Source organism: Rutidosis leptorrhynchoides, chromosome 1, assembly GCF_046630445.1.
Source record: "Rutidosis leptorrhynchoides isolate AG116_Rl617_1_P2 chromosome 1, CSIRO_AGI_Rlap_v1, whole genome shotgun sequence".
Classification (NCBI taxonomy): Eukaryota; Viridiplantae; Streptophyta; class Magnoliopsida; order Asterales; family Asteraceae; genus Rutidosis; species Rutidosis leptorrhynchoides.
Genome location: NC_092333.1, coordinates 625,170,936 through 625,243,024, shown reverse-complemented (window position 1 = coordinate 625,243,024; position 72,089 = coordinate 625,170,936). Strand labels below are relative to the sequence as shown.

Here is a 72,089-nt window from a genome sequence, read left to right as displayed (position 1 = left end):
ATAAAAATTCTTTTGTACAAAATATTACTTGTGAAATCTTTAACGGGTAGGTAATTCTCGGGAAATATATAAGTTCACAATTAATATGTTATACTGTACATTCTCCAACTTTGATTCAAAAATTATTAACTATGCTCACAGCGATATACAATCGTTTCCATACAAATTCAATTACATATTCTGATATTGACGGATCAGAATCCAAGTCAAGATTTAACGGAGGACATCATTCTTAGATCTCTACATCTTTCAAAGCTATACTTTGAATTCAAAAATGTGAAAGATCCTTTAGAATTGTTATTACTGAAAATAACCTTGCAATTTCTTTTCAAAGTATCCAGTATTATCAACCGTTCAACCAGTCAACGACGATCTTTCAGACTTGTAACTTTGGCATATACGTTTTTGTTATCGGGGAATCTTTCATGTTCCACCACATTAGCAGTAAATTTACCAACAACTTCATTGATCTTTGACCTTCCGAAAAATCCTTATACTCATTGAAACCGTATCATGTACTCATCCACATCTTGTAAAGGCAATTGCCATACCAACTATCGGGAATTAGCAATCAGTATTTTGAAATCTTGTAGCACGTCTACGCCAACAGTTATATGTGTACATATAACGTCTACCTCCTGGACTTACATACTTCGAATGTGAAGTTTCAAAAAACACCCCAAACTACGAAACTAGTTCTCCGAATTTTGGAAAAATGTTGATGAAGCAGCAAAAACTATAAACGAACTTAACAGTAAAAAGTTTGATGATAAAGAATAGTATGGTGGTAAAGCTGAGAAAAAGAGAAGGTTTGGAATTGAAAAACGGATTGAGCAGACTATGAAGGAGGCTGTGGACAAATTACAAAGACTAAATCTACCTTCAAAGAATCCAAATGATTCAGAGTCTGCTGAAATCATTAGCGAATACCTTGCTCCTTACTCTAAAACCTTTGCGGACAATATTCTTCATCATCATCTTATCTTAAATATTCTAAGATATCATCGTATCTCCCATTATAAATATCCTCCATATTTCTGAAGATATTTTTCGAAACCATTCTTATCTGAAATCATTACCTCTTCGCGCTATCTGTGTTACATTATAAAAGAAACTATTTTAGTTTCTAAAATCTAAAAAATTCGAAAAAAATGGATGTTTTGAAGTAATGTTGGGAACTGAAGCATGAGTTAGTATAATATAATGACACTTGATCAATGTGATTATATTACAGTAAGTCATGTTGAGTTTCTAATGGAACGTTACAAAGGTTCACAGATCACACCCTCATCATAAACCATGTTACATAACTCTTTCATTTTATATAATCTCTAAATATATCAAGAAAATATATTTCTTGATGATTCGGTCTTTTTTGGATATTCTGGTAATTTGACAAGTCAGATTTTGCCATTACTGCTTCTTTTTTAGAACATTAATTATGTTTATTCCGAAATTCATACCTACGAATTCTGGACCATTATTCGCTTGACTTAAAGTCGGGAAGAGAAAATGAAAGCATGAAGCTCCGAAATATAATGGAAAATATAAAGCCCGAAAACAACCCCGAAGTTATAAACCGTGTATATCAATGCGTATAGCAATATAAAGACACGGTAGAATGAAAAACAATATAACCCCAAGGTAATAGTAGAAGAAAATAACCTCCTCTGGTGGCAGATGAAAAAGAAGAATGAATGATATGATAGCTAAGAAAATATCAAGAATCAGAACTGGATGAAGTATTTTCACAAATCTTTTGTAAGTATGAAATAAGAAAGAAGATTATAGGAGTGGTGAAAATAAATGAAACGGAAGAGGTTAATTTATAGCAAAATATTAGAAATAGCAATCGAGGCAGATTACGCATTTAATCAAAGGAAATCCTAATTTCCTTAAATTCTGAAGAATCAAATCTTATTTAAATTATGAAGATTTTCTATTCCTTAAATTCCGGAAATCAATCGTTACTACATCAAGAGATAAGACGAATCTCTATTCTCCATTTCACTCTATTACGATAACTTCTCACATACGCTTCGAGTAATCGGATTGTTTTATCTGTATTATTCAATGGTGATAAAATTCTATTTACCAACTCATATTCGTCATGAAAACATTTTTATTGTCAGCCATGACGACCTCACTCAAATTTCGGGACGAAATTTCTTTAACGGGTAGGTACTGTGACAACCCGGAAATTTTTGACCAAATTTAAACTTTATCTTTAAATGATTTAACGTTTCCGACACGATAAGCAAAGTCTATGAAGTTGAATCTCAAAATTTTTTAACTACTTTTATATATTTAAATACCCTTCGGTTGTTTTCGACGATTCGCGAACAATTATATGTAAATAGATACATATATACTATAACTTGAAAAGGTAACAATGTATTAATTGTTTGATACCGTACATTAAACTTATTGGTTTAAATATCTATTTGAATATATATGATAAGTTGAAATATTTATTATTAAAATTTATTTATAAATAACTTCCAATGTGTATTTAAAAACTGATTTATGTATATTAAAAAGATATATGCATATATATAATTTCAAGTTATTTAGTAAACGATAGTAACATTCGTTTATTGATTCGATTGATATTTAGATAAGTTAACTAAAGCGTTTAAGATAAACCAGTAAAACACTAATTTGCTACAGTATTTTTCAAATTGCTACAGTACCCAAAATGCTACAGTGTTTTCGAAAATCACTATTTGCTACAGTGAAATTGACTTTACTACAGTAAATTGCTACAGTAAAACACTATTTCAAAATGAAAATGTATGTATTGTATATATATATATATATATATATATATATTAACAAATAGCGAGACGATGATTTATTGAAGTAAATGACCAAAACACTCGAATGTATAAGTTATACCTCGAGTGGTATAGTTTATGGATGATTTAAGACTATATTTTGACAAAGGTACGATTCACGAAACGTAAAGTACAAGTTTTCTCAGTATACAATAGGACGTTCGAAAAACTGGAACCGGGATATAAGTCGAGTGACGACGTACGACTTATCGGAACGAAAATTACAAGTCAACTATGCATGTGAATTTAATATAATATATAATTAATTATATAAATTAAATATATTATATATATATATATATTAAATAAATATGTTGACAAGCTAGATTACAAAAACAATGTGAGCTGGAAACCCACCCCATGCGATCGCATGGAAAATGGGCTAGGAAGCCATGCGATTGCATGGCAGTCCTGGACAGGCCACACCTATAAAAGCTCGAGATATCTGCCTCTGTTTTGATTTAAATTACTCCGTAAGTAATTATTTATTTATTTAATTATTATTATTATTATTATTATTATTATTATTATTATTATTATTATTATTATTATTATTATTATTATTATTATTATTATTGTTATTATTATTATTATTATTATTAAGATTAATATTATTATTAATCTTAATATTATTAGTTGTAATATTATTAATTAGTATTATACATAAAATACTACGACGAGGTCATGAGCGTATCACTTTCAAAATGGTTTTATGAGCGGGATAAAACTAAGAAAATTATGGGTTATAGCTATGGAGGTTATGGGTAATATTCATGGGTATTATTTGCAAGTCAAACCTAGTGTTATCATCTCCGTTACGTCTACTTACTTTTCTACAATATTGAATCTCAAAATTGATATGTTGAGATCTACGGTTATTTGGTAATCCGAGTTTCGATCACATTTTGGTGAATGACTTTATATGCTGCTAAGGTGAGTTTCATTTGCTCCCTTTTTAAATACTTTTGCAATCTATATTTTTGGGCTGAGAATACATGCACTTTATTTGAAACGCAATGGATACAAGTACATACTAAATTCTACACTGAGTTTGAACCGAAAATCCCTTAGCTTTGGTAACTAGTAACTGCCAGTTATAAGAACTGGTGGGCGCGAGTAGTAGTATATGGATCCATAGGGCTTGATATCCCCGTCCGAGCTAGAGCACTAGCCTTTTAACGGACGTATGCTATTTGAGAAGCATACACGTTGGTTTGCGTGTATTATTAAGATGATTAAACAAAGGGTACAAATTATATATACGTTAAGTTTAGTTACCAGGGTGCTCAATTTCGTAGAATATTTTGATAAACGTTTCTGGATGAAACAACTGAAAACTTGTGATCCACCTTTATATACAGATTATGCGCAACATTAAAACTATGAACTCACCAACCTTTGTGTTGACACTTGTTAGCATGATTATTCTTAGGTTCCCTAGAAGTCTTCCGCTGTTTACTTATATGTTAGACAAGCTATGTGCATGGAGTCATACATGGCATATTTTTCAAGGAAACGTTGCATTCACCAAATCATCACCATGTATCTTATTTTGACTGCATTGTCAACGGAAGTATTATTGTAAATTATTATATTATGGTGATTGTCTATATGTAGAAATCATCAGATGTCGAAAACCTTTGATTTAAATATTCATTTATGGTGTGCCTTTTCAAAAGAATGCAATGTTTACAAAACGTATCATATCGAGGTCAAATACCTCGTAATGAAATCGATGAATAACGTGTTCGTCCAAGTAGATTTAGAGCGATCGTCACATCTAATGTCACCGAGTCTTCTCCTCGTCCATATCACCTGAGAACAATTACTGAATAAGTTAGTAATCGTATTCCAATACTAACTATATCACAATCACAGTATATATAAACCAACACTTAAGCACTTAATGATAAATCTATCAACCGTATGAGTAACACTCTTACTCGCATGTTTAAGAACACTCAATCGTGCGGTTGACAACTTACTCTTACGTTTGGTCTATGACTGAACGCCCATCAGTGAATCCAATGATCCGTACGGTTCACCATACGAGTGACAAGTGACTCTTACGAGTCACATCTCAACGGTACGTATTACCTTAACCAAAATAATAGGTCTCCATAACCACTCACTCGCACGGTTCATAACGCGATTGACCCCCCAACCGTACGAGTGAAGGCTCACTCGTGTGAGTGATGAAGAACATTAACAGCAGCTGTTTAATCGGGTTTCAACTCCAAATGTACAACATAAACATCAATTCATACAGTAATTTATCACATATCATCATATAATAACTATATAATAAGCCTACATCATAAACTCAATCAATAATGACACTAAACGAGTGCACAATAAGACATACACTTAAAAATCCCTACTTCTGACCAAAATAAAGTTTGATCTAGCTTCTTAAATGTAGTGACCCGAACTTTTCCATGTTTATATATATTAATTGAGATTGATATTTACATGATTAAATGTTTCCAACATGTTAAGCAATCAAACTTGTTAAGACTTGATTAATTGAAATATGTTTCATATAGACAATTGACCACCCAAGTTGACCGGCGATTCACGAACGTTAAAACTTGTAAAAACGAAATGACGATATATATATGAATATACATATGGTTAACATGAGATTATGATAAGTAAGTATCTCCATAAGTATATTAACAATGAGTTATATACATATAAACAAGACTACTAACTTAAGGATTTCGAAACGAGACATATATGTAACGATTATCGTTGTAACGACATTTAAATGTATATATATCATATTAAGATATATTAATATATCATAATATCATGATAATATAATAATTTAACATCTCATTATATATAATAAACAATGGGTTAACAACATTAATTGAGATCGTTAACTTAAAGGTTTCAAAACAACACTTACATGTAACGACTAACGATGACTTAACGACTCAGTTAAAATGTATATACATGTAGTGTATTTAGATGTATTAAAATACTTTTGGAAGACTTCAATACATATATCAAAACACTCATACGTAACGAAAATGGTTACAGTTACTTTCCCATTTTTTTCTTTCATCAAGAATTCTAGTCGTATTCTTACCCGTAATATACACAGCTTCAAAACGTACTTACTATGGGTATATACCAATAGGAACTAGCATGGGATTCCACTCTTGATTATGTCATGTATGACTAATCAATTTTAACTTCTACCATGAGCTAGTCAACTAACTAGAACTCCTTTTAACCCCACTCACCACTCACCAATTACCACTCATCATTCACTCCATTTCACTTCCAATTCTCTTTCTAATTCTCCCTCAACACACACACACTATTATGAACGTATTTTTCCAGTAGTTAATCATCATCTTCATCAAAAATCACTTCAAGAATCAAGCTATAATCATCATAGGAAGAACACTTCAAGAACACTTCAAAAATCCCTTCAAGTTTACTAATTTACTTCCAAGCTTTCTAATCCATTCCAAGTAATCATCTAAGATCAAGAAACCTTTGTTATATACAGTAGGTTATTTTTCTTATTCAAGGTAATATTCATATTCAAACTTTGATTCAATTTCTATAACTATAAACTATCTTAATTCGAGTAAAAATCTTACTTGAACTTGTTTTTGTGTCATGATCCAACTTCAAGAACTTTCAAGCCATCCAAGATCCTTTGAAGCTAGATCATTTCTTGTCACTTCCAGTAGGTTTACCTACTAAACTTGAGGTAGTAATGATGTTCATAACATCATTCGATTCATATATATAAAACTATCTTATTCGAAGGTTTAAACTCGTAATCACTAGAACATAGTTTAGTTAATTCTAAACTTGTTCGCAAACAAAAGTTAATCCTTCTAACTTGACTTTTAAAATTAACTAAACACATGTTCTGTATCTATATGATATGCTAACTTAATGATTTAAAACCTGGAAACACGAAAAACACCGTAAAACCGGATTTACGCCGTCGTAGTAACACCGCGGGCTGTTTTGGGTTAGTTAATTAAAAACTATGATAAACTTTGATTTAAAAGTTGTTATTCTGAGAAAATGATTTTTATTATGAACATGAAACTATATCCAAAAATTGTGGTTAAACTCAAAGTGGAAGTATGTTTTCAAAAATGGTCATCTAGACGTCGTTCTTTCGACTGAAATGACTACCTTTACAAAAACGACTTGTAACTTACTTTTTTGACTATAAACATATACTTTTTGTGTTTATATTCATAAAATAGAGTTCAATATGAAACCATAGCAATTTGATTCACTCAAAACGGATTTAAAATGAAGAAGTTATGGGTAAAACAAGATTGGATAATTTTTCTCATTTTAGCTACGTGAAAATTGGTAACAAATCTATTCCAACCATAACTTAATCAACTTGTATTGTATATTATGTAATCTTGAGATACCATAGACACGTATACAATGTTTCGACCTATCATGTCGACACATCTATATATATTTCGGAACAACCATAGACACTCTATATGTGAATGTTGGAGTTAGCTATACAGGGTTGAGGTTGATTCCAAAATATATATAGTTTGAGTTGTGATCAATACTGAGATACGTATACACTGGGTCGTGAATTGATTCAAGATAATATTTATCGATTTATTTCTGTACATCTAATTGTGGACAACTAGTTGTAGGTTACTAACGAGGACAGCTGACTTAATAAACTTAAAACATCAAAATATATTAAAAGTGTTGTAAATATATTTTGAACATACTTTGATATATATGTATATATTGTTATAGGTTCGTGAATCAACCAGTGGCCAAGTCTTACTTCCCGACGAAGTAAAAATCTGTGAAAGTGAGTTATAGTTCCACTTTTAAAATCTAATATTTTGGGATGAGAATACATGCAGGTTTTATAAATGATTTACAAAATAGACACAAGTACGTGAAACTACATTCTATGGTTGAATTATCAAAATCGAATATGCCCCTTTTTATTAAGTCTGGTAATCTAAGAATTAGGGAACAGACACCCTAATTGACGCGAATCCTAAAGATAGATCTATTGGGCCTAACAAACCCCATCCAAAGTACCGGATGCTTTAGTACTTCGAAATTTATATCATATCCGAAGGGTGTCCCGGAATGATGGGGATATTCTTATATATGCATCTTGTTAATGTCGGTTACCAGGTGTTCACCATATGAATGATTTTTATCTCTATGTATGGGATGTGTATTGAAATATGAAATCTTGTGGTCTATTGTTACGATTTGATATATATAGGTTAAACCTATAACTCACCAACATTTTTGTATGTTTATTCTCAGGTGATTATTAAGAGCTTCCGCTGTCGCATACTTAAATAAGGACGAGATTTGGAGTCCATGCTTGTATGATATTGTGTAAAAACTGCATTCAAGAAACTTATTTTGTTGTAACATATTTGTATTGTAAACCATTATGTAATGGTCGTGTGTAAACAGGATATTTTAGATTATCATTATTTGATAATCTACGTAAAGTTTTTTTAACCTTTATTGATGAAATAAAGGTTATGGTTTGTTTTAAAATGAATGCAGTCTTTGAAAAACGTCTCATATAGAGGTCAAAACCTCGCAACGAAATCAATTAATATGGAACGTTTTTAATCAATAAGAACGGGACATTTCAGTTGGTATCCGAGCGTTGGTCTTAGAGAACCAGAATTTTGCATTAGTGTGTCTTATCGAGTTTGTTAGGATGCATTAGTGAGTCTGAACTTCGACCGTGTTTACTTGAAAAATGATTGCTTAACAAATTTTGTTGGAAACTATATATTTTTAACATGTGAATATTATGTGATATATTAATCTCTTAACGCGTTTGATATTATGTGATAGATGTCTACCTCTTGAACAAGTCCCATTGACTCACCTAATAATAATGAAGAGTCAAATGTAAATTGGAATGATTCGTGGACTGATTCACAAGTTCCCGAAGAGGAACCGGAAGAAGAGTCGGAACCAGAAGAAGAATCGGAACTGGAAGAAGAATCGGAACCGGATGAAGAAATAGAACCGGTGGGGGAAATAATAAAACGGTTAAGTAAAAGAAAATCCTCAACCAACCGACCAAGGTTAATTATGGTCAATGGTGTTTCCGCTAAGGAAGCAAAATATTGGGAGGATTACCAATTCTCCGATGAATCGGATTCTGACGAGAATTCCGGTGATGTTATAGAAATTACCCCAACTGAATTTAAAAAGGCAAAAGAAAATAATAAGGGAAAGGGCATAAAAATAGAGAAATCTAATTCCAACCCCGATGAACTTTATATGTATCGTCAACCCCCGAAGTCCTTAAGTTGTAACAATGACCCGGGAACCTCTAAACCACCAGGTTTTTCTAAACCAATGTGGAAAACGATAGCTTGTATTAGGGGAACATCATATATCCCTAGAAACTTGGCAAAATGAACCAAAACCGAAGAAGAAGAAACAAGCGAGTCGGAATAAGATAGTTGTATTCGTGTGGTGTAATATATGTAATATAGTGTGCTTATGCTTTATGATATATGTAAAAATTGCTTGTATTAATAAGTATTTTTTTTATGAATCTAACTCTTGTCTATTTTACAGTATAAAAACACAAAATGGATAGACAACCCAATATTTTAAGAGACCTACCCGGAGACATGATTGATGAAATCTTGTCTAGAGTCGGTCAGAATTCTTTGGCACAACTATTTAAGGCGAGATCAGTTTGTAAGACATTCGAAGAACGTTCCAAGAATGCCTTGGTTTATAAGAGGCTTTCGTTCGAAAGATGGGGGATATCACATTGGGAAATCCGTAAGTTACGATGTGTTTACTTTGACGCATATATTACGGGGAACCCAAATGCTATTTTACGCAATGGGTTAAGAAATTATTTTGACTCAATATATCCGAATATTGGACTTCGTGATTTAGAAAAAGCGGCTAACATGCAACATAAAGAAGCATGTTATGCTTACGGATTAGTAATGTTCGCTTCTCACCAAAGTGAGAACAAGAACATCGGGCTACAACTATTAAACAAAACGTTCCCACAAGTGACGGAGTCGGTAATTGGGGTAAGAAATGAGGTTTTTAGATTGTTACGGGACTGTTGGACATTACGTAACCCTCGTCCCTTTGACGACGTTACAACACGCTGTCTTATCAACGGCCATAACGGTTATGTTCCACAAGACCAAGGATGGGAAGTAATCCTAGTAAAACCAGAATGCATGACTTGTTTCTGGACGTATGAATTACGTGTCTTTATTGCCTTTGCTGAACGACTTGTGTACTAGCTAGAATTATCTTCACAACCATCTTGTATCAAATTTATTGTGTGCTATATTTCATGCTATATATAAAATAAGCGGTATTGTAAGTTTGTAAAATATTGTGTAAAAGTTTGAACGCGAAATATTATTATAATCAGTTTTTCATAAAGAATTGTAGTAGTTGAATTGTATATTAGCTACTAAGTATGAACTTAACAGGTAGGTACTACCCGAATTTAAACTTATAAAACGCTAATATGAAGAAAAAGCTTTTATAAATGAGTTCATATTATGCTACGAAATACTATTAACTACTCTTAATATTCTGTATGATTAACTTGTTCCATTTGACTATTTTGAAGGAAATGGCACCGACTACTCGACACACCGTGAATATGAATGAAGAGGAATTCCGTACTTTTCTAGCTTCAAACATAGCCGCAGTACAGGCTGCGCTACATACCAACAATAACCTTGGATCTAGCAGTACAGGAAATCGTGTAGGATGCACCTACAAAGAATTCACTGCCTGCAAACCTTTGGAATTTGATGGAACCGAAGGACCGATCGGATTGAAACGGTGGACCGAGAAGGTCGAATCGGTGTTTGCCATAAGTAAGTGTACTGAAGAGGACAAAGTGAAGTACGCTACACATACCTTCACAGGTTCTGCGTTAACCTGGTGGAATACCTATCTAGAGCAAGTAGGACAAGACGATACGTACGCACTACCGTGGTCAGCATTCAAGCACTTGATGAACGAGAAGTACCGTCCCAGAACCGAGGTCAATAAGCTCAAGACAGAACTTAGAGGGTTACGAACCCAAGGATTTGATATTACCACGTACGAAAGACGATTCACAGAATTGTGCCTATTGTGTCCGGGAGCATTCGAAGATGAGGAAGAGAAGATCGACGCATTTGTGAATGGATTATCGGAAAGAATCCAAGAAGATATAAGTTCACACGAGCCCGCCTCCAAACAACAGGCATGTAGAATGGCTCACAAACTAGTGAACCAGATTGAAGAAAGAATTAAAGAACAGACTGCTGAAGAGGCCAATGTGAAGCAAGTCAAAAGAAAGTGGGAGAAAAACGGTGATAAGAATCACCAATACAACAACAACAGCAATTACAACAATAATCGCAACAATTATCCCAACAATCGCAACATCAATCGCAACTACAACAAACGGCCCAACAACAACAACAACAACAACAACAACAACAACAACAACAACAACAACAACAACAACAACAACAACAACAACAACAACAACAACAACAGCAACTACAACAATCATCCCAACAACAATAATAACTGCAACAACAACAACAACAATCAGAAGCAGCTATGCCAAAGGTGTGAAAAGTATCACTCGGGGTTCTGCACCAAATTTTGCAACAAGTGTAAAAGAAATGGTCATAGCGCGGCGAAGTGTGAGGTCTACGGACCAGGGGTTAATAGAACGAAAGGAATAAATGGTGTCGGAACGAGTAATGGCGGAGCAAGTAGTGTCGGAGCAAGTTATGCCAATGTATTTTGTTATAAATGTGGAAAACCAGGCCACATTATTAGAAATTGCCCGAACCAGGAGAACATGAATGGACAAGGCCGCAGAAGAGTTTTCAATATTAATACGGCAGAGGCACAGGAAGACCCGGAGCTTGTTATGGGTACGTTTCTTATTGAAAATAAATCTGCTTACGTTTTATTTGATTCGGGTGCAGATAGAAGCTATATGAGTAGAGATTTTTATGCTAAATTAAGTTGTCTATTGACGCCTTTGGACAGTAAATTTTTACTCGAATTAGCAAATGGTAAATTAATTTCAGCAGATAATATATGTCGGAATCGAGAAATTAAACTGGTTAGCGAAACATTTAAGATTGACTTGATACCAGTAGAGTTAGGGAGTTTTGATGTGATAATCGGTATGGACTGGTTGAAAGAAGTGAAAGCAGAGATCGTTTGTTACAAAAATGCAATTCGCATTATACGAGAAAAAGGAAAACCCTTAATGGTGTACGGAGAAAAGGGCAACACGAAGCTACATCTTATTAGTAATTTGAAGGCACAAAAACTAATTAGAAAAGGTTGCTATGCTGTTCTAGCACACGTCGAGAAAGTACAAACCGAAGAAAAGAGCATCAATGATGTTCCCGTCGCAAAAGAATTTCCCGATGTATTTCCGAAAGAATTTCCGGGATTACCCCCACATCGATCCGTTGAATTTCAAATAGATCTTGTACCAGGAGCTGCACCAATAGCTCGTGCTCCTTACAGACTCGCACCCAGCGAGATGAAAGAACTGCAAAGCCAATTACAAGAACTTTTAGAGCATGGATTCATTCGACCAAGCACATCACCGTGGGGAGCTCCTGTTTTGTTTGTCAAGAAGAAAGATGGTACATTCAGGTTGTGTATCGACTACCGAGAGTTGAACAAACTTACCATCAAGAACTGCTACCCACTACCGAGAATCGACGACTTATTTGATCAACTACAAGGCTCGTCTATTTATTCAAAGATTGACTTACGTTCCGGGTATCATCAAATGCGGGTGAAAGAAGATGATATTCCAAAGACTGCTTTCAGAACACGTTACGGTCATTACGAGTTTATGGTCATGCTGTTTGGTTTAACTAATGCACCAGCTGTGTTCATGGACCTTATGAACCGAGTGTGTGGACCATACCTTGACAAATTTGTCATTGTTTTCATTGATGACATACTTATTTACTCAAAGAATGACCAAGAACACGGTGAACATTTGAGAAAAGTGTTAGAAGTATTGAGGAAGGAAGAATTGTACGCTAATTTTTCAAAGTGTGCATTTTGGTTGGAAGAAGTTCAATTCCTCGGTCACATAGTGAACAAAGAAGGTATTAAGGTGGATCCGGTAAAGATAGAAACTGTTGAAAAGTGGGAAACCCCGAAAACTCCGAAACACATATGCCAGTTTTTAGGACTAGCTGGTTACTACAGAAGGTTCATCCAAGACTTTTCCAGAATAGCAAAACCCTTGACTGCATTAACGCATAAAGGGAAGAAATTTGAATGGAATGATGAACAAGAGAAAGCGTTTCAGTTATTGAAGAAAAAGCTAACTACGGCACCTATATTGTCATTGCCTGAAGGGAATGATGATTTTGTGATTTATTGTGACGCATCAAAGCAAGGTCTCGGTTGTGTATTAATGCAACGAACGAAGGTGATTGCTTATGCGTCTAGACAATTGAAGATTCACGAACAAAATTATACGACGCATGATTTGGAATTAGGCGCGGTTGTTTTTGCATTAAAGACTTGGAGGCACTACTTGTATGGGGTCAAAAGTATTATATATACCGACCACAAAAGTCTTCAACACATATTTAATCAGAAACAACTGAATATGAGGCAGCGTAGGTGGATTGAATTATTGAATGATTACGACTTTGAGATTCGTTACCACCCGGGGAAGGCAAATGTGGTAGCCGATGCCTTGAGCAGGAAGGACAGAGAACCCATTCGAGTAAAATCTATAAATATAATGATTCATAATAACATTACTACTCAAATAAAGGAGGCACAACAAGGAGTTTTAAAAGAGGGAAATTTAAAGGATGAAATACCCAAAGGATCGGAGAAGCATCTTAATATTCGGGAAGACGGAACCCGGTATAGGGCTGAAAGGATTTGGGTACCAAAATTTGGAGATATGAGAGAAATGGTACTTAGAGAAGCTCATAAAATCAGATACTCAATACATCCTGGAACGGGGAAGATGTACAAGGATCTCAAGAAACATTTTTGGTGGCCGGGTATGAAAGCCGATGTTGCTAAATACGTAGGAGAATGTTTGACGTGTTCTAAGGTCAAAGCTGAGCATCAGAAACCATCAGGTCTACTTCAACAACCCGAAATCCTGGAATGAAAATGGGAAAACATTACCATGGATTTCATCACTAAATTGCCAAGGACTGCAAGTGGTTTTGATACTATTTGGGTAATAGTTGATCGTCTCACCAAATCCGCACACTTCCTACCAATAAGAGAAGATGACAAGATGGAGAAGTTAGCACGACTGTATTTGAAGGAAGTCGTCTCCAGACATGGAATACCAATCTCTATTATCTCTGATAGGGATGGCAGATTTATTTCAAGATTCTGGCAGACATTACAGCAAGCATTATAAACTCGTCTAGACATGAGTACTGCCTATCATCCACAAACTGATGGGCAGAGCGAAAGGACGATACAAACGCTTGAAGACATGCTACGAGCATGTGTTATTGATTTCGGAAACAGTTGGGATCGACATCTACCATTAGCAGAATTTTCCTACAACAACAGCTACCATTCAAGCAATGAGATGGCGCCGTTTGAAGCACTTTATGGTAGAAAGTGCAGGTCTCCAATTTGTTGGAGTGAAGTGGGGGATAGACAGATTACGTGTCCGGAGATTATACAAGAAACTACCGAGAAGATCATCCAAATTCAACAACGGTTGAAAACCGCCCAAAGTCGACAAAAGAGTTACGATGACATTAAAAGAAAAGATATAGAATTTGAAATTGGAGAGATGGTCATGCTTAAAGTTGCACCTTGGAAAGGCGTTGTTCGATTTGGTAAACGGGGGAAATTAAATCCAAGGTATATTGGACCATTCAAGATTATTGATCGTGTCGGACCAGTAGCTTACCGACTTGAGTTACCTCAACAACTCGCGGCTGTACATAACACTTTCCACGTCTCGAATTTGAAGAAATGTTTTGCTAAAGAAGATCTCACTATTCCGTTAGATGAAATCCAAATCAACGAAAAACTTCAATTCATCGAAGAACCCGTCAAAATAATGGATCGTGAGGTTAAAAGACTTAAGCAAAACAAGATACCAATTGTTAAGGTTCGATGGAATGCTCGTAGAGGACCCAAGTTCACCTGGGAGTATGAAGATCAGATGAAGAAGAAATACCCGCATCTATTTCCAGAAGATTCGTCAACACCTTCAACAGCTTAAAATTTCGGGACGAAATTTATTTAACGGGTAGGTACTGTAGTGACCCGAACTTTTCCATGTTTATATATATTAATTGAGATTGATATTTACATGATTAAATGTTTCCAACATGTTAAGCAATCAAACTTGTTAAGACTTGATTAATTGAAATATGTTTCATATAGACAATTGACCACCCAAGTTGACCGGCGATTAACGAACGTTAAAACTTGTAAAAACGACATGACGATATATATATATATATATGGATATACATATGGTTAACATGAGATTATGATAAGTAAGTATCTCCATAAGTATATTAACAATGAGTTATATACATATAAACAAGACTACTAACTTAAGGATTTCGAAACGAGACATATATGTAACGATTATCGTTGTAACGACATTTAAATGTATATATATATCATATTAAGATATATTAATATATCATAATATCATGATAATATAATAATTTAACATCTCATTAGATATAATAAACAATGGGTTAACAACATTAATTGAGATCGTTAACTTAAAGGTTTCAAAACAACACTTACATGTAACGACTAACGATGACTTAACGACTCAGTTAAAATGTATATACATGTAGTGTATTTAGATGTATTAAAATACTTTTGGAAGACTTCAATCAAAACACTCATACTTAACGAAAATGGTTACAGTTACTTTCCCATTCTTTTCTTTCATCAAGAATTCTAGTCGTATTCTTACCCGTATTATACACAGCTTCAAAACGTACTTACTATGGGTATATACCAATAGGAACTAGCATGGGATTCCACTCTTGATTATGTCATGTATGACTAATCAATTTTAACTTCTACCATGAGCTAGTCAACTAACTAGAACTCCTTTTAACCCCACTCACCACTCACCAATTACCACTCATCATTCACTCCATTTCACTTCCAATTCTCTTTCTAATTCTCTATCAACACACACACACTATTATGAATGTATTTTTCCAGTAGTTAATCATCATCTTCATCAAAAATCACTTCAAGAATCAAGCTATAATCATCATAGGAAGAACACTTCAAGAACACTTCAAAAATCCCTTCAAGTTTACTAATTTACTTCCAAGCTTTCTAATCCATTCCAAGTAATCATCTAAGATCAAGAAACCTTTGTTATATACAGTAGGTTATCTTTCTTATTCAAGGTAATATTCATATTCAAACTTTGATTCAATTTCTATAACTATAAACTATCTTAATTCGAGTAAAAATCTTACTTGAACTTGTTTTTGTGTCATGATCCTACTTCAAGAACTTTCAAGCCATCCAAGATCCTTTGAAGCTAGATCATTTCTTGTCACTTCCAGTAGGTTTACCTACTAAACTTGAGGTAGTAATGATGTTCATAACATCATTCGATTCATATATATAAAACTATCTTATTCGAAGGTTTAAACTCGTAATCACTAGAACATAGTTTAGTTAATTCTAAACTTGTTCGCAAACAAAAGTTAATCCTTCTAACTTGACTTTTAAAATTAACTAAACACATGTTCTATATCTATATGATATGCTAACTTAATGATTTAAAACCTGGAAACACGAAAAACACCGTAAAACCGGATTTACGCCGTCGTAGTAACACCGCGGGCTGTTTTGGGTTAGTTAATTAAAAACTATGATAAACTTTGATTTAAAAGTTGTTATTATGAGAAAATGATTTTTATTATGAACATGAAACTATATCCAAAAATTGTGGTTAAACTCAAAGTGGAAGTATGTTTTCTAAAATGGTCATCTAGACGTCGTTCTTTCGACTGAAATGACTACCTTTACAAAAACGACTTGTAACTTATTTTTTCGACTATAAACCTATACTTTTTATGTTTAGATTCATAAAATATAGTTCAATATGAAACCATAGCAATTTGATTCACTCAAAACGGATTTAAAATGAAGAAGTTATGGGTAAAACAAGATTGGATAATTTTTCTCATTTTAGCTACGTGAAAATTGGTAACAAATCTATTCCAACCATAACTTAATCAACTTGTATTGTATATTATGTAATCTTGAGATACCATAGACACGTATACAATGTTTCGACCTATCATGTCGACACATCTATATATATTTCGGAACAACCATAGACACTCTATATGTGAATGTTGGAGTTAGCTATACAGGGTTGAGGTTGATTCCAAAATATATATAGTTTGAGTTGTGATCAATACTGAGATACGTATACACTGGGTCGTGGATTGATTCAAGATAATATTTATCGATTTATTTCTGTACATCTAACTGTGGACAACTAGTTGTAGGTTACTAACGAGGACAGCTGACTTAATAAACTTAAAACATCAAAATATATTAAAAGTGTTGTAAATATATTTTGAACATACTTTGATATATATGTATATATTGTTATAGGTTCGTGAATCAACCAGTGGCCAAGTCTTACTTCCCGACGAAGTAAAAATCTGTGAAAGTGAGTTATAGTCCCACTTTTAAAATCTAATATTTTGGGATGAGAATACATGCAGGTTTTATAAATGATTTACAAAATAGACACAAGTACGTGAAACTACATTCTATGGTTGAATTATCAAAATCGAATATGCCCCTTTTTATTAAGTCTGGTAATCTAAGAATTAGGGAACAGACACCCTAATTGACGCGAATCCTAAAGATAGATCTATTGGGCCTAACAAACCCCATCCAAAGTACCGGATGCTTTAGTACTTCGAAATTTATATCATATCCGAAGGGTGTCCCGGAATGATGGGGATATTCTTATATATGCATCTTGTTAATGTCGGTTACCAGGTGTTCACCATATGAATGATTTTTATCTCTATGTATGGGATGTGTATTGAAATATGAAATCTTGTGGTCTATTATTATGATTTGATATATATAGGTTAAACCTATAACTCACCAACATTTTTGTTGACGTTTTAAGCATGTTTATTCTCAGGTGATTATTAAGAGCTTCCGCTGTCGCATACTTAAATAAGGACGAGATTTGGAGTCCATGCTTGTATGATATTGTGTAAAAACTGCATTCAAGAAACTTATTTTGTTGTAACATATTTGTATTGTAAACCATTATGTAATGGTCGTGTGTAAACAGGATATTTTAGATTATCATTATTTGATAATCTACGTAAAGTTTTTTTTAACCTTTATTGATGAAATAAAGGTTATGGTTTGTTTTAAAATGAATGCAGTCTTTGAAAAACGTCTCATATAGAGGTCAAAACCTCGCAACGAAATCAATTAATATGGAACATTTTTAATCAATAAGAACGGGACATTTCATTAAAACCTTTTAATTAGATAGTAAACTTCAACACGATTCCAATGATAGTTTATTCATCGAAAACGGAGTTACGGTTTGAAAGTTACAGCCTTTTCAATTTTACCAAAAACTGACCAGTGCTCACTCGCGTGGACGAGACATCACTCGTGCGAGTGAGTCCTCAACCGCGCGGTTGAGCCTTAAACACGTGGTCACACGTACAGGTGACCTGTCAGAAGTGTGGGAGCTGTTAGAACATTCCAGCTCGCTGAATTTTGCCATTTTGTCCCAAAAACTCGATTTTTGCAAGATCTAACACCAAAACCACTTCCAAAACATCATATAAACTATATAAAATATATTTCTAACAACAACTGAGCATAACAAATACTTAAGATCAAGATTCAAGCACCAAAAATGCACTTTTATACAAAAACCCAAAAGTCCACATAAACATGAATTAAAGCATGGATTCAACAAAACAAACCTGGATAATCTCTCTAAAGGAAGATAGGAATCAGTCTCTAAGCATAAACAATCCAATTTCCAAGCTTGAATTTAATTAGGGTTTGAGCATAAGAACAAGACTAGAAGCGTATGTGTGTGTGTTGTCAAAATTAGGGAAGGTAGAAGAATAATCCAGAAACATATATCTAAATGGGTTATAAACTCATACCCCTTAACACACGGGTATTTATCAGTTATTTGATATCTTTCTTATGTCATTTGGTGACCCAAACGAAGTCCAATTTAAATAAACAAACCTGTTCTGTGACCCTTGTCACAAACTGGTCCTATCCACAACATTAAATAATAATAAATATAAAATTAAAATAAAGGCGTATAATAACACCATATAACCTGAGGGCAAACTAGTAATCTAATAGCTAGGCCCGCTTCCAGGGTGTTACAAGAACAATTAGCATTCATTGTAATAGCTGAGATTTCCTCCATTTTCTTTCTATTTGTGATTAGATCTTTCGGGAATTTAGCATATCTTGGCATTCCTGAAATCACATTAATGAAAGGAAGGTTTACATTTATTTGTTTAAACATATCCAAAAATTTGGATTGCTCAGCTTCAAGTCTTTCTTTTCTCATTTTACTTGGGTAAGGAAGCGGTGGTTAGTATGGTTTAACATAAGGTTTAGCCTTAACTGTGTTATCTTCATTAACCTTTTCAACTACCGGTTCTGTTTCCTTCTCTTGCTCAGGCTGTGGTGCCTGTGTAGTAGGAATATAGTCATCAGAAATTACAGGCATTTTATGTGGTTTAAGTGTAATACCACTTCTTGTGGTAATGACTTTAGCTGTTTCATTTCGGGGGTTAGCATTTGTATCACTAGGTAAACTCCCTGGTTTTCTTTCACCAATTAACCTTGCTAGGTTACTTACTTCTTGTTCCAGATTTTGGATTGAAGCTTGTTGATTTCTAAATGCTTGAGCATTTTGTTCATTAGTTTGTTTCTGAGATGTAACAAACTGCGTTTGAGATTCAACTAGCTTTAATACCATGTCTTCTAAATTTGTCTTTTTCTCATCGGTTTGTGGTGGTTTATTAAAATAACCAAGTCTTTGCTGATTGTAAGTATTGTTAGATACTTGTTGATTGCTAGGACCTTGTTGGTTGTTGTGCTGAGCATTTGGATTGTACAAAATGTTTTGATTTCGATTGTAGTTTGGTCTTGGCGGTTGATAATTATTTTGATAATTATTTCCCGGCCTTTGGTTCATGTATGAAACATTCTCTCGTTGTTCTATTGTTTGTTCAACACTGAGATAATCTTTTGTCAAATGTGGTCCTCCACACAACTCACAACTAATTCGTATTGCGTGAATATCTTTTGTCATCTTTTCCATTCGTCTCTCGAAAGCATCTAACTTTGCGGAAATGGAATCAAAGTCATGGCTAGAATCGGCTCTAGCCGCTTTAGATGAACGAAAATTATCTTTTTCTTGATGCCACTCATGTGAGTGGGAGGCTGTCTTATCAATAATTTTGTGAGCTTCAGTTGCGGTTTTCTTCATAATGGAACCACCAGCTGCCGTGTCGATGTATTTTCGTGTAGCAACGTCGACACCTTGGTAGAATATTTGTACTATTTGATAAGTGTCTAAACCGTGTTGAGGAGGACATCCTCTCAACAACTTTCCGGATCTTGTCCACGCCTCATATAATGTTTCATTTGGCTTTTGCGCGAATGTAACAATTTCTCCTTGAAGTCTCACGGCTTTAGATGCCGGAAAGAATCTTTTAAGAAATTTTCAACTAAAACATCCCATGTATCAATCGCTCCTTCTGGTAACGATTCTAATCAATCTTTGGCTTCTCCCTTTAAAGTCCAGGGAAACAACATGAGATAGATCTGTTCATCCTCAACTTCTCTGATTTTAAATAGAGTACATATCCTATTAAAGGTTTGAAGATGTTCGTTTGGATCTTCTTTTGGCGTACCACTAAATTGGCATTGATTAGTTACCATGTATAGGATTTGTCCTTTAATTTCATAATCTGGCGCATTAATGTCTGGTTGAGTAATGGCGTGTCCTTGGCCCTTGCGTGTGGCTCTCATTCGATCTTCCATACTTTGAGGTTCTGGATTTTCCATGTTTAAATTTGTTGAATCTGAATCACCAGAAGATTCTGATTTAACGATTTCTTCCTCGACAACCTCCGGTTGAATGATTGGTTCTTCAGGACCTTGGAATTTTCCTTGAATATCTTCTGGTTGCTCAATCGTGAAGTCGGTTTCAAAAAATTGATTATCGGGAATTTGAGTTGGAATACTTGGTTGACTAGATGATGATTCTAAAGAAAAATTAACGGCGATAATATTGGCTATATGTCTTGATCGGGTTACAGGAGGTGAGCGTATGAAAGGTGGTGAACGTTTCACTCGGTGCATTCGCTGAATATCCTATTAGTTATAAAGATAAAAATTATATAAGTTATCAAATTAATAAACTTTTCTGATTTTGCCCACGTTTCGAATAGCCAATAGATGCAGCAGGTAGCCAGGACCCTTTAAATCGGAAGTCCACAACTCGCCACTAACAAATCCAACTATTACTACGAACCAGAAAAGTTTGGATGTCTATTGATTTAATCACTTAAAATAATTTTTTCGTCGAAATTTAAAGAAAATAAAGAAAATTCTATGTCCTAAAAACTAGAGCGTAGAAATGAGAAAGGAAAGAGCGTCGAAAAACGTCGCAAAATAAAAATAAGAAAGAAAAACGTCGAAACTTAAAAGTCTAAAAAACTAAATCTAAAAAGTTGCGCCTAAAGGTATTAAAACTTAAAATGAGATTCTAAAAGGAAAACGGCAATAACTTAAATCGGCTCTAAATTCTATTCTAAAGCGGCGCCGTAATATTCTAAAGCGCCTAAATTCTAAATCTAAAGAAAAAAACACTTAAGGGATTTTACGGCAAACTTAAGAATCTAGAAATATTAAATTAACTACGGCAAAACTAAACTTAAAACTAAATACGAACGACAAATAAACACTTAAGGGATTTTACGGTAAACTTGTGTATATTTCTTCTATCGTTCATTCCTGTTATAATGTGGAATGTGGATGTATATCTAACAGTATGAATACTAAAAAAAAAATATTTCATAATTAATACCATATGACCAACAATTATTAGATTTTATTACTTAGATCCCACAACACAATTAAGTGGTAAATAATATGAACTTTTATACTTACTCACACTTATATATACTACATTTTGTGTTAAACGTATTTTGAACAATATGTTTCAAAAGATCAATACTAAATTTAAATGTGTTAGTCATTTGTTGTTATTGTAATCTATTCTAATTATATGGCTTAGTTGTTGGGCTTATACATGTGATGCGTGAGCGATGGTATACGAAATACTATTATAGTTTACTACAAAATACTATAAAATACGATACAATTTACACAAGTTATTTTTTATATATATAATGGATATACCTAAACCTTGCTACAACACTTATAGGCAGTGTACCTAATCGTAGAGTAGTGTAGTTTTTAGTAAGTTCAGTTCGTTCCACAGGGAGCTAGTTGATTACGTACTATATTTTTATCGACAACTATATTTGTATAAATATATATATATATATATATATATATATATATATATATATATATATATATATATATATATATATATATATATATATATATATATATATATATATATATATATATATATATATATATATTATTACTATAAATTTGGGGTTTTACCGTTTAATGACCGGTTTGTCGATTTTAAGTCTTATATCACAGTTAAAACCTAATGCAAAATATTAAATATAAATATAATTTAATTTAAAGCGTAAAGTAAATGACGATAAAAAAAAGTGCGATAATTAAAAGTGCGATAATTTAAAGTACGATAAATAAAATGATGGTAAATAAAAGTACGATGAGATATAAAATAAGGGAATTATGCTTATTTAAACTTCCATAATCATGATGTTTGACATTTTAATTTTAATTTATTACCATGGATTAATTGTCCTTTGTCCTGGATTATTTGATATGTCCATCTGGTTTTGACCATAATAGTCCATCGGTCATAATTATAAAGTGCGAGAGTCTTCGCCAAATTAACCTTACACCCGAAGTCAAATATTCCAACTAATTGGGGACTTAAACCGTAACAAGATTTTAATACTTTGTTAATGATTACACCAGGTTATCGACTGTGTGTAATCCAAGGTTTTAATACTTTGTTAACAATTACACCAAATACCCTTGAATGTAATCCACCCCTATTTTAATGTGTCCATTGACTATTAATCCATCCCCGTCTCCGGTCAAATGAACAATTATTAGTATTTATAAATATCCCGCCCACCGTACCCGATCAAGAGTATGTGGTTATATATAAATAAGTCAAATTATAAATCTCTATATTAAATTAACGATATATCATTTAGTTAATCAAATATAAAGCCCATTAATAGCCTATAGTCCAATTTCCACAAGTGTCGCTCTTTTATCCAAATCCTAATTATGGTTCAAAGCCCAATAACCCCGTCTTAATATTTAGTCCAACATCACAATTACTTCGGCTTAAATAAGCATAATAATAACTTAGCTACTAGACATTAACTTAAAAAGGAAGAACATAGCTTACAGTGATTATTAATTTCACAGCTTTATACGGACAGAGTTTCGACTTTAAAAACCGTAAAACATTCGTTACAATAACCCAACTAACTTATTATTAATCTTAAATTAAAATTAAAATTAAAATTAAATATATAAATATAGATTGAGAGATTGAAGTAGAAAAGGGGTGCATCATTCGGCAGAAGGCTCGGCCTTTTATAGGCCAATTCTGAACTGTGGAGCTCCGCGATCGCGATGATGTTAGGCCTTTGAGCTTCGCGATCGCGAGGTAATGGATTCCAGCTCATCACTTGATTAAAACGTGGGCTGCTGATAATTATAATATATATATATATATATATATATATATATATATATATATATATATATATATATATATATATATATATATGTATATATATATAATTAATTATATATTATATTATATTCTCGTGCATAGTTGACTTGTAATTTTAGCTCCGTTGAGTTGTACATTGATAATTGGTTCATGTCTTGGTTCCGGATTTTCAAACGTCTTTTCGTACGATTAGATATTTTGTACTTTGCGTTTCGCGGCTTGTACTTTTATCAATAATTAGACGTTATTCATCAATAAATTGAACCACTTGGATTGTAACTTATACGTTTGAGCGTTCTGGTCAGTTGCGTCTTTACATCATCGTCTCTGTCTTCTGTCTTCACATTTATTTATTTAAATGAATATTACTTGGAAATAGAACAATTGCAAATAAAAGCTTGTCTTTCTGGACTGTTAATGCTATGAAATATATGTTCATTTTTAGCATTATCAACATGACCTTTAATTTTTATTTTGTTGGTTATTGGGCTTTGAAGCCCACATCCCTTAAGCTGTAACTTACATTTAAATTTACGAAATTTACTTTTAATAAAATATAAATCTTTTAAAAAGTTACACAATAACATAAAGGGGAGATGATAAATCTAACATGCATTTTACTTCTTCCACATGAATTGTCTAAACTACCCTTAATGAAATGCTTACACTAATTTTTTAAAACTTTTTAAGAGTTAATTTATTAAAGGACATTTTGAGAAATACACATCAAAATAAAGTGGAAGAAGTAAATTTTGTGTTGGAAATACTATAGTTGAAAAGTTTGACTAAAAAACCATGATTACCTTAGACTTTACCCTACTAATAGGGTTTTAGTTCATGTTACCAATAAAATAATTAACAAAATAAACATGCCTTTTCCTGTTGAATTTAGTCACTAACCACTATTACAAAATTTGAAATTTTAAATTTTAAATTATCAAACATGAAAAAATGGATGAACTAAAATCATCTTCAAGAATCAAAATTTCAGCATATCTGTAACATCCCGCCTTTTTCCATTTACTTTTCCGTTATACTAATATAAAGTCCGTTATATGTTTATAACATCTCCCGTTGATACGCGTTTTAAATTATCTCGTTTAGGTAATTCTCGCACCCGAACGAAAGTTGAGGGACTAAACTTGACAAGGGATCAAACCCTTGACTAGGTCAAAGGGTCAAACCCCTTTCACCCATTCATTATCATCTCCATCTCTCTCTCTTTCTCTCTAGCAAGAACACACACCCATTTACCAAATTCATTCAATCATCATCTAAATTCGATCTAGGAGGCTTACAACAAAATAAACTACATATTTGTGATCCTCTCTTCATCCTCTACATTTTGATACCAATATCATCAAGTTTGGGTAACATTTCTAAAACTCTAGATTTCTTTAAATTCGTGTTCTTGACTTATAAAGTTGTTAATTAGTGTCTATGGCTCATCGTGATGTCGTGTATGTAATTTGTATGCTCGATTTGTTGTTTTTGGTGTAACTAGTTCATTATGAAAATTACTTGCTAAATCCTTGATTTTGGATGATCAAATGTTATTAGATTGTTAATGTGCATGTTTTAAAAGTGTTACTAGTATCATTAGCTTCATTTTGATGTATAAATTGGATTCCCGAAACTTAAATTGCAATTGATAAACTTGAAACTTGAAAATAAACCTCTATTGATCACTTGGCGGGATTTCGGTTATAGTATATGATGTTTTTGCTTGATGAAAAGTGCTTAGTTGCGTTCCTTGTCGAAAGAGCTTTCCGATGATATAAAATACATGTTCTAATTGTTTGCGGATCATAAAATGTGATTGTTGGTGTTTTGGTTCGTCCATTTGAGGAATACAGCAAACAGGGCCTGGAAACCGATCAGGACGCCGTCCAGATACTGGGGACGCCGTCCCACCTTTTGATCCTAGATGCCGTCTAGGATATCAGGACGCCGTCCCACCCTTCATTGTGGGACGCCGCCTAGCCATTTGGGACGCCGTCCCATTGTACTAAAACTGGCTGTTTGCTTTGGTCATTTGACATAAAAATGTTTGCTATGCTACGGACCTCCGATTAACATGAAACTTGGCCAACATGCTCATATATGATTATATAACTTAGAAAAATTGTCGGATACCCAACCCGACCCCGTTGACTTTTCCGTTGACTTTGACCCGACCAAGTTGACTTTTAATCAAACTTAACCAAATAATTGTGCAATCGTTCTAACATGTTTTTATACTTGTACCTTGCATGAAACATGACAATTTGATTCACATGCTATTATGATCGAGTCTTAACGAGCCATAGGACTAATTGAACATCTTTGACCTATCGTGCTTACCGTTATTGATACAACCTATTGTTTAGGTCAAGACTAGCATTGTTCTTTGCACACGTTTACTTGTTGAAGTACTTTACTACTCGTGCACTCAAGGTGAGATCATAGTCCCACTTTTACTCTTTTTGAACTTACATTTGGGATGAGAAAACATAAACATTTCTTTTACTAAGTGAACACAAGTACAGGAAAACAAACATTCTACATACGAGTTTAGAACAAAATCCTCAATTCGATTATCATTAGTTACACTTGCCGGGTGTAAGCGAGAACTTATGTTGTATGGATCCATATGGGTTTGACAAACCCTCATTCAAACGGTTCGCTACCGTTTACGAATGAAATATATTTTCGAGAAACAGTGTATGTTCTAGCACTAAGTGATGGGGTTCAATGGAAGGAAATGTTAAGCATTGATAATTGGGTGCTCGTGAAACAAACTTTTGGAATGTATTACTATTATTTCATTGATGCAAATCTTGTGGTTCACTTGTACTTACTTACTTAAACCTATGATTTCACCAACGTTTTCGTTGACAGATTTCTATGTTTTTCTCAGGTCTTTGAACGATATGTGTTACATGCTTCCGCTCATTATTTTGATACTTGCATTGGATGTCGAGTATATATGCATACATGGAGCGTCTTTTGGATACTTTTAAATTGTGTCGCATAAGTTTCATTTGTACTTAAAACTTTGTATCGTAACTTGTGGTGGAACTATTCTTGTAAACTTGAACAACCTTTACATTTGAAATGAATGCGACATATCTTTTGGTCAAACGTTGTTTTAAAGACTTATGACCACGTAACGGGACCTAAGTAGACGGCGCCGTCAATGACGATTTGGTCGGGTCGCTACAGATGGTATCAGAGCATTGGTTGTAGGGATTTAGAGTTCATTAGTGTCAACCCCGAGTCATAGGGTACATTGGTGAGTCTAGACTACAACCGGCATATAGACTTGAAGTAGGAATTACTTGACTACTTGTGCATTTATACTCGAACGATTCTACTCATATCTACTCTTAGTTCATCTTAATCTCACGTTGTTTAATTTGATTGACACGCCACCTTGACTATATGAAATGATGTCGAATGCACATATGAATCAGGGTAATATAATTTCCGGGATTATATTACGGTGACTCATATGAACGTTCCGACATTATGACATAAAGAATTTAAGGCGAGTCGAGGAAAAACTTCCCTTTATCTTTATTCTATATCACGGTTAGTATTATTGAGAATACTAATCAATGATATTCTTGTGTCTTGAAGGAACAATGGCTCCTCATCGTGTACGCCGCAATGAAACTCCCGAACAAGCTCTCGAACGGATGATAGCTACCGCCGTAGATGCGGCCATGGCCGGTCACTCATCCAACAACAATAATAATAACAACCACAACAACAACAACAACAACAACAACAACAACAACAACAATGGAGCCGGAAACTCAAACGAGGGATGCTCCTATAAAGCTTTCATGGGGTGCAAACCTCACACTTTTGATGGAACCGGGGGACCGGTCGTGCTCACCCGATGGTTTGAGCAAACGGAAGCCGTCTTTAGCATAAGCGGTTGTCGGGACCAAGACAAAGTCAAATACTCCACTCACACTTTCTCCGGAATTGCTCTAACATGGTGGAACACCTATGTTCAATCGGTGGGTACCGATGAAGCTCATGCCCTCTCCTGGGCCGATCTAAAGGAAAAGATGATTGTTGAATATTTTCCGCGCGAAGAAACCCGAAAGCTTGAGGAAGAACTAAGAGCTTTGAAAGCGGTCGGAAACGATCTTAAAGCTTATAATCAACGCTTCGCCGAACTATCCTTGATGTGTCCTAATCTTGTTAACCCCGAATCTCAAAGGATTGAGCTCTACATGCTCGGTCTTCCAAAAAGCATCAAACAAGGGGTGATGTCATCCAAACCCACTACTCATCAAGCCGCTATGAACATGGCTCGCCAACTAATTGAAACGGTTGACGAAATCGTAGTTCCGGCACCTAAGGCCGAGGATAAATCGGGCGGCAACAAAAGAAAGTGGGAACCCTCCCAATCAAGCAACAACAACCTTGCTAAGAAGCCTTACACCTCCGACGGCAAGAGGGGTTATGCCGGGAACCTACCTCTTTGCAACAAATGCAACAAACATCACTTTGGTGAATGTGGCAAGTTAATTTGCCACCGGTGCCAAGGAGTTGGTCATAAGGCCAACGATTGTAAAAGTGCCACTCCCGTTGCTCGAAAGTGGCCCAATGCACCAAAGACGGGCACTTGTTACGAATGTGGTCAAACAGGTCATTATAGAAATGCATGCCCAAAGAAGAAAGATAACCCCAATACGCGCGGCCGAGCTTTCAACATCAACACCGAGGAAGCCCGGGATGACACTGAACTAGTCACGGGTACGTTTCTTCTCAACAATTCTTATGTCTCTTGCTTATTCGATTCAGGTGCCGATAAATGCTTTGTATCCAAGACTTTGACTCACACTTTTAGCACTCCACCTCTTCCATTAGATACCACTTATACCATTGAAGTGGCTAACGGGAAACTATTAAGTGCCGACACATATTACCGGGGGTGTACGATAAACATTTTGGGTAAGGAATTTGAAATTGATTTGATACCCATGGAACTAGGAAGCTTTGATGTAATAATCGGTATGAATTGGTTAGTCAAAAGGAAATCTCACATTCTTTGTGATCTTAACGCAATCCGAATTCCTATCGAGAATGGTGAACCTTTGATCGTCTATGGCGATAAGAGTTGCACCGGACTCAACCTCGTTTCGTGTGTTAAAGTTAGAAAACTACTCCGTAAGGGTTGTTTTGAGATCCTTGCTCACGTTAAGAAAGTCGAGTCCGATGAGAAGCACATCGATGATGTGCCAATTGTTAGTGACTATTCCGATGTATTTCCTGACGAATTGCCGGGTCTTCCGCCTCATCGACCGGTTGAATTCCAAATCGATCTTATTCCGGGAGCTGAACCCGTAGCACGTGCACCATATAGACTCGCCCCATCCGAAATACAAGAATTGCAAAGTCAAATCCAAGAACTACTTGATCGTGGTTTTATCCAACCTAGCCATTCACCTTGGGGCGCTCCGATTTTGTTTGTTAAAAAGAAGGACGGATCCCTACGAATGTGCATTGATTATCGTGAACTAAATAAATTGACGGTTAAGAACCGATATCCTCTTCCTCGCATCGATGACCTCTTTGATCAACTACAAGGGTCTTGTGTATATTCGAAAATCGATCTCCGCTCGGGTTATCATCAATTGAGGGTTAAGGGGGAAGATGTCTCCAAAACCGCTTTCCGAACTCGTTATGGTAGTTATGAATTCCTTGTCATGCCATTTGGTCTCACTAACGCACCGGCGGTGTTCATGGATCTTATGAACCGCGTGTGCAAACCGTATCTCGATAAATTCGTTATTGTGTTCATCGATGACATATTGATCTATTCTAAAAATGAAGAAGAGCACGAACAACATCTCCGACTTGTGCTTGAACTTTTAAGACAAGAACAACTCTATGCCAAATTCTCCAAGTGTGAATTTTGGTTAAAGGAAGTTCAATTTCTTGGTCATGTTGTAAGTGACCAAGGTATTAAAGTCGATCCAACAGAAATCGAAGCCATTAGCAAATGGGAGACTCCTACTACTCCTACTCACATTCGTCAATTTTTGGGTCTCGCCGGGTACTATCGTAGATTCATTGAAAATTTCTCTTTGGTTGCACGTCCTCTAACCGCATTGACTCACAAGGGAAAGAAATTCATTTGGGCGACCGAACATGAATCCGCATTCCAAATCTTGAAAACGAAGCTAACCACCGCTCCTATCTTGTCACTTCCCGAAGGCAATGATGACTTTGTTGTATATTGCGATGCCTCGAAACATGGTTTTGGGTGTGTATTGATGCAACGAACGAAAGTCATTGCTTATGCTTCTCGACAACTCAAAATTCATGAACGAAACTACACGACGCATGATCTCGAACTCGGAGCCGTCGTCTTTGCACTTAAAATGTGGAGACACTATCTTTATGGAACCAAGAGTACTATCTTTACCGACCACAAAAGTCTCCAACACATTTTCGATCAAAAGCAACTAAACATGAGACAACGACGGTGGATTGAAACTTTAAACGATTACGATTGCGAGCTTCGTTACCATCCCGGGAAGGCAAACGTAGTAGCCGATGCCTTAAGTCGAAAAGAAAGAGCGGTGCCTCTCCGTGTCCGAGCTTTAAACATCACCATTCACACCAACCTTAATAGCCAAATTCGGGTAGCCCAACATGAGGCTCTCAAGGATGAAAACATCTCTCTCGAACACTTGAACGTCCTCACCTCTCGATTCGAAGTTAAAGAAACCGGACTCCGATATTTCGCCGGAAGAATTTGGGTGCCTAGTTATGGGGACCTACGAAGCCTTATTTTAGATGAAGCCCATAAGTCACGATACTCGATTCACCCCGGTGCCAATAAGATGTACCACGACCTTAAACAACTATATTGGTGGCCGAACATCAAAAGGGACGTAGCTACTTATGTTTCCAAGTGTTTGACATGTTCCAAAGTCAAAGCCGAACACCAAAGACCGTCCAGACTACTTCAACAACCCGAGATCCCGCAATGGAAGTGGGAAAGGATAACGATGGATTTTATCACCAAGCTACCAAAAACGACGGGCGGTTATGATACCATTTGGGTTATTGTTGACCGTCTTACCAAATCCGCACACTTCCTTGCCATGAAAGAAACGGACAAAATGGAGAAACTTGCACAACTTTACATTAAGGAGATCGTAGCCCGACACGGTGTACCATTATCGATTATCTCCGACCGAGATGGCAGTTTCATTTCTAGATTTTGGCGTACATTGCAAGAAGCGTTGGGAACGCGTTTAGACATGAGCACCGCATATCATCCTCAAACCGATGGACAAAGCGAACGTACAATTCAAACCTTAGAGGACATGTTACGAGCTTGCGTGGTTGATTTCGGAAAAGCTTGGGACAAGCACTTACCTCTCGCCGAGTTCTCTTACAACAATAGTTATCACGCGAGTATTAAAGCCGCACCTTTTGAAGCGCTATATGGCCGCAAATGTCGTTCACCTCTTTGTTGGGCCGAGGTAGGCGACGTGCAAATCACCGGACCCGAACTCATTCACGAAACCACCGAGAAAATCGTTCAAATCCGAGATAGGCTTAGGACGGCCCGAAGTCGTCAAAAGAGCTATACCGACAAACGACGCAACGATCTTGAATTTCAAGTCGGTGACCGAGTAATGTTAAAAGTCGCACCTTGGAAGGGTGTAATCCGTTTTGGGAAACGCGGGAAGCTAAATTCGCGGTATATTGGTCCTTTCAAAATCTTGGAGCGTATTGGAACCGTTGCTTATCGTTTAGATCTTCCGCCTCAATTGAACTCCGTTCACCCTACCTTCCATGTATCTAACTTGAAAAAGTGTCTTGCCGAACCCGATATCGTCATCCCTCTCGAAGAACTTACTATTGATGACAAACTTCATTTTGTGGAGGAACCGGTTGAAATTGTGGACACCTCCGTCAAGACATTGAAACAAAGCCGAATCCCGATTGTCAAGGTTCGTTGGAATGCCAAAAGAGGACCCGAGTTTACTTGGGAAAGACAAGATCAAATGCAAAGGAAGTATCCTCATCTATTCGTGAATTCGGAAACGCAAGATCTCGAGGAAGAAACAACGACTACTACGCCTACTTAAATTTCGGGACGAAATTTCTTTTAAGGAGTAGGTAATGTAACATCCCGCCTTTTTCCATTTACTTTTCCGTTATACTAATATAAAGTCCGTTATATGTTTATAACATCTCCCGTTGATACGCGTTTTAAATTATCTCGTTTAGGTAATTCCCGCACCTGAACGAAAGTTGAGGGACTAAACTTGACAAGGGATCAAACCCTTGACTAGGTCAAAGGGTCAAACCCCTTTCACCCATTCATTATCATCTCCATCTCTCTCTCTTTCTCTCTAGCAAGAACACACACCCATTTACCAAATTCATTCAATCATCATCTAAATTCGATCTAGGAGGCTTACAACAAAATAAACTACATATTTGTGATCCTCTCTTCATCCTCTACATTTTGATACCAATATCATCAAGTTTGGGTAACATTTCTAAAACTCTAGATTTCTTTAAATTCGTGTTCTTGACTTATAAAGTTGTTAATTAGTGTCTATGGCTCATCGTGATGTCGTGTATGTAATTTGTATGCTCGATTTGTTGTTTTTGGTGTAACTAGTTCATTATGAAAATTACTTGCTAAATCCTTGATTTTGGATGATCAAATGTTATTAGATTGTTAATGTGCGTGTTTTAAAAGTGTTACTAGTATCATTAGCTTCATTTTGATGTATAAATTGGATTCCCGAAACTTAAATTGCAATTGATAAACTTGAAACTTGAAAATAAACCTCTATTGATCACTTGGCAGGATTTTGGTTATAGTATATGATGTTTTTGCTTGATGAAAAGTGCTTAGTTGCGTTCCTTGTCGAAAGAGCTTTCCGATGATATAAAATACATGTTCTAATTGTTTGCGGATCATAAAATGTGATTGTTGGTGTTTTGGTTCGTCCATTTGAGGAATACAGCAAACAGGGCCTGGAAACCGATCAGGACGCCGTCCAGATACTGGGGACGCCGTCCCACCTTTTGATCTTAGACGCCGTCTAGGATATCAGGACGCCGTCCCACCCTTCATTGTGGGACGCCGCCTAGCCATTTGGGACGCCGTCCCATTGTACTAAAACTGGCTGTTTGCTTTGGTCATTTGACATAAAAATGTTTGCTATGCTACGGACCTCCGATTAACATGAAACTTGGCCAACATGCTCATATATGATTATATAACTTAGAAAAATTGTCGGATACCCAACCCGACCCCGTTGACTTTTCCGTTGACTTTGACCCGACCAAGTTGACTTTTAATCAAACTTAACCAAATAATTGTGCAATCGTTCTAACATGTTTTTATACTTGTACCTTGCATGAAACATGACAATTTGATTCACATGCTATTATGATCGAGTCTTAACGAGCCATAGGACTAATTGAACATCTTTGACCTATCGTGCTTACCGTTATTGATACAACCTATTGTTTAGGTCAAGACTAGCATTGTTCTTTGCACACGTTTACTTGTTGAAGTACTTTACTACTCGTGCACTCAAGGTGAGATCATAGTCTCACTTTTACTCTTTTTGAACTTACATTTGGGATGAGAAAACATAAACATTTCTTTTACTAAGTGAACACAAGTACAGGAAAACAAACATTCTACATACGAGTTTAGAACAAAATCCTCAATTCGATTATCATTAGTTACACTTGCCGGGTGTAAGCGAGAACTTATGTTGTATGGATTCATATGGGTTTGACAAACCCTCATTCAAACGGTTCGCTACCGTTTACGAATGAAATATATTTTCGAGAAACAGTGTATGTTCTAGCACTAAGTGATGGGGTTCAATGGAAGGAAATGTTAAGCATTGATAATTGGGTGCTCGTGAAACAAACTTTTGGAATGTATTACTATTATTTCATTGATGCAAATCTTGTGGTTCACTTGTACTTACTTACTTAAACCTATGATTTCACCAACGTTTTCGTTGACAGATTTCTATGTTTTTCTCAGGTCTTTGAACGATATGTGTTACATGCTTCCGCTCATTATTTTGATACTTGCATTGGATGTAGAGTATATATGCATACATGGAGCGTCTTTTGGATACTTTTAAATTGTGTCGCATAAGTTTCATTTGTACTTAAAACTTTGTATCGTAACTTGTGGTGGAACTATTCTTGTAAACTTGAACAACCTTTACATTTGAAATGAATGCGACATATCTTTTGGTCAAACGTTGTTTTAAAGACTTATGACCACGTAACGGGACCTAAGTAGATGGCGCCGTCAATGACGATTTGGTCGGGTCGCTACAATATCTTTCATAAAACAAACTTGAAATGGATAGGGTTTTGAGAAGATCTTCACGTAACAATCAATCAAAACAAAAAGAAACAAATAGTAGTAACGAAGAACTTATCAACAAGAGAAAACAGCCATTAGGGGATTTTGAGTTTGATGTTAATGGATCAAATCCAGGTAATGCTTACCTGACTTATGAACTTACAGTAACATTTTAAATTTTTTGCATTTGTTCCGTATGAATCAATTGTAAATGTTATTTCACTTCTATCGTTCTTAGGAAATTCCTCCACTGCAAAGAGAATTGTTAGTAACATTATAATGAAACACATAAATCAGACAAAACTAACAACAACAATTGGGCAACAATGCACCTCATCCAGTTCAATACTAACATGTGGTTTTGCTATTAATACTATAGTTATGTGTTAGCATTGGTTTACATATGTATATGATTTTCCGGTGTAAATTTTAAGTTAACATGAATTATTTGTTGATTCAGATTTAACCAACACAATTGGAACAACGTTTGTGAATTCATCTAGAACACAATTTACATCAAGTGTCGATAAAGAAAACATGTTTCAACAATCGACATATAAACAGGGTGAATGTTCACATACCATTGCAACTCCCGCGCCAAAAACACCAAGTCTTTGATTAGGAAATCCATCACTTACAAATAATGACCAACGTGAATCTACATCGGACGTGTATCCAAAGGTAATTATATTGGAGGAATGTTATATTTGCTTTTACCTTAAATTATTAAAATTGTCATAATTAGTGTTTAAAATCTATTTTTAGATGCACGGTCAAAGCGAAAAAATATCAACAAGCATTGGAGGCGAAATTTTACACCCATTGCTTTTGACATTGAACAACCGATCTTCAATGATGTTCAAAAATCATCATTCAAGGGAATTTCTAACGGTTCTCATTTGTTTTTTTTACATTTGTTCACTTATTATATATTTGAAAAGATAAAATAATTAATTGTTAGTTTTGACAGATTATGTTGATTACGGAGATCTTACTTATATATGTTCTACTTGCGGTGCTAAATTATGGCTTAACGAGACTAAATGTGGGAAACTGACTCAAGGTTTAACTGTGGCAGAGTCACTGTGTTGTCAGAAAGGTAAAATCGCGCTGCCAGAGTTCACCAAGTCTCCTCCTAAATTAATTTGGGATCTATATACCAACAATCATCCAAAAAGTAAACATTTCCTTGAGAATATTAGACAGTACAACATGATTTTTGCATTTACTTCCATGGATGGCAAGGTGGACAATCGATTCAATAATAATCGTGGCCCTTATACATTTCGTATGTGTGGACAAAATTTTCACCAGTATGGAGGTTTATTACCAAATGTTGGTTACAAACCCAGATTCGGACAGTTATACATATATGATACTTCAAATGAAGCCAATAACAGGAAAGAAGAAATCAGGTATGATTCGTCTAATTCATATATTGTAACATTAAATAATAGGAATACCTAAAACAAATTCAGAATATTAACAGGTTAATTTGTTTATGCTTGACTTAATAACAGCGGGAAAAACAAGACAAAGTCAACGTCTTCACGTTATTCACTAGACGAGCATCTCGTTGTTCAAATAATGCAAGTTCTCGATGAACATTATCCTCTTGTCAAGACTTTTCGGATGGCCCGTGAACGGTTTAAAGATGATCTTGATATGCAGTTAAAAATTAAATTAATTGGTAGACGAACCAAAGATGGACGTAATTACAATCTGCCAATGGTTGATGAAGTTGCAGCACTTATTGTTGGTGATATCAATGTATATTCCTTTGACGAAAGGGATATATTAATTGAGAGTCGCGTTGAAGGATTAAAAAGAATCTCTGAGCTTCACCCTGAATATTTAGCTCTACAATATTCACTTCTGTTTATTTAAGCAGAAGATGGGTACCGTACAGACATACTTCATCGTGATATCGATGTCTATGAGCATACCACACGGAAGAAAAAAAGGGTTACTATGCATGAATTTTTTGCATATAAACTTCAAGAACGTGCTGTACCCACACTTGTGCACTTGGGTCGTAAGTTGTATCAACAATTCGTAGTAGATGCTTGCACTATGATTGAGGCAGAAAGAATATCATACATAAGGAAGAATCAAAATATTCTAAGAGCTGATACTTTCACCAACATAATGAATGCATCGTTATCGGGTAATGCGGTGAATAGTATGATGGGAAATATGATAAAACTTCCTTCCTCATTCATGGGTAGTGCTAGATATATGATCGAGAATTATCGTGATGCTATGGCACTTTGTCTTGTATTTGGCTATCCCGACTTATTTTTAACTTGTATATGTAATCCAAAGTGGCCCGAAATCACAAGAGAATTGGACGGGACAGGTTTTAAACCAGAAGAAAAACCTGCTTTGTGTGCAAGGATGTTTAAAATGAAGCACGACCAACTGAGTAAAGATATAAGGGGAAAAAATTTGGTACTTTGAAAGCAGGTTTGCCTATTAACTTTTAACTACTTTTCCAATTTTATTATGTGTTAAATTGATTTTTTTTATATTTAATGCTTACATACTATGTCAATAACTACTAATATACAAGTATACAACACAATTTACATCATTCAATAATAGAACACTTCTTTATTAATAATTTTTTCTTTATTTTTTTAGAAGTCTATACCGTAGAATTTCAAAAACGTGGTTTGCCTCATGCCCATATATGCTTATTCCTTGATGAAAGAAGCAAAATGCCTCAACCAGAAGATGTAGATAAGTATATATGCGCTGAAATACCGGATGAAATCAACGAACCAGAACTGTATCAACTCGTATCAGATTTAATGATACACTACCATTGTGGGGACAAGAATCCATCGTGACAATTCACTGATACATAAATCAAAAAATGTACAAAAAGGTTTCCAAAACCTTTCTCAGGTGTCACAAAAACTGATCAAGACGGTTATCCAATCTACAGAAGAAGGAATGACGGAAGAACGGTCAGAAAACAAGGTCATGATTTGGATAACAGCTGTGTGATACCTTATAACCCTCAACTACTTAAAATGTACCAAGCACATCTCAATGTAGAGAGGTGTAACCAAATAGGTTCAATTCGATATTTGTTCAAATATATCAACAAAGGCAATGATAAGATTACATCACATCTCTGTGATCAAGAAACTGATGAAATAAAACAATACTACGATTGTCGATATGTTTCATCTTGTGAAGCCATGTGGAGAATTTTCTCATTTGATATACATCATCATCGCCCATCAGTTAGAATACTACCGTTTCATTTGGAGGGAGAACACCAAATTATTTTAGATGAACATGAAGTAATAGAACAAGTATTAGAAAATCCATCTGTGAATACATCAATGTTTCTTGAATGGATGAAGTGTAATGGGTGCAGCCAACAAGCACGTCAGTTGACTTACGTTGATTTCCCGACAAAGTTCATTTGGGACAAAGACTACAGGGTGTGGAAGTTGCGTAAAAGGAAAACCGGTGCAATTGGACGTATTCATCATGTCGCACCAGCTGCTGGTGATCTTTTTTATCTTAGAATTCTACTCAACAAGGTTAAAGGTCCAACTTCATATGAAGAAATTCGGACGGTAAATGGTATCCTATTTGATAACTTCAAAGATGCTTGCTACCATTTAGGTTTATTGGATGATGATAACGAGTATATAGAAGCTATTAAAGAGGCTTTTTTGGGGAGGGTGGATATTTTGTTAGAAATGTTTTTGCACAGCTACTGTTAACTAACACTATGAGTCGACCAGAAGATGTATTTGACAAAACATTTGAATTTTTGTCGGTAGATGTCGTTCATCCAAACAGACCAGGTAATGATATTTACATTATATTATTCCATATTTGTCATCTTTAATATACTAATAAATCAAATGTAATTGATTGCAGGAACAAAAATTGGGATCGAACTTTTGAAAGATTTAACTTTACAAGAGATCGAAAGATTACTTCAACGTGATAGTAGTTCATTGAGAAATTTTAGTTCAATGCCTTTCCCATCTTATAATACAAGGAATATTTCTGAAAACCATCTTATTATAGATGAGCTCTCCTACGACAAAAGTACACTTGAAGTTGAACATGCAAATTTCATTACCAAGTTAACAACAGAACAAAAGGATGCATATGATCAGATAATAAAAGCTGTTGATGAAGGCACGGGAGCTGTGTTCTTTTTGTACGATTATGGTGGTACTGGAAAAACATTTCTCTAGAAAACACTAACAGCTGCATTACGAAGTAAAGGAGAAATTGTTTTAAATGTTGCAACAAGTGGGATTGCAGCTTTATTGTTATCTGGAGGTCGAACAGCTCATTCACGTTTTAGAATACCACTTCAACCGATAGATGAGTCCTTTTATACTATTAAGTCGGATAGCAATTTGGCTGAGCTCATTAGGAGGGCGAAACTTATTATTTGGGATGAGGCCCCGATGGTGAACAAGATGTGTGTTGAAGCATTGGATCGGTCTTTTCGTGATATATACCATTAAATCAATCCTCATAGCATGGATACTCTATTTGGGGGTAAAATTGTTGTGTTTGGTGGTGATTTTCGACAAATATTACCGGTGATTCAAAAGGGTACAAGACAAGATATAGTGGCTGCATCACTCAATTCCTCCTATTTGTGGGATTAGGTTACTGTTTTCGCTTACAGTTAACATGAGATTAGGTGGTCTTGGTGCGTCTTCAACTGATGCCGATACTAGAAAGTTTGCTGAATGGATACTAGAAATAGGCAATGGTAATGTCGGTGAATCAGAAGACGGAGTTTTTGATATTGAGATTCCACAAGATCTTTTGATAACAGATTCTGTTGATCCAATCGGTTCTATGATCTCAACTATTTATCCAGAATATCTTCTTAATCTTGCCAATCTACAATATTATCAACAACGTGTTATTCTTGCTCCAACTCATGAAGTTGTGGACATCATTAATGATAGAATGATGCATTGTTTGGAAGGTGAAGAAAGGTCCTATTTGAGCTCAGATAGTATATGTGCATCACAAAGAGACACTGACTTTAATTCTGAACTATACAATACTGATTTCCTAAATAGTATTGAAGTTGGTGGATTACCAAAGCACAATCTAAGGCTGAAAGTTGGTGTACCAGTTATGTTACTTTGAAAGGTTGATCAATCAGGAGGTCTGTGTAATGGTACACGGTTATAAGTTATTGAATTAGGGGAAGAATGATCAAAGCCAAAATTTTAACCGGTTCAAACGTGGGGAAGATAATAGCTATATCACGTATGCTAATCGTTCCTACGGACAAGAGAATATCAAATTCCAAAGAAGATAATATCCGTTGTCGGTGTGCTTTACAATGACCATAAATAAAAGTCAAGGACAATCACTGGAGCATGTCGGTTTATTTCTTCCAAAACCGGTCTTTAGTCATGGACAACTATACGTTGCACTTTCTCGAGTAACCAATCGGCACGGAATAAAGATATTAATTATAGACAAGGATAATAAAATATCCAACAAAACAAAATATGTTGTATTCAAAGAAATGTTGCAACACTTATAGATTTAAGTTTAGAACTATGTTTAATGTTTTTTTTTGTTACAAAATTAGAACTATGTTTCATTTTTATGACATCTATTAACTATAATGTATGTTTAATGTTATTTTTGTTAAAAATTAGAACTATGTTTCATTTTTATGAGATCCATCAACTATTAATTACATATCATAACCTCTAAATGTTTGCATCAACATTTTTAAAAACAATACCAATTGTTGCTCCAATTCATGAAGTAGCTATAATCATTAATCATAGAATAATCGAACAATTTACAAAAAATATTTGTTCGACAAATTTAAATAAATTTATTTGGTCATTAAAAAATAAAAATTATATCATTTGTTGATACTAATTTAATAAAAAATCTTTTATAATCCTTTATATTATATTCACCGTGCATCGCACGGGCTCAAAAAATCTAGTGTGTATATATATATATATATATATATATATATATATATATATATATATATATATATATATATATATATATATATATATATATATATATATATATATATATATATATATATACTAGGTTTTTGAGCCCGTGCGTTGCACGGGTGTGTAAAAAACCGTACAAAAAATGTAATTTGCAGTTTATATTGGTATGTAAATAGCGATATTAAAAATATAAAAAAAGTATAATAATTATTTAATAGCCTGTGGTGTTTTTAAAAATTCTTTTGAGTTCAAGAGCCCGTGGTGTTGACAAATATTAAAAGTTATGCTACTAACTTAATGTCTACAATTTTTTCTCACCATTAATATCGTTTTAATTATTCTTATGAGTTTAAGAGCCCGTAGTGTTGATTTCAGAGCCCTTGGACAGGGATAAAATATTTTACAATTATTATATACAATTATTTTTTGAATAATAATATAACCCGCGAGTTTAATCTTAAAAGGATGTTAGTCTTTTTAGCAATATAAGGGTACTCGAGTGAGTCGTCATGTGTAATATTATAATAGTTATATTTGTATGTTCGTAAATATCTTAAGGACTTAAACTGTAAATTCAAATTACTTTCATAATTATTCTAAAAAGAAATGCCCTGTTGGTAGTGCATTGAAACTCCGTGTCGAATACAATTTATTGCATTTAGTTCGTAAAATTATTTCGAGTTGAATGGTGATGACGGTGGAACCTATCTCGCGGTGAACAGAAAAATAAATATGTTCAAAAATTTTGGTGGATTTTGTTTGGTAGGTTTATATTAAATAGTGAACTTAACTTTAATATCTATGAAGTTATATTTTATATCCCTGATAAATTACAATTACTACCCAAATATGAGGGATAAATAGTAAATTTTTCTTAAATTATCAATTCAAAATATAAATAATGCATTGAATTAATACTCCGTATGACAAAATACGTTAATACTCCGCATGACAAAAATAGGTTCAAAATTCTATATTTTATTTTATATTTATATAATTGTAATATATATACACACAATACACATATAAATATAAACATCCATAAATAACTTTCAACCACAATTAAGAATAACTTTTTCGATTATATATATATATATATATATATATATATATATATATATACACATACATACATACATACATACATACATACATACATACATACATACATACATACATACATATAAAAGAAAAAGTTATTCTTGATTGTGGTTGAAAGTTATTTATGGATTGTTATATGTATAGATTATATATATTATTTACAATTATTACTACTATTATATATGTATATTATATGTATAGATTATTATATTATTATTATTATATATATTATATATTATATATAAAATAATAAATCTAAAATCTAAACAAAAACTCGTATATAATCTCCCTTCAAAATCTTATTCTTTATCAAAATCTAAACTAAATATTACAGTACGTATATACTAGATACTTCCTTTTTTATATATATTTTCCTTTAAAATTATAATTTACCCCTTCACACTTGGGTACTAACTATAATTTTATCAAGGGTATAAAAGATAAGTTCAGGGGGATAAAACTTAAATTCACAATTTAATATATACACCAAATAAAACCCACCAAATTTTTTTAACAGATTTATCTTTCTGTTCGCCGTGAGTTAGGTTCCACCGCCATCACCGTTCAACTCGAAATAATTTTACGAATAAAACGTAATAAATTGTATTCGAAACAGAGCTTCGTTGCACTACCAACGGATCATTTATTTTTAGCAATAAATATGGAATTAATTTGAATTTAAAGTTTAAGTCCTGAAAATATTTATGAAGACGCAGATATAGCTATTATAATATTAGTTATACATGACGACTCCCCCGAGTACTATTATTTTACTGAAATAACTATCAACTTTTCTAAAATTAAACCGCGGATTACACTTTTATTCAAAAAATAATTGTATATAATAATTCTAAAATAATATAATTTTTATTTCGTATATAATTTATGTATAATTAAAAACATATTAAACGCACGGGCTCTACAACCAACACCACGAGCTCTTAAATTCAAAAGAATTATTAAAATTTGTCAACACCACGGGCTCTTAAATAATTTTTATACGTTTCCTATTTTTTTTAAGATCGTTATTTACATACCAATATAAACTACAAATTAGATTAAATTAATATTAATTTAAATTAATTATTAAATTAATAAATACTCCGTATATGCTTTCAAATTGAGATCTATTACTCCGTATTTCATAATCATTCTATTACTCCTTTGAAGTTCAAATTGTTTTTCATCTTGCTTAAAGTTATCTTCTTTTTACAAACTTAAGTGATTTTAATGAATATATTATACTACCTATGTTTCACCAGAAATGTCTTTATTCAAAAAAGAATTGTATATAATAATTGTAAAATAATTTAATACTGTCCAATGCACATGCTCTAAAACCAACACAACGGGCTCTTAAACTTAAAAGAATAATGAAAAAGATATTAATTGTGAGAAATAAAAAAAAATGTAAACGTTAAGTTAGTAACACCACTTTTAAAATTTATCAACACTACGGGCTCTTAAACTTAAAAGAATTTTTAAAATGTGTCAACACCACAGACTCTTAAATAATTTTTTAGTATCGCTATATACATATTAGTATGAATTGAAAATTACATTCTTTTGCACGGTTTTTTACACACCCGTGCAACGCACGGGCTCAAAAACCTAAGTATATACATATATATATATATATATATATACATATATATATATATATATATATATATATATATATATATATATATATATATATATATATATATATATATATATATATTAGATAATTATAATTCTACTATATAACTCAAAGACTAATAAAGAATTTCCATGTTACATGCGTATCTTAATCACAATTAAAATACAGTATTTCTCAACGTGTCATATGTTAGCTCTCCATATAAATTTTGAATGTCACATGAATTAAAGCGAGAAACCTAAGCTCGCGCATTGCTGGAGAGGAAGGTTCGCTTCTTACTTTTATATTTACATTTTGAACATCGATGATTGGTAAAAATGTTTTAGTAAAAGAAAAGTAATAAATATAAATATATACTCCACTAAAGATTAAAAAAAAAAAAACACGAAACAAATTTTGTATAAGAAAAATTCAAAACAAATTTTAAGAAGCTCAATTTCGTATATTGTAATAATGGTTTTTTAAATTTATTTATGATAAAATTGCCCATTTCGTCCATGTGTTTTCCATTTTTTGCTCGTATCATCCCTGTATTTTATTTTCTGCAATTTTCATCCCTAAAAACATTTTAAAGTTCCAATTTCATTCCTCACCTTAACGAAGGTTAACTGGGTCCGTTTTAAAACTATTCATAGGGACTATCCACGTAATCTTTAATAGTAGTTAAATACATCTATTGTATTTCTGAAAACTACGATCTCGCCATATAAATTAATAATTTAATTAATACTAATAAATATAATATAAATTGGGAATTTATATGAAGGGTGTACGGATGATTGGCATGGTTTTGTGAAAGAAACTAACTCTTACTATGGTGTTGATATGAGTGTTTTGACGAAACCATTTTCCGAAGAGCAGAAAAAGTACTACTTGCAGGTTAGGATTTAGGTTTCTCTTTTATTATTTGTTATAATTATTATTAAAACCAAGCTAAACATATATATATATATTTTTTTCTATTTAGAATTCTATGTGGAACAACCTGCATCCAAATCACGTTGTAGGAACTGCAACCATTCTAAAAGAGATTGATTGTTTAACGGTTACTGTTGAAGATATACTCAAAATTGAAGCTACGGTTTCTTCAACAATCACCAAAGAGGACACGAGGCTATGTGGATTTGGTGGTTGGTTCGATGTTCATTTTAATGTGAGTTGATTTTTTCCGTATGCGTTAACTAGTCTTGGTGCCTAGCTAAACTGTAGGTGTGTCAATCTCGGCCCGTTTACTTATTTATGTGTTGATTTGGGTTATATTTTATATCTAGTCGCTCGAATAGGTAAACTGTCATAGCATTAAAATGATTGTATGAGTTAACAAGTATAAGTTCAGCAACAGTATATTATTTTCAATTTTCAAAACTCTAAACTGTAGTGCAGCCTTTTAGGGACACGAAATGTAATTACAGCAGGTGTGCTATAAACAACAGTTTTCACTTTTGACTCCAACTCAAATGAATGAGATAAAAGAGCACCGCTGATGATATAAAAAATAACAATAGTGAGCAGAAAAAAAAGCAATTGTTAATTTTAGTGAAGAATTAATTTAGAGATTGATAGATTGATACTGTATATATTCTATTTCTGAAACCAACAGCTCACTGTTGAAGAAAACTACTTTGATTTGCAGCTCATTTTTCTTCTTCACTTGCAGTTTTCGCTCGTCTTCTATGTTCACATTCTCTTTAGCTATCTCATCGATATTCATTCTCAATTTCTCAATCAGCCCATTCGACACATTATAATGTGAGGAAGAAGGAATTGAATTTTGTTATATTAACTAGTTAAAGATTACGTGGATAGTCCATGTGAATAGTTTTAACAGACTCAGTTAATCTTTGTTAGGGTGAGGGATGGAATTGGGACTTTAAAATGCTTTTAAGGATGAAAATTGCAAAAAATAAAATACAGGGATGAAACGGGCAAAAAGTGAAAAATACAGGGACGAAATGGGCAATTTTGTCTTTATTTATTTTAAAAGTTTTATATATAGATAAGTTATTACTCCATATTTAAGGGATTTTTAGATTTATTTAATTTAAAACGCTTAAAATGTTTTATATGTAGATAAGTTTTGAATATTTAAAAAGATAAAATATAGCTAAATATAAAAAGCACATTTATGAAAAGTATGAACATCAACACTTACTTAAAATAATTATATGTTAATATATCTTTGACAAATAGTCCATTGTCATCAAACCCGAAAATCCCCGAAACAAACCAACATCCCAAAAAGTTCCCGAAACAAATAATCCATTGTCCTCCCAAGCTCCTATAAGAAACCAATATCCTAGAGAATCCAGCTCGTATCGCCCGACACAAGACAAACCGTCTCGCACTCACGTCATCAGATCGAAAATTCTCATCCTGAAACTATAGTAACTTTGAAAAAATCATATATGAAAATCCAACATTCCAAACAACGCTAAATTTTTACCACATGCAGACATATGTTTCTTCTAATTACAGTCCAAAAATCAAGTCGATCTGACGGTTAACGAACCATCAATGAGTTTTCTTCTCCAACTGTGCGTGAACATCCGAATTCGATAGCCCGGTCAATTTTTCACACGGAATAGCGAAGAATGAGAACTCAGATCCGACACTTGGATCTCCCGAAAAATTCTTATGCGACAAAACGAAGCATTCCGATCACCGAATTCGTTTCTTCTATGAATCAACCATTGTCATAACACAATCGGTCGTGTTACGCCAATATTAAATCATAATCATAGACTAATCTTTACTTATCAACTCTTGAATATATATACCGTACTCGATGAGATCATTGCGAGCAACTTAGACCAAGTCACTTGATCTCGATACATGTTGTAAACAAAACCCTAGATCCGTCATCCGTTCACCCGATGATAACCGAATCATCATCAAATCATTAACCATGCTCTCAATCAGGTGTCGTGGCCGATCTTAAAACCTTGAAGCTCGGATACCACTTGTTAGGATTTATGGGACCCAAGCAAGACATGTGATTTACTGAAATTACAAAACTCACGAACAACAAATGGATAAACTAAAGCATAAACGATAAGTAAAACAATAAACGACACAAGGATTTAACGTGATTATATTTAACTCTAACGTGGAGAATGGTTTAGTCCATGGACGCAAACCAGTGATTTATACAAGTAATTTTCGTGCACAATGTTATTACAGGAGACTAAGGTTACAATTTATTGTGTTAAACATATAAGGGACCGTCTTGTTGGCCACGCAACCCTTGCGTCCAGTGACCCTCTGTCGTGAAACGCGACATGCCTCGTATACAAATTCTCCAATTTGTTCGGCATGTTTCTTTGCGTTCTGACACATATCTCGCGAAGCATGACCACACCCTCACCACACGCAACCTGATCCTGTTTCTTTCCTTATTCCTTTTGTTCAAACGTCAACATACTCAACAACACCGAGTTAATATTGTATGAACTTCCCATATTGAAATGATTGCTTTTCTTAAGGTAAATCTATTTAATTTATATATATATATATATATATATATATATATATATATATATATATATATATATATATATATATATATATATAAACTAGGAAAAAGCTAGTGAATACAAGAATACCTTAAAAACAAGCACGACATGTATAACGACCTACACGAACAAGGAAAAAATGACGACCTGCACGACATGTATTAAAAACAAACACCTCATGATTATGAATGTTTAGTCTTGAATTAGTCCTAGTGAGGAAGTGCCGATGCAACGCCGATGTTACAGTTAGTCCTGAAGATGAAGTATGTCATGTTTGAAAGTAGTCTAATATATATAGTAAGTTAGTAACAATCACAATCACAATAACAATATTAATATATTATTAATGAGCCCATCAGATCCTTTGATAGTACGATTCTATGTTCTCGTTGAGCTCGGTAGTTTATTTTGTTGTATGTTTCTTGAGGCTCCGTTTTTCTGATAAAGTCTCGATTGATTACAAAAGTGTTAGTTTTTCGAGGGAAAAAACAATCACAATAAGGATCTTTCTATCTATCTATTCTATCTATACATTATATAAAATGTATGTAACGTACGAGCTTAAAACTCGATATTTAAATTGCGAAAGCATAAATTTATGACTTTCATGTAACACACGAGCTCAAAACTAGATATTTATATTGTGAGTATATAAATTTACAACTTACTTACGTGTAAATGGAGGGACTTATAAAACTTTTATTAATATATTATTAATGAGTACAATAACACGGAGTGTACGCGCAAGGCCTGAATGATTCACCAATCATACATTTTTATAAGCATAAATAATGAATACGATTATAATATTTAGTTAAGTTGGGTCATTGATTAAGGTTGTTAAAGGTATATTACTCCATAGTTTTTAATTATTATATACCTATATCTAAAAGGCAAAGGCCAACTGAATAGTACTATTTCTTTTTTCGCTTTTCGCAAACTTAACTCCCCGACTTTTATTAAAATACAAATCGTACCCCCACTTTATAATCTTATTAAAATACAAATCGCACCCCCACTTTATACGTATATTTTTCCCAAATTTCACAAACTTAACCCCTAACTTTTATTAAAATACAAATCGAACCCCCACTTGACTAACTTTTTTTTTTACTAATATTCAATTTTCACAAACTTAACCCCCTAACTTTTATTAAAATAGAAATCGAACTCCCACTTTATACCTATATTTTTTTCAAATTTCACAAACTTAACCCCCTAACTTTTATTAAAATACAAATCGAACCCCCACTTTACTAACTTTTTTTTTTAAATAAAACCCGAACGCTAAAAGAAGCAACTTTCACAAAAGGAACAACCCTTCAATGTTAGATGTCGAAAAAAATTCTTTTTTACAAAATAGATCAAGACTTTTTTTTAACTCGCATTCAAAACGGAGCCCCCGGTGCGAAGCGAGGGCTCCACATCTAGTTTTAGCTAAATGAGATGTCAAGGTTTTGTGGAATAAATTTACTTAATAAAAGAAGGTACGGGTTTGTACAATAATTAATTATAAATTAAGTTACTAACTAATATAATTTTAAATGACACAACGGCGGTCACACTTTTGTATAAGGTTAATTAACTTTTAAAATATGCTCAAATCAGATTAAATACGCACTTCAGTGTATACTAAGTGGAACTGAAAGATTAAAAATACTTTAACCGGTCGAAGGATATTTTTTTTTATATTATTCAGTTATAAAGTTTTGTAAAAATAATTTTAAAAAAAATACTGTGTGCAAGCTGCTTTAAGAGTGTGTTTGGACGAAAATAGTTTGTAACAGGAGTTTGTAGCTAGATCTGTAAGTTGATATTTATATTTAAGTTAAGAAGCTGAAGATTTTACTTTATAAGTGTTTGGTAAATTAGTTAGAGTTTATGTGTATTAATTGACACATAAGAACACAAAGCAGATTAAATATAACAGTTTGAGGGTTAATTATGGAATTTCACCCTTCATAAGCTCCTAGCGTATTTTTTTTTTAAGCTACTTCAAGCAGCTTATAAAATTTGTGTACCAAACAAAGTTAGAAGCGGAAGCTTATGAAAAAGAAGATAAGCTTAAACTTTTATAAGATCTTAATTCCTGTAAGCTTGTATGTTAAACACACCTTAAGTGACATACTCCCGTTTTTAGAGAGTTCTGTAGAAATAATGTTTTTTCTTGTAGGAGAGGATGTAGAGACTTGTAATATATACATATGTGTATAAATGTATAATGTATAATGTTTGTATACTCATAAGAATCACATGTTGGAGTTTTATTATGTTATAATGTTTGATGAATAAATATATAAATGAAAGATTCTTATAAAATAAGATGCATCAATTAGGTGATAACAAAATTACAGTATATGCTTATAAAAGACTTTTTTGTTGCGTTGATCCTTTATTTATACCCTATATTGTAAGTGTAACACCGTATTTTTTACATACACACTTTTTTTTTAAAGATACTCACAGCGGAAGACTAATTAATTTACATATCATATGATTACACAAAACACTGGTGTTACGTTATTACTACGAGCCATTTAATCATATAGTTTATTACAAAACACATCAGAGTGACACTTTGTAACGACCCGACTTTTTCGACTTGCTTTTGTACTTTGTGTTTTCACGAAACTGCGTATTTGTGCGTACTGAGCTATATTATACTTTGGGATCTTACTACATGTGGATTACTTTCGTTTATTTTATATGTCTAAACGTGCCTTTAAGTACGTAGGTTACTTAACTTGATCTCCGGAAGCCTTTATGACCGTTAGTGTCACTTGACGTTTAGAACGAACTGCGTACTGTGTACACGTTTAACTTTGGTCATAATCGGAATATTATGACTACGAAATACTAATTGTTATTTTATAATAACAATTACTTGGGTTTTTGGATGCTTAATTACGCTTAGTAATTTACTAGAACACACTAGTTAGTCTTGTTAGACTTTCTACCTTGTTGGACTTAAGCCCACCCTACTCTAGTTAGTGGAATATTTAATTAGCCAATTATTAATGACTAGTTACCCAATAATATGTAACACAAATGCCCATTTATTAGAGGGAACATACTGGCATTTTTTTAACCATTATCCTTAATGTTGCATGAGATCCTAACATAAGCACCAACTTTAGACAACCATTAACTAAAAAGCAAAAAAGTGTCCCCTTTGTCCCCCACCAAAACCCACGGCCACCATCACCTCCCCACACCATCACCTTCTATAAATACCAAGCTTATTTATCTCATTTCACACTTGATCTCATTCACAAATTACACACACTTACTCTCTAATTCTCTCTCTAGTCTTTCTCACTCTAAAAAGTGTAAGTTTAATTTTTTTTTCTCTTCTTATTCCCTTCATATCCACGACATCATCATCATTATTTAAAAGATCTAGCTTTTAGCTCTTGATCTTTTTATATCTTGTAGATTCAAACTTAGGTTTGAATCCTTCAAGAACATGAAAGATTCAAGCTTTCTAGCTTTGAATCTTCATTTACTTGTTAGATCTAGCTTATGATTTCTTTATTTTGTTATAAAGATCAAAACTTGTGTTTATGATCTTCATGTAACTTGAAGACCTAGTCTTTTGCTTTAAGGATCTTCAAGAACACTAAAGATCCAAGCTTTCTAGCTTAGGGTTTCATTATTTTGTTAAAGATCTTAGCTTTTTAGCTTATGGTCTCATTACTTTCATTAGATCTTAGCTTTCTAGCTTATGGTCTCATTAATCTTGTAAAGATCCAAGCTTTCTAGCTTAGGGTTTTCTTAATACTTGAGATCTAAGTTATTATTGTAGATCTCAATTACTTGGAACCTTTTTGTGTTTGTTGTGATGATAAAGATCAAGTCTTCATCATCACATATGATGGAGATGCATAAACTTGTGAAAAAAGGACAAAAGTTGAAGCTTTATTGGATTTATGCAATAAAGAGGCAATCTTGATGTTCAAAACTTGTAGAATGATAGTTTTTACTCTTAGTTGTGTGTTGATGGTTGAACCTTGGTCAAAGTTGTAGTGACCCGAACTTTTCCATGTTTTTACATATATTAAATGAAATTGTTATTTACATGATTAAGTGTTTCCAACATGTTAAGTAATCAAACTTGTTAAGACTTGATTAATTGAAATAGGTTTCATATAGACAATTGACCACACAAGTTGACCGGTGATTCATGAACGTTAAAACTTGTAAAAACTATATGATGACATATATATGATATATGATAATATATATAGTTAACATGATATTATTATAAGTAAGTATCTCATTAGGTATTTTAACAATGAGTTATATACATAAAATTGAGTTTATTGAATTAAGAAACTCGAAACGGTATATATAACGATTATCGTTATAACAACGTCTTACTAAATACATATGAATCATATTAAGATATTGATACACTATGTTTAATCATGATAAATGATAAGTAAACATGTCATTAAGTATATTAACAATGAACTACATATGTAAAAACAAGACTACTAACTTAATGATTTCGAAACGAGACATATATGTAACGAATATCGTTGTAACAACATTTAACTGTATATATATCATACTAAGATATATTAATATATCATAATATAATGATAATGTAATAATTTAACATCTCATTAGATATAATAAACATTGGGTTAACAACATTTAACATGATCGTTAACTTAAAGGTTTCAAATCAACATTTACATGTAACGACTAACGATGACTTAACGACTCAGTTAAAATGTATATACATGTAGTGTTTTAATATGTATTCATACACTTTTGAAAGACTTTAAGACACTTATCAAAATACTTCTACTTAACAAAAATACTTACAATTACATCATCGTTCAGTTTCATCAACAATTCTACTCGTATGCACCCGTATTCGTACTGTGATGACCCGGAAATTTCTGACCAAATTTAAACTTAATCTTTGTATGATTAACATTTTCGACACGATAAGCAAAGTCTGTAAAACTGAATCTCAAAATTTTTCAACTACTTTTATATATTTAAATACCCTTCGGTTGTTTTCGACGATTCGCGAACAATTATATGTAAATAGATACATATATACTATGACTTGAAAAGGTAACAATGTATTAATTGTTTGATACCGTACATTAAACTTATTGGTTTAAATATCTATTTGAATATATATGATAAGTTGAAATATTTATTATTAAAATTTATTTATAAATAACTTCCAATGTGTATTTAAAAACTGATTTATGTATATTAAAAAGATATATACATATATATAATTTCAAGTTATTTAGTAAACGATAGTAACATTCATTTATTGATTTGATTGATATTTAGATAAGTTAACTAAAGCATTTAAGATGAACCAGTAAAACACTAATTTGCTACAGTATTTTTAAATTGCTACAGTACCCAAAATGCTACAGTATTTTTGAAAATCACTATTTCCAACAGTGAAATTGACTTTGCTACAGTAACTTTTGTAGTGACCCGAACTTTTCCATGTTTATATATATTAACTGAGATTGATATTTACATGATTAAATGTTTCCAACATGTTAAGCAATCAAACTTGTTAAGACTTGATTAATTGAAATATGTTTCATATAGACAATTGACCATCCAAGTTGACCGGCGATTCACAAACGTTAAAACTTGTAAAAACGACATGACGATATATATATGGATATACATATGGTTAATATGAGATTATGATAAGTAAGTATCTCCATAAGTATATTAACAATGAGTTATATACATATAAACAAGACTACTAACTTAAGGATTTCGAAACGAGACATATATGTAACGATTATCATTGTAACGACATTTAAATGTATATATATCATATTAAGATATATTAATATATCATAATATCATGATAATATATTAATTTAACATCTCATTAGATATAATAAACAATGGGTTAACAACATTAATTGAGATCGTTAACTTAAAGGTTTCAAAACAACACTTACATGTAACGACTAACGATGACTTAACGACTCAGTTAAAATGTATATACATGTAGTGTATTTAGATGTATTAAAATACTTTTGGAAGACTTCAAGACATATATCAAAACACTCATACTTAACGAAAATGGTTACAGTTACTTTCCCATTCTTTTCTTGCATCAAGAATTCTAGTCGTATTCTTACCCGTATTATACACAGCTTCAAAACGTACTTACTATGGGTATATACCAATAGGAACTAGCATGGGATTCCACTCTTGATTATGTCATGTATGACTAATCAATTTTAACTTCTACCATGAGCTAGTCAACTAACTAGAACTCCTTTTAACCCCACTTACTACTCACCAATTACCACTCATCATTCACTCCATTTCACTTCCAATTCTCTTTCTAATTCTCTCTCAACACACCCACACTATTATGAACGTATTTTTCCAGTAGTTAATCATCATCTTCATCAAAAATCACTTCAAGAATCAAGCTATAATCATCATAGGAAGAACACTTCAAGAACACTTCAAAAATCCCTTCAAGTTTACTAATTTACTTACAAGCTTTCTAATCCATTCCAAGTAATCATCTAAGATCAAGAAACCTTTGTTATATACAGTAGGTTATCTTTCTTATTCAAGGTAATATTCATATTCAAACTTTGATTCAATTTCTATAACTATAAACTATCTTAATTCGAGTAAAAATCTTACTTGAACTTGTTTTTGTGTCATGATCCTACTTCAAGAACTTTCAAGCCATCCAAGATCCTTTGAAGCTAGATCATTTCTTGTCACTTCCAGTAGGTTTACCTACTAAACTTGAGGTAGTAATGATGTTCATAACATCATTCGATTCATATATATAAAACTATCTTATTCGAAGGTTTAAACTCGTAATCACTAGAACATAGTTTAGTTAATTCTAAACTTGTTCGCAAACAAAAGTTAATCCTTCTAACTTGACTTTTAAAATTAACTAAACACATGTTCTATATCTATATGATATGCTAACGTAATGATTTAAAACCTGGAAACACGAAAAACACCGTAAAACCGGATTTACGCCGTCGTAGTAACACCGCGGGCTGTTTTGGGTTAGTTAATTAAAAACTATGATAAACTTTGATTTAAAAGTTGTTATTCTAAGAAAATGATTTTTATTATGAACATGAAACTATATCCAAAAATTATGGTTAAACTCAAAGTGGAAGTATGTTTTCTAAAATGGTCATCTAGACGTCGTTCTTTCGACTAAAATGACTACCTTTACAAAAATGACTTGTAACTTATTTTTCCGACTATAAACCTATACTTTTTCTGTTTAGATTCATAAAATAGAGTTCAATATGAAACCATAGCAATTTGATTCACTCAAAACGGATTTAAAATGAAGAAGTTATGGGTAAAACAAGATTGGATAATTTTTCTCATTTTAGCTACGTGAAAATTGGTAACAAATATATTCCAACCATAACTTAATCAACTTGTATTGTATATTATGTAATCTTGAGATACCATAGACACGTATACAATGTTTCGACCTATCATGTCGACACATCTATATATATTTCGGAACAACCATAGACACTCTATATGTGAATGTTGGAGTTAGCTATACAGGGTTGAGGTTGATTCCAAAATATGTATAGTTTGAGTTGTGATCAATACTTAGATACGTATACACTGGGTCGTGGATTGATTCAAGATAATAATTATCGATTTATTTATGTATATCTAACTGTGGACAACTAGTTGTAGGTTACTAACGAGGACAGCTGACTTAATAAACTTAAAACATCAAAATATATTAAAAGTGTTGTAGATATATTTTGAACATATTTTGATATATATGTATATATTGTTATAGGTTCGTGAATCAACCATTGGCCAAGTCTTACTTCCCAAAGAAGTAAAAATCTGCGAAAGTGAGTTATAGTCCCACTTTTAAAATCTAATATTTTTGGGATGAGAATACATGCAGGTTTTATAAATGATTTACAAAATAGACACAAGTACGTGAAACTACATTCTATGGTTGAATTATCGAAATCGAATATGCCCCTTTTTATTAATTCTGGTAATCTAAGAATTAGGGAACAGACACCCTAATTGACGCGAATCCTAAAGATAGATCTATTGGGCCTAACAAACCCCATCCAAAGTACCGGATGCTTTAGTACTTCGAAATTTATATCATATCCGAAGGGTGTCCAGGAATGATGGGGATATTCTTATATATATGCATCTTGTTAATGTCGGTTACCAGGTGTTCACCATATGAATGATTTTTATCTCTATGTATGGGATGTGTATTGAAATATGAACTCTTGTGGTCTATTGTTACGATTTGATATATATAGGTTAAACCTATAACTCACCAACATTTTTGTTGATGTTTTAAGCATGTTTATTCTCAGGTGATTATTAAGAGCTTCCACTATCGCATACTTAAATAAGGACGAGATTTGGAGTCCATGCTTGTATGATATTGTGTAAAAACTGCATTCAAGAAACTTATTTTGTTGTAACATATTTGTATTGTAAACCATTATGTAATGGTCTTGTGTAAACAGGATATTTTAGATTATCATTATTTGATAATCTACGTAAAGCTTTTTAAACCTTTATTGATAAAATAAAGGTTATGGTTTGTTTTAAAATGAATGCAGTCTTTGAAAAACGTCTCATATAGAGGTCAAAACCTCGCAACGAAATCAATTAATATGGAACGTTTTTAATCAATAAGAACGGGACATTTCAGTTGGTATCCGAGCGTTGGTCTTAGAGAACTAGAATTTTGCATTAGTGTGTCTTATCGAGTTTGTTAGGATGTATTAGTGAGTCTGGACTTCGACCGTGTTTACTTGAAAAATGATTGCTTAACAAATTTTGTTGGAAACTATATATTTTTAAGATGTGAATATTATGTGATATATTAATCTCTTAACGCGTTTGATATTATGTGATAGATGTCTACATCTAGAACAAGTCCCATTGACTCACCTAATAATAATGAAGAGTCAAATGTAAATTGGAATGATTCGTGGACTGATTCACAAGTTCCCGAAGAGGAACCGGAAGAAGAGTCGGAACCAGAAGAAGAATCGGAACCGGAAGAAGAATCGGAACCGGATGAAGAAATAGAACCGGTGGGGGAAATAATAAAACGGTTAAGTAAAAGAAAATTCTCAACCAACCGATAAAATAATAAAATGGTGTTTCCGCCAAGGAAGCAAAATATTGGGAGGATTACCAATTCTCCGATGAATCGGATTCCGACGAGAATTCCGATGATGTTATAGAAATTACCCCAACTGAATTTAAAAAGGCAAAAGAAAATAATAAGGGAAAGGGCATAAAAATAGAGAAATCTAATTCCAACCCCGATGAACTTTATATGTATCGTCAACCCCCGAAGTCCTTAAGTTGTAACAATGACCCGGGAACCTCTAAACCACCAGGTTTTTCCAAACCAATGTGGATAACGACGGCTTGTATTAGGGGAACATCATATATCCCTAGAAACTTGGCAAAACGAACCAAAATCGAAGAAGAAGAAACAAGCGAGTCGGAATAAGATAGTTGTATTCGTGTGGTGTAATATAAGTAATATAGTGTGCTTATGCTTTATGATATATGTAAAAATTGCTTGTATTAATAAGTATTTTTTTTATGAATCTAACTCTTGTCTATTTTACAGTATAAAAACACAAAATGGATAGACAACCCAATATTTTAAGAGACCTACCCGGAGACATGATTGATGAAATCTTGTCTAGAGTCGGTCAGAATTCTTCGGCACAACTATTTAAGGCGAGATCAGTTTGTAAGACATTCGAAGAACGTTCCAAGAATGCCTTGGTTTATAAAAGGCTTTTGTTTGAAAGATGGGGGATATCACATTGGGAAATCCATAAGTTACGATGTGTTTACTTTGACGCATATATTGCGGGGAACCCAAATGCTATTTTACGCAATGGGTTAAGAAATTATTTTGACTCAATATATCCGAATATTGGACTTCGTGATTTAGAAAAAGCGGCTAACATGCAACATAAAGAAGCATGTTATGCTTACGGATTAGTAATGTTCGCTTCTCACCAAAGTGAGAACAAGAACATCGGGCTACAACTATTAAACAAAACGTTCCCACAAGTGACGGAGTTGGTAATTGGGGTAAGAAATGAGGTTTTTAGATTGTTACGGGACTGTTGGACATTACGTAACCCTCGTCCCTTTGACGACGTTACAACACGCTGTCTTATCAATGGCCATAACGGTTATGTTCCACAAGACCAAGGATGGGAAGTAATCCTAGTAAAACCAGAATGCATGACTTGTTTCTGGACGTATGAATTACATGTCTTTATTGCCTTTGCTGAACGACTTGTGTACTAGCTAGAATTATCTTCACAACCATCTTGTATCAAATTTATTGTGTGCTATATTTCATGCTATATGTAAAATAAGCGGTATTGTAAGTTTGTAAAATATTGTGTAAAAGTTTGAACGCGAAATATTATTATAATCAGTTTTTCATATAGAATTGTAGTAGTTGAATTGTATATTAGCTACTAAGTATGAACTTAACGGGTAGGTACTACCCGAATTTAAACTTATAAAACGCTAATATGAAGAAAAAGCTTTTATAAATGAGTTCATATTATGCTACGAAATACTATTAACTACTCTTAATATTCTGTATGATTAACTTGTTCCATTTGACTATTTTGAAGGAAATGGCACCGACTACTCGACACACCGTGAATATGAATGAAGAGGAATTCCGTACTTTTCTTGCTTCAAACATAGCCGCAGTACAGGCTGCGCTACATACCAACAATAACCTTGGATCTAGCAGTACAGGAAATCGTGTAGGATGCACCTACAAAGAATTCACTGCATGCAAACCTTTGGAATTTGATGGAACCGAAGGACCGATCTGATTGAAATGGTGGATCGAGAAGGTCGAATCGGTGTTTGCCATAAGTAAGTGTACTGAAGAGGACAAAGTAAAGTACGCTACGCATACCTTCACAGGTTCTGCGTTAACATGGTGGAATACCTATCTAGAGCAAGTGGGACAAGACGATGCGTACGCACTACCGTGGTCAGTATTCAAGCACTTGATGAACGAGAAGTACCGTCCCAGAACCGAGGTCAATAAGCTCAAGACAGAACTTAGAGGGTTACGAACCCAAGGATTTGATATTACCACGTACGAAAGACGATTCACAGAATTGTGCCTATTGTGTCCGGGAGCATTCGAAGATGAGGAAGAGAAGATCGACGCGTTTGTGAAAGGATTACTGTAAAGAATCCAAGAAGATATAAGTTCACACGAGCCCGCCTCCATACAACAGGCATGTAGAATGGCTCACAAACTAGTGAATCAGATTGAAGAAAGAATTAAGGAACAGACTGCTGAAGAGGGCAATGTGAAGCAAGTCAAAAGAAAGTAGGAGGAAAACGGTGATAAGAATCACCAATACAACAACAACAACAATTACAACAATAATTGCAACAATTATCCCAACAATCGCAACATCAATCGCAACTACAACAAACGGCCCAACAACAACAACAACAACAACAGCAACTACAACAATCATCCCAACAACAATAATAACCGCAACAACAACAACAATCAGAAGCAGCTATGCCAAAGGTGTGAAAAGTATCACTCGGGGTTCTGCACCAAATTTTGCAACAAGTGTAAAAGAAATGGTCATAGCGCGGCGAAGTGTGAGGTCTACGGACCAGGGGTTAATAGAACGAAAGGAACAAATGGTGTCGGAACGAGTAATGGCGGAGCAAGTAGTGTCGGAGCAAGTTATGCCAATGTAGTTTGTTATAAATGTGGAAAACCGGGCCACATTATTAGAAATTTCCCGAACCAGGAGAACACGAATGGACAAGGTCGCGGAAGAGTTTTCAATATTAATGCGGCAGAGGCACAGGAAGACCCGGAGCTTGTTACGGGTACGTTTCTTATTGACAATAAATCTGCTTACGTTTTATTTGATTCGGGTGCGGATAGAAGCTATATGAGTAGAGATTTTTGTGCTAGATTAAGTTGTCCATTGACGCCTTTGGATAGTAAATTTTTACTCGAATTAGCAAATGGTAAATTAATTTCAGCAGATAATATATGTCGGAATCGAGAAATTAAACTGGTTAGCGAAACATTTAAGATTGATTTGATACCTGTAGAGTTAGGGAGTTTTGATGTGATAATCGGTATGGACTGGTTGAAAGAAGTGAAAGCAGAGATCGTTTGTTACAAAAATGCAATTCGCATTATACGAGAAAAAGAAAAACCCTTAATGGTGTACGGAGAAAAGGGCAACACGAAGCTACATCTTATTAGTAATTTGAAGGCACAAAAACTAATAAGAAAATGTTGCTATGCTGTTCTAGCACACGTCGAGAAAGTACAAACTGAAGAAAAGAGCATCAATGATGTTCCCATTGCAAAAGAATTTCCCGATGTATTTCCGAAAGAATTACCGGGATTACCCCCACATCGATCCGTTGAATTTCAAATAGATCTTGTACCAGGAGCTGCACCAATAGCTCGTGCTCCTTACAGACTCGCACCCAGCGAGATGAAAGAACTGCAAAGCCAATTACAAGAACTTTTAGAGCGTAGTTTCATTCGACCAAGCACATCACCGTGGGGAGCTCCTGTTTTGTTTGTCAAGAAGAAAGATGGTACATTCAGGTTGTGTATCGACTACCGAGAGTTGAACAAACTTACCATCAAGAACCGCTACGCACTACCGAGAATCGACTACTTATTTGATCAACTACAAGGCTCGTCTGTTTATTCAAAGATTGACTTATGTTCCGGGTATCATCAAATGCGGGTGAAAGAAGATGATATTCTAAAGACTGCTTTCAGAACACGTTACGGTCATTACGAGTTTATGGTCATGCCATTTGGTTTAACTAATGCACCAGCTGTGTTCATGGACCTTATGAACCGAGTGTGTGGACCATACCTTGACAAGTTTGTCATTGTTTTCATTGATGACATACTTATTTACTCAAAGAATGACCAAGAACACGGTGAACATTTGAGAAAGGTGTTAGAAGTATTGAGGAAGGAAGAATTGTACGCTAAATTTTCAAAGTGTGCATTTTGGTTGGAATAAGTTCAATTCCTCGGTCACATAGTGAACAAAAATGGTATTAAGGTGGATCCGGCAAAGATAGAAACTGTTGAAAAGTGGGAAACCCCGAAAACTCCGAAACACATACGCCAGTTTTTAGGACTAGCTGGTTACTACAGAAGGTTCATCCAAGACTTTTCCAGAATAGCAAAACCCTTGACTGCATTAACGCATAAAGGGAAGAAATTTGAATGGAAGGATGAACAAGAGAAAGCGTTTCAGTTATTGAAGAAAAAGCTAACTACGGCACCTATATTGTCATTGCCTGAAGGGAATGATGATTTTGTGATTTATTGTGACGCATCAAAGCAAGGTCTCGGTTGTGTATTAATGCAACGAACGAAGGTGATTGCTTATGCGTCTAGACAATTGAAGATTCACGAACAAAATTATACGACGCATGATTTGGAATTAGGCGCGGTTGTTTTTGCATTAAAGACTTGGAGGCACTACTTGTATGGGGTCAAAAGTATTATATATACCGACCACAAAAGTCTTCAACACATATTTAATCAGAAACAACTGAATATGAGGCAGCGTAGGTGGATTGAATTATTGAATGATTACGACTTTGAGATTCGTTACCACCCGGGGAAGGCAAATGTGGTAGCCGATGCCTTGAGCAGGAAGGACAGAGAACCCATTCGAGTAAAATCTATGAATATAATGATTCATAATAACCTTACTACTCAAATAAAGGAGGCGCAACAAGGAGTTTTAAAAATAGGGAAATTTAAAGGATGAAATACCCAAAGGATCGGAGAAGCATCTTAATATTCGGGAAGACGGAACCCGGTATAGGGCTGAAAGGATTTGGGTACCAAAATTTGGAGATATGAGAGAAATGGTACTTAGAGAAGCTCATAAAACCAGATACTCAATACATCCTGGAACGGGGAAGATGTACAAGGATCTCAAGAAACATTTTTGGTGGCCGAGTATGAAAGCCGATGTTGCTAAATACGTAAGAGAATGTTTGACGTGTTCTAAGGTCAAAGCTGAGCATCAGAAACCATCAGGTCTACTTCAACAACCCGAAATCCCGGAATGGAAATGGGAAAACATTACCATGGATTTCATCACTAAATTGCCAAGGACTGCAAGTGGTTTTGATACTATTTGGGTAATAGTTGATCATCTCACCAAATCAGCACACTTCCTGCCAATAAGAGAAGATGACAAGATGGAGAAGTTAGCACGACTGTATTTGAAGGAAGTCGTCTCCAGACATGGAATACCAATCTCTATTATCTCTGATAGGGATGGTAGATTTATTTCAAGATTCTGGCAGACATTACAGCAAGCATTAGGAACTCGTCTAGACATGAGTACTGCCTATCATCCACAAACTGATGGGCAGAGCGATAGGACGATACAAACGCTTGAAGACATGCTACGAGCATGTGTTATTGATTTCGGAAACAGTTGGGATCGACATCTACCGTTAGCAGAATTTTCCTACAACAACAGCTACCATTCAAGCATTGAGATGGCGCCGTTTGAAGCACTTTATGGTAGAAAGTGCAGGTCTCCGATTTGTTGGAGTGAAGTGGGGGATAGACAGATTACGGGTCCGGAGATTATACAAGAAACTACCGAGAAGATCATCCAAATTCAACAACGGTTGAGAACCGCCCAAAGTCGACAAAAGAGCTACGCTGACATTAAAAGAAAAGATATAGAATTTGAAATTGGAGAGATGGTCATGCTTAAAGTTGCACCTTGGAAAGGCGTTGTTCGATTTGGAAAACGAGGGAACTTAAATCCAAGGTATATTGGACCATTCAAGATTATTGATCGTGTCGGACCAGTAGCTTACCGACTTGAGTTACCTCAACAACTCGCGGCTGTACATAACACTTTCCACGTCTTGAATTTGAAGAAATGTTTTGCTAAAGAAGATCTCACTATTCCGTTAGATGAAATCCAAATCAACGAAAAACTCCAATTCATCGAAGAACCCGTCGAAATAATGGATCGTGAGGTTAAAAGACTTAAGCAAAACAAGATACCAATTGTTAAGGTTCGATGGAATGCTCGTAGAGGACCCGAGTTCACCTGGGAGCGTGAAGATCAGATGAAGAAGAAATACCCGCATCTATTTCCAGAAGATTCGTCAACACCTTCAACAGCTTAAAATTTCGGGACGAAATTTTTTTAACGGGTAGGTACTGTAGTGACCCGAACTTTTCCATGTTTATATATATTAACTGAGATTGATATTTACATGATTAAATGTTTCCAATATGTTAAGCAATCAAACTTGTTAAGACTTGATTAATTGAAATATGTTTCATATAGACAATTGACCATCCAAGTTGACCGGCGATTCACAAACGTTAAAACTTGTAAAAACGACATGACGATATATATATGGATATACATATGGTTAACATGAGATTATGATAAGTAAGTATCTCCATAAGTATATTAACAATGAGCTATATACATATAAACAAGACTACTAACTTAAGGATTTCGAAATGAGACATATATGTAACGATTATCGTTGTAACGACATTTAAATGTATATATATATCATATTAAGATATATTAATATATCATAATATCATGATAATATAATAATTTAACATCTCATTAGATATAATAAACAATGGGTTAACAACATTAATTGAGATCGTTAACTTAAAGGTTTCAAAACAACACTTACATGTAACGACTAACGATGACTTAACGACTCAGTTAAAATGTATATACATGTAGTGTATTTAGATGTATTAAAATACTTTTGGAAGACTTCAAGACATATATCAAAACACTCATACTTAACAAAAATGGTTACAGTTACTTTCCCATTCTTTTCTTGCATCAAGAATTCTAGTCGTATTCTTACCCGTATTATACACAGCTTCAAAACGTACTTACTATGGGTATATACCAATAGGAACTAGCATGGGATTCCACTCTTGATTATGTCATGTATGACTAATCAATTTTAACTTCTACCATGAGCTAGTCAACTAACTAGAACTCCTTTTAACCCCACTCACCACTCACCAATTACCACTCATCATTCACTCCATTTCACTTCCAATTCTCTTTCTAATTCTCTCTCAACACACCCACACTATTATGAACGTATTTTTCCAGTAGTTAATCATCATCTTCATCAAAAATCACTTCAAGAATCAAGCTATAATCATCATAGGAAGAACACTTCAAGAACACTTCAAAAATCCCTTCAAGTTTACTAATTTACTTCCAAGCTTTCTAATCCCTTCCAAGTAATCATCTAGGATCAAGAAACCTTTGTTATATGCAGTAGGTTATCTTTATTATTCAAGGTAATATTCATATTCAAACTTTGATTCAATTTCTATAACTATAAACTATCTTAATTCGAGTAAAAATCTTACTTGAACTTGTTTTTGTGTCATGATCCTACTATAAGAACTTTCAAGCCATCCAAGATCCTTTGAAGCTAGATCATTTCTTGTCACTTCCAGTAGGTTTACCTACTAAACTTGAGGTAGTAATGATGTTCATAACATCATTTAATTCATATATATAAAACTATCTTATTCGAAGGTTTAAACTCGTAATCACTAGAACATAGTTTAGTTAATTCTAAACTTGTTCGAAAACAAAAGTTAATCCTTCTAACTTGACTTTTAAAATTAACTAAACACATGTTCTATATCTATATGATATGCTAACGTAATGATTTAAAACCTGGAAACACGAAAAACACCGTAAAACCGGATTTACGCCGTCGTAGTAACACCGCGGGCTGTTTTGGGTTAGTTAATTAAAAACTATGATAAACTTTGATTTAAAAGTTGTTATTCTGAGAAAATAATTTTTATTATGAACATGAAACTATATCCAAAAATTATGGTTAAACTCAAAGTGGAAGTATGTTTTCTAAAATGGTCATCTAGACGTCGTTCTTTCGACTAAAATGACTACCTTTACAAAAATGACTTGTAACTTATTTTTCCGACTATAAACCTATACTTTTTCTGTTTAGATTCATAAAATAGAGTTCAATATGAAACCATAGCAATTTGATTCACTCAAAACGGATTTAAAATGAAGAAGTTATGGGTAAAACAAGATTGGATAATTTTTCTCATTTTAGCTACGTGAAAATTGGTAACAAATATATTCCAACCATAACTTAATCAACTTGTATTGTATATTATGTAATCTTGAGATACCATAGACACGTATACAATGTTTCGACCTATCATGTCGACACATCTATATATATTTCGGAACAACCATAGACACTCTATATGTGAATGTTGGAGTTAGCTATACAGGGTTGAGGTTGATTCCAAAATATGTATAGTTTGAGTTGTGATCAATACTGAGATACGTATACACTGGGTCGTGGATTGATTCAAGATAATAATTATCGATTTATTTCTGTATATCTAACTGTGGACAACTAGTTGTAGGTTACTAACGAGGACAGCTGACTTAATAAACTTAAAACATCAAAATATATTAAAAGTGTTGTAAATATATTTTGAACATACTTTGATATATATGTATATATTGTTATAGGTTTGTGAATCAACCAGTGGCCAAGTCTTACTTCCCAACGAAGTAAAAATCTGTGAAAGTGAGTTATAGTCCCACTTTTAAAATCTAATATTTTTGGGATGAGAATACATGCAGGTTTTATAAATGATTTACAAAATAGACACAAGTACATGAAACTACATTCTATGGTTGAATTATCGAAATCGAATATGCCCCTTTTTATTAAGTCTGGTAATCTAAGAATTAGGGAACAGACACCCTAATTGACGCGAATCCTAAAGATAGATCTATTGGGCCTAACAAACCCCATCCAAAGTACCGGATGCTTTAGTACTTCGAAATTTATATCATATCCGAAGGGTGTCCCGGAATGATGGGGATATTCTTATATATATGCATCTTGTTAATGTCGGTTACCAGGTGTTCACCATATGAATGATTTTTATCTCTATGTATGGGATGTGTATTGAAATATGAAATCTTGTGGTCTATTGTTACGATTTGATATATATAGGTTAAACCTATAACTCACCAACATTTTTGTTGACGTTTTAAGCATGTTTATTCTCATGTGATTATTAAGAGCTTCCGCTGTCGCATACTTAAATAAGGACGAGATTTGGAGTCCATGCTTGTATGATATTGTGTAAAAACTGCATTCAAGAAACTTATTTTGTTGTAACATATTTGTATTGTAAACCATTATGTAATGGTCGTGTGTAAACAGGATATTTTAGATTATCATTATTTGATAATCTACGTAAAGCTTTTTAAACCTTTATTGATGAAATAAAGGTTATGGTTTGTTTTAAAATGAATGCAGTCTTTGTAAAACGTCTCATATAGAGGTCAAAACCTCGCAACGAAATCAATTAATATGGAACGTTTTTAATCAATAATAACGGGACATTTCAACTTTGCTACAGTAAAACACTATTTCAAAATGAAAATGTATGTATTGTGTATATATATATATATATATATTAACAAATAGCGAGAAGATGATTTATAGAAGTAAATGACCAAAATACTCGAAAGTTTAAGATATACTTTGAGTGGTATGGTTTAGGGATAATTTAAGACTACATTTTAACAAAGGTACGAGTCACGAAACGTAAAAAGCGAGTTTTCTAAGTGTACGAAAATACGTTCGAGAAACCGGAACCGGGACATAAGTAGAGTAACAACGTACGACTTATCGAAACGAAAATTACAAGTCAAATATGCATGTGAATTTAATATAATATATAATTAATTATATAAATTATATATATAATTAAATATTATGTCGACAAACAAAGAAACAAAAATATGTGAGCTGGTATCCTGGGCCATGCGATCGCATCGCCATTACACACAGAAACCATGCGATCGCATGGAGTCTGAAATCTGGCCAACTCTATAAAAGCTCGAACGTTTCTGATTTTTGATGCATTCATTTCTCTTTCACACTCTTATATTTATATTTATTATTATTATTATTATTATTATTATTATTATTATTATTATTATTATTATTATTATTATTATTATTATTATTATTATTAATATTATTAATCTTATTATTATTAGTAGTATTATATATAAAATACTACGATGAGGTTATGAGCGTGTCACTTTCAAAATGAGTTTTCGAGCGGGATAAAGCTAAGGAAATTATGGGTTATTGCCAAGGAGGTTATGGGTAATGTTCGGGGGTATAATTATGAATCAAATCTAGTGTTTATCATCTCTGTTGCTTCTACGTACTTTTCTGAAATATTGAATCACAATATTGATACGTAAGCATTTATATTTTATCTTTTATAAATTAATAGTGTATACATGTCTAGTGCTCGAGTATATATATATTTATACATACTTGTATGCTAAATTTCGTCATTAAACAGTTATAATGAATCACGAATTAAATACATATATTACTGGAAAAAGGTATATGATATGCATGTTTTTGGAAAGTTGGCTAAAAATCAATAACATTTCATTTAGATATCGAATAGTTTCGATGAACGGATTAAAAGATATGATCAACTGAATTATGATGGACTTTAATTTAAATTGCTTTTGAATCTGCAATTAAGATTTAAACAACTTGTTTACGAGATTGATAAAATGGATTTTTGAATATTACCAACCGAGTAAATGAATCCTTATATAAGGTACGTCTTGTTTTATTAAACTATTGTCAAAATTGACTTTTTGAAACGACTTTGGATAACTTTTGTATGTCGATCTCGAGCATTAGGATTGTGATACACTATGACCTGACCTAGCTTGATAAACATTTATTGACCAACATATGTTCTCTAGGTTGAGATCTACGGTTATTTGATAATCCGAGTTTCGGTCACATTTTGGTGAACGACTATATATGCTGCTAAGGTGAGTTTCATTTGCTCCCTTTTTAATTGCTTTTGCAATCTATATTTTTGGGCTGATAATACATGCACTTTATTTTAAACAATGGACACAAGTACATACTAAATTCTATACTGAGTTTGAACCGAAAATCCCTTAGCTTTGGTAACTAGTAACTGCCGGTTATAAGAACTGGTGGGCGCGAGTAGTAGTATATGGATCCATAGGGCTTGATATCCCCGTCCGAGCTAGAGCACTAGCCTTTTAATGGATGTATGCTATTTGAGAAGCGTACACGTTGGTTTGCGTGTATTATTAATTTGATTATACAAAGGGTACAAATTATATATACGTTAAGTTTAGTTACCAGGGTGCCCAATTTCGTAGAATATTTTGATAAAAGTTTCTGGATAAAACAACTGAAATCTTGTGATCCACCTTTATATACAGATTATACGAAACATTAAAACTATGAACTCACCAACATTTGTGTTGACACTTGTTAGCATGTTTATTCTCAGGTTTCCTAGAAGTCTTCCGATGTTTGCTTAGATGTTAGACAAGCAATGTGCATGGAGTCTTACATGACATATTTTTCAAGGAAACGTTGCATTCACCAAATCATCACCATGTATCTTATTTTGACTGCATTGTCAACGGAAGTACTGTTGTAAACTATTATTTATGGTGATTGTCTATATGTAGAAATCATCAGATGTCGAAAACCTTTGATTTAAATATTCATTTATGGTGTGCCTTTTCAAAAGAATGCAATGTTTACAAAACGTATCATATAGAGGTCAAATACCTCGCAATGAAATCAATGAATGATGTGTTCGTCCATATGGATTTGGAGCGATCGTCACACGTACTCGTACAATACACAGCTTTTAGATGTATGTACTATTGGTATATACACTCCAATGATCAGCTCTTAGCAGCCCATGTGAGTCACCTAACACATGTGAGAACCATCATTTGGAAACTAGAATGAAATATCTCATAAAATTACAAAAATATTAGTAATTATTCATGACTTATTTACATGTAAACAAAATTACACATCCTTTATATCTAATCCATATACCAACGACCAAAAACACCTACAAACACTTTCATTCTTCAATTTTCTTCATCTAATTGATCTCTCTCAAGTTCTATCTTCAAGTTCTAAGTGTTCTTCATAAATTCTATAAGTTCTAGTTTCATAAAATCAAGAATACTTCCAAGTTTGCTAGCTTACTTCCAATCTTGTAAAGTGATCATCCAACCTCAAGAAATCTTTCTTATTTATAGTAAGATATCTTTCTAATACAAGGTAATACTCATATTCAAACTTTGATTCAATTTCTATAACTATAACAATCTTATTTCGAGTGGAAATCTTACTTGAACTTGTTTTCGTGTCATGATTCTGCTTCAAGAACTTTCAAGCCATCCAAGGATCCTTTGAAGCTAGATCTATTTTCTCATTTCCAGTAGGTTTATCCACAAAACCTGAGGTAGTAATAATGTTCATAACATCATTCGATTCATATATATATAACTACCTTATTCGAAGGTTTAAACTTGAAATAACTAGAACATAGTTTAGTTAATTCTAAACTTGTTCGCAAACAAAAGTTAATCCTTCTAACTTGACTTTTAAAATCAACTAAACACATGTTCTATATCTATATGATATGCTAACTTAATGATTTAAAACCTGGAAACACGAAAAACACCGTAAAACCGGACATACGCCGTCGTAGTAACACCGCGGGCTGTTTTGGGTTTGATAATTAAAAACTATGATAAACTTTGATTTAAAAGTTGTTCTTCTGTGAAAATGATTTTTCTTATGAACATGAAACTATATCCAAAAATTATGGTTAAACTCAAAGTGGAAGTATGTTTTTCAAAATGGTCATCAAGACGTCATTCTTTCGACTGAAATGACTACCTCTTACAAAAACAACTTGTAACTTATATTTCTGACTATAAACCTATACTTTTTCTATTTAGATTCATAAAATAGAGTTCAATATGAAACCATAGTAATTTGATTCACTCAAAACGGATTTAAAACGAAGAAGTTATGGGTAAAACAAGATTGGATATTTTTTTATTGTTGTAGCTACGGGAAATATTGTAACAATTCTATACAAATCATATCCTAGCTAACTTATATTGTATTATACAAGTATTCTAATATATTATGTAATCTTGGGATACCATAGACACGTATGCAAATGTTTTGACATATCATATCGACCCATCTGTATATATTATTTGGAACAACCATAGACACTCTATATGCAGTAATGTTGGAGTTAGCTATACAGGGTTGAGGTTGATTCCAAAAAATATATATACTTTAAGTTGTGATCTAGCCTGAGTCGTGTATACACTGGGTCGTGGATTGATTCAAGATAATATATATCAATTTATTTCTGTACATTTAACTATGGACAACTAGTTGTAGGTTACTAACGAGGACAGCTGACTTAATAAACTTAAAACATCAAAATGTATTAAAAGTGTTGTAAATATATTTTGAACATACTTTGATATATATGTACATATTTGTTATAGGTTCGTGAATCGACCAGTGGCCAAGTCTTACTTCCCGACGAAGTAAAAATCTGTGAAAGTGAGTTATAGTCCTACTTTTAAAATCTAATATTTTGGGATGAGAATACATGCAGTTTTATAAATGTTTTACGAAATAGACACAAGTAAATGAAACTACATTATATGGGTGAATGATCGAAGCCGAATATGCCCCTTTTGCTTGGTAACCTAAGAATTAGTAAACCGATCTACTAATTGACGCGAATCCTAAAGATAGATCTATTGGGCCTAACGAACCCCATCCAAAGTACCAGATGCTTTAGTACTTCGAATTCAATTTTATCATGTTCGAAGGATTTCTCGGAATGGTAGGGGATATTCTTATATGCATTTTGTTAATGTCGGTTACCAGGTGTTCACCATATGAATGATTTTTATCGCTATGTATGGGATGTATATTGAAATATGAAATCTTGTGGTCTATTATTATGATTTGATAATATATAGGTTAAACCTATAACTCACCAACATTTTTTTTTGACGTTTTAAGCATGTTTATTCTCAGGTGATTATTAAGAGCTTCCGCTGTTGCATACTAAAATAAGGACAAGATTTGGAGTCCATGCTTGTATGATATTATGTAAAAACTGCATTCAAGAAACTTATTTTTGATGTAATATATTCTTATTATAAACCATTATGTAATGGTAGTGTGTAAACGGTATATTTTAGATTATCATTATTTGATAATCTACGTAATGCTTTTTAAACTTTTATAGATAAAATAAAGGTTATGGTTGTTTTAAAAATGAATGCAGTCTTTGAAAAACGTCTCATACAGAGGTCAAAACCTCGCGATGAAATCAATTAATATGGAACGTTTATAATCAATATGAACGGGACATTTTAGTTGGTATCCGAGCGTTGGTCTTAGAGAACCAGAAATTTGCATTAGTGTGTCTTATCGAGTTTGTTAGGATACATTAGTGAGTCTGGACTTCGACCGTGTTTTCTTTAAAAACGATTGCTTAACACTTTTGTTGGAAACTATATGTTATTAACATGTAATATTATGTGATATATTAACCTCTTAATGTGTTTGATATTATGTGATAGATGTCTACCACTAGTACAAATTCCATCGACTCACCTAATAATAATGAAGAGTCGAATATACTTTGGGAAGATTCACAAATTCCCGAAGAGGAACCGGAAGAAGAGGAACCGGAAGAAGAGGAACCAGAAGAGGAGGAACCAGAAGAGGAGGAAACGGAAGAAGAAGAGGTTCCGGAAGAAGAAATATTGATACCTGTAGTAAATCGATTAAATAAAAGAAAATCCTCAACCAACGGACCAAAGTTAATAATGGTCAATGGTGTTTCCGCCAAGGAAGCAAAATATTGGAAAGATTACCAATTTTCCGATGAATCGGATCTAGATGAGGATTCCGATGATGTTATAGAAATTACCTCGACCCAATTTAATAAAGCGAAAGAAAATAATAGGGAAAAGGTATAAAAATAGAGAAACCCGATTCCAACCCCGATGAACTTTATATGTATCGGCAACATCCGTATTTCCTAAAATGTAATAATGACCCGGGAACCTCTAAACCATCAGGTTTTTCTAAACCATTGTGGAAAATGACGGCTCGTAATAGAGGAACACCATATATTCCTAAAAAATTAGGAAAACGAACCAAGTCCGAAGAAGAAGAAACCAGTGATTCAGATTAAAGGGTTGTAATCATGTTGGATATTATATGTATTGTAGTGTGCTTGTACTTTTATGTTCTATGTAAAAATTGCTTGTATTGTTTGTTAATTATCTTTTACGAATCTAATCCTTGTCTATTTTACAGTATAAAAACAAAATGGATGTTAAGGGTAGACAACCGAATATTTTAGAAGATCTACCAGAGGATATGATTGAGGAAATCTTGTCTAGAGTCGGTCAGAATTCATCAGCACAATTAATTATGGCAAAATTAACTTGTCAAACATTTGAAAGACTTTCCAGAAATGCCTTAGTTTATAAAAGGCTTTCTTTTGATAGGTGGGGTATATCACATTGGGGAGACCGTAAGTTACGCCGTGTTTTCTTTAAAGCATTAAATGCGGAGAACCCAAATGCAATTTTACGCTACGGGTTAATAACCTATTTTGACTCAACATATCCCAACATAGGATTTCGTGAATTATGTAGTGACCCGAACTTTTCGATGTTTATATATATTAAATGAAATTTTTATTTACATGATTAAGTGTTTCCAACATGTTAAGCAATCAAATTTGTTAAGACTTGATTAATTGAAATAGATTTCATATAGACAATTGACCACCCAAGTTGACCGGTGATTCACGAACGTTAAAACTTGTAAAAACTATATGATGACATATATATATATGGATATATATATAGTTAACATGATATTATGATAAGTAAACATATCATTAAGTATATTAACAATGAACTACATATGTAAAAGCAAGACTACTAACATAATGATTTTGAAACGAGACATATATGTAACGATTATCGTTGTAACGACATTTAATGTATATATATCATATTAAGAGATATTCATACATCATATTATCATGATAATATAATAATTTAAAATCTCATTTGATATTATAAACATTGGGTTAACAACATTTAACAAGATCGTTAACCGAAAGGTTTCAAAACAACACTTACATGTAACGACTAACGATGACTTAACGACTCAGTTAAAATGTATATACAAGTAGTGTTTTAATATGTATTCATACACTTTTGAAAGACTTCAAGACACTTATCAAAATACTTCTACTTAACAAAAATGCTTACAATTACATCCTCGTTCAGTTTCATCAACAATTCTACTCGTATGCACCCGTATTCGTACTCGTACAATACACAGCTTTTAGATGTATGTACTATTGGTATATACACTCCAATGATCAGCTCTTAGCAGCCCATGTGAGTCACCTAACACATGTGGGAACCATCATTTGGCAACTAGCATGAAATATCTCATAAAATTACAAAAAT

At 33.5% G+C, this 72,089-nt stretch overlaps 2 protein-coding genes and 1 long non-coding RNA gene across 3 annotated transcripts; all 3 read left to right on the top strand.

Annotated features, from left to right (window-relative positions):
* Window positions 1–34,236: 34,236 nt before the first annotated feature.
* LOC139848674 (uncharacterized) lies at window positions 34,237–37,986 on the top strand. The gene is made up of 7 exons (XM_071838387.1): window positions 34,237–34,375; window positions 34,701–34,805; window positions 35,211–35,655; window positions 35,761–35,999; window positions 36,132–36,599; window positions 36,884–37,031; window positions 37,131–37,986. The coding sequence occupies exons 1-7, from the start codon at window positions 34,237–34,239 to the stop codon at window positions 37,984–37,986; spliced, it is 2,400 nt and encodes a 799-aa protein (XP_071694488.1).
* An 8-nt stretch (window positions 37,987–37,994) lies between these two features.
* On the top strand, window positions 37,995–39,394 carry LOC139848667 (uncharacterized). The gene is made up of 4 exons (XM_071838381.1): window positions 37,995–38,070; window positions 38,147–38,449; window positions 38,543–38,726; window positions 38,899–39,394. The coding sequence occupies exons 1-4, from the start codon at window positions 37,995–37,997 to the stop codon at window positions 39,392–39,394; spliced, it is 1,059 nt and encodes a 352-aa protein (XP_071694482.1).
* A 4,368-nt stretch (window positions 39,395–43,762) lies between these two features.
* LOC139885592 (uncharacterized) lies at window positions 43,763–44,437 on the top strand. The gene is made up of 2 exons (XR_011772005.1): window positions 43,763–43,864; window positions 43,953–44,437. It is a non-coding gene; the product is annotated as an uncharacterized lncRNA (long non-coding RNA).
* The last annotated feature ends 27,652 nt before the right edge of the window (window positions 44,438–72,089 follow it).

Excerpts from the sequence above, each read along its gene's own strand:
- LOC139848667 (XM_071838381.1), top strand. The coding sequence starts at position 37,995 with ATGAGTCGACCAGAAGATGTATTTGACAAAACATTTGAATTTTTGTCG. Across the intron at positions 38,450-38,542 it reads CTTTTTGTACGATTATGGTG|CTTTATTGTTATCTGGAGGT; the intron begins GTACTGGAAAAA and ends GTGGGATTGCAG. Across the intron at positions 38,727-38,898 it reads TGTGTTGAAGCATTGGATCG|GTTACTGTTTTCGCTTACAG; the intron begins GTCTTTTCGTGA and ends TTGTGGGATTAG.
- LOC139848674 (XM_071838387.1), top strand. The coding sequence starts at position 34,237 with ATGGATAGGGTTTTGAGAAGATCTTCACGTAACAATCAATCAAAACAA. Across the intron at positions 35,656-35,760 it reads AACAGGAAAGAAGAAATCAG|CGGGAAAAACAAGACAAAGT; the intron begins GTATGATTCGTC and ends ACTTAATAACAG. Across the intron at positions 36,600-36,883 it reads AAGAGAATTGGACGGGACAG|AAGTCTATACCGTAGAATTT; the intron begins GTTTTAAACCAG and ends TTATTTTTTTAG.